We start from the raw sequence: 68,486 nt of genomic DNA, 5'->3' as shown, positions 1-68,486 counted from the left end.
TGACACAGATATTATTATTGTGCCATTTTACAGATGGGGACATTTGCAGAAACAGACCATCTAACAACCCAGGATCAGCATCCTCTCATGGCAATCATTGCTGGAGCATAAAAATGGCTGCCCCTCAAGGTGGGCGTGCATACTCCACTTTGCCACAGTCCTCACCACCCCCTGTTGTATCACACTTTGTCTGCCTGGCTCATTTAAGTTACTTGCTCCACCCCTGCATGTGTCTGGGTTTCAACTCCGACACCGTACTGTCTCCTCCCCTGTGCTTCCTCCACCCTCATCCAAAGAGTCAGGATCTTAGACCTGAAGATCTGAAATAAGTTCCACCCTTCCCCTTCCTTTAGACTGACTCCTCCAGGAAGCCTTCTTTGTTTAATCATCAATTCTGCAGGTACCTGAGGTGAAAGGATTCCTGCAGGTCATCTTTTTGCTTCTCTGGTGGCTCCATGGTAAACTATCCATCTGCCAATGCAGGAGACATGGGTTCAATCCCTGGGTCAGGAAGATCCCCTGGAGGAGGGCATGGCAACTCACTTCGGTATTCTTGCCTGGGAAATCCCCTGGACAGAGGAGTCTGGTGGCCACAGTCCATGGGGTCACAAAGAGTCAGACATGACTTGGCAACTAAACAATGACAACCCATCAGTTATACGTGAGAGACTGGGTAGAAAAGAGCCATGAAACACTGCTCCCTGCCTGTCCCATCACCCATCCCCGACCCACTAACATGGTCTCAACTCTCATTCCTCCCCATGGCAGGGGAAAAGGGCTGGTGCTGTTCACAGGCTTATTTTATAAATGAAGGAACTGAGGCAAGACTCTGAGTCCCTCTTTGCAACATACAAGGCAGCTCTCAGGTCCCAGGTTTCCCTTGCCACCCAGCAAAGGCTATTTTTCCCCTCATCACTCTTCCCCTTCTGACTCTTCTGTTAGTTCCTCAGCTCTAGGATCAAGTCTGGGTCCTCCTGGCATTCTCCTGGCCACAGGCCTCCAGGGGCCCAAGCCTGGAGCTCCCACTGAGCCTCCTCCCCTGATACTCAGGCCCTCTATTCTGCCTCCCCCATTTACAGTCACCCCAGCCCCTCTTTTCCCATGTTCTCCTCTCCCCTTTGCACAGCCCTCCACAGGAGCCAAGGAGGGACTCTGGGACATCGCTGCCATCATTCCCCTGGCTGGCCCTCCCTCCCAGGGCCCCAACCACTTGAGAGACACCCCCTGTTCTGGGGTTGGTGGTGGAGCCTCGGGCCCATCCAGGATCATCATTTCTTCAGAGCCTTTGAAGCACAAGCCCTGGCAGATCACTGATCTCCCGCTCTGTCTTCCTCCCCTGGATAGTGCCTGTCTCTGGAGCCCCCCAGCATCTCCCAGACAGCTGTGCAGGTCGCACACAGCACCCTCTGCCCCGAGCAGCCACATGCTGCAGTCCTAATTGTCGCTCACTAGGCATCACGGCACGTCCCTCACGTCCTGCCCTGTGCAGCTGCCAACTGGAGAGAGTGCCGCCGTGGTCTGTCACTCCTGCAGACAGGAGCGGGGGGCGGGGCGCGGTATGGGGGCCTCTCCCCACCCCCACTGAGCACCCCCACCACCATCACCAGGCCTCTAAATGCCCTCAAGCAACTGGGGGTGGACCTCAGGGACTGGGAGAAAAGGTCCCCCCAGCTGGGGAAATCTCACTTGGCTGTAATTAAACTCTGCCACCATGCTGGCGGCAGACAAAAAGGAACCCATAATGGGATTAGAATTGTCATAAATTAAAATCATAAATTCAATAAATGCCTTATCGGCCTCCCTCTGGAAACAGCTGGCCTACAGCGACCGGCTCTGATAGGCATAATGGAGACGCTGCGGGAAGACGGGTCAGTGCAACCAGGCGGGCAGCAGGCGGGGAAGACTCTGGCCCAGCTGCCAGCCCAAGCTGACAGGGCCTGGCCAGGGGACCCTTCTCCAGAGAACCTCCCATGAGGGCAGATCACAGCACCTGGTAGTGCTTCAGAACCAGCCGAGGCTCCTTTTTACCCCCACAACTTAATGCAGCCTGGCTCTTCACCAACTTCCCACTTTAAAATCTGCTGACACATGCCTCTGCCACCCACCGCATGGGCATCCATAAAATGACCTCTGGCCTCAAATGTGTGATGTGATAGAAGGACATGCTTTTTATGCTTTTTTACTGTCGTAAAAAGTCACCTAATGCAAAACATAGTATTTTAACCATATTTAACTGTGCAGTTCAGTGGCACTAAGAACACTCACATTGTTGTGCAACTCTCACCATCGTCAACTCCTGAATTTTTCACCTTCCTAAACTGAAACTGTCTCCATTGAACACTAACCCCCATCCCCCCAACCCGTCCCTGGCATCTACCAGTTCTCTTTCTGATTCTATGAATATGACTATTAAAAGGGCATGCTTTGACACAGTCAAAGGACTTCCCTGGTGGCTCAGGCGGTAAAGCGTCTGTCTACAATGCGGGAGACCTGGGTTCGATCCCTGGGTCGGGAAGAGCCCCTGGAGAAGGAAATGGCAATCCACTCCAGTACTATTGCCTGGAAAATCCCATGGACAGAGGAGCCTCGTAGGCTACAGTCCAATGGGTCGCAAAGAGTCGGACACGACTGAGCGGCTCCACTTGACACAGTCAAGTCCTGGGTTCGGAATCCCAGCTGCAGCACAGGCCAGTGGCGTGCTCTCTGAAAGATATCTGCATTCAGGATCATCTAGCTGCTGGTAGTTACAGAGTTCCGAATGAGCGCCAGCTTCTGTGCTCACCGATGGGGGAAACAGCAGTGAGCAAGACACACAGGTCACGGAGCTGGCATTCTAGTGGGAAAGACAGACACATGCAGGTTTCGCATGTGTTGATCATCAATTCTGCAGATGCCTGAGGTGAAAGGATTCTGACATTACTATGATTATCCTTGTCAACAATTTCAGGAATTGTTGTTTTGTCACTGAGTCATGTCTTATTCTTTGCGATCCCATGGACCTTAGCCCACCAGGCTCCTCTGTCCATGAGATTTCCCAGGCAAGAATACTGGAGCGGGTTGCCATTTCCTTCTTCAGGGAATCTTCCCAACCCAGGGATCAAACCACGTCTCCTGCATTGCAGGCAGATTCTTTACCAACTAAGCCAGGAGGACCACCAAGGGGAAGCCAAGGAGACCCAACCAAGTTGAGAAAGGGGATGTGCAGGGAGAGAAGGTCTTTGTGAAGAACTAAAGCTGGAGCTGAGATCTGAAGGATACCTCAAGGTGGGGGTTAGTGTTAGTCACTCAGTTATGTCTGACTCTTGGCAAACCCATGGACTGTAGCCCACCAGGCTCCTCTGTCCATGGAATTCTCCAGGCAAGAGTACTGGAGTGTGTTTCCATTCCCTTCTTCAGAGGATCCTCCTGACCCAGGGATCGAACCCAGGTCTCCTGCACTGTAGGCAGATTCTTTACCGTCTGAGCCACCAAGACTGCTAAGATGGTGGGAAAGAGCTCCCAGTGCAAGGAAGAGTGTGTGCAGAGTAGCAGGGGATCCTAAATTTTCAGGATATGAAGTTTATACAACTTGGGTGGGAGGTGGGGGATTTTTACAAAATAATGCAAAATAGCACTCTTCATTCAAAAGAATGCAAATTCAGGTGTGAAAGTTAATGTTTATTTAGAAAGAAATATAGTGAAATAAAGTTAATGTTTATTTAGAATGAAAAAGTATAACTTACATGTTTTTAAAGCTGACAAATACCACAAACATTCCAAAATCCGGGGGCGGGGGGAATTTTTTTTGTTAACTGCCTAGTACCTCTGTAACAGTTTCTTACATTTTTGGCTACATACTGTTGGATTCCCCCTTCACATGTCAAGACTTTGGAATCTCATTTTCAAGAGAGAAGACAGAAAGATAATTCCTTCAGCATGGTTAAATAAAATGCACACACACGTATATATTAATCTATACACAAAAGAGAGTTTGTTCATATGGAATGCATAAAAACAAGCTTACACACAGACACACTCATTGTCTGTAGAGCTGATACAGGTTTATGTCCTACTGTTATCTACAGAAAATGGTCCCCCCAAAGATGTCTATGCCCCAATCCCCACAACCAGTGAACGTTTGGTTACATGGCAAATGGGAACTAAGGCTGCAGATGGAATTAAGGTTGCTGATCAGCTGACCTAAAATAGGGAGACTGTCCTGGATTATCCAGATGGGCCCAATGTAATCCCAAGGGTCTTAGAGGTGGAAGAGGGAGACAGATGAGAGAACCAGAGAGATGGCAGCATGAGAAGAACTCGGCCCAGTGTAGCTGGAGGAAGGGGTCACAAGCTAAGGGATGCAGGCATACCCTAGGAGCTGGAAAAGCAAGGAAACAGATGTTTCTCTGAAGCCATAAAGGAATGCAGCCCTACCCATACCTGGATTTTAGCCCTTGATTCAATCCCTGGTCCAGGAACTAAGATCCCATATGCTGCATGGTGTAGCAAAAAAAAAAAAAAAAGAATCCCAGGAAGAGGACATAGAGGCTGGGGAGTGGGGGAGGATGGGGAGGATGCTATATAAGTAGGACAGATTGAAGGTGGGGCTTGAGGAAGTGGCAATGTTAGGGAGACACCAAGCTTCTGGCTCAAAGACTGGATGATTCAAAGAAGCAGTGGCGGGTGTGGGGGCTCCAGGAGAGAGATCCTGTGTGCCCACCTCCCCATCCCATACCCCCCGCCCACAGGACAAAGAAGGGAAATCACTCCTGACTTCCCCTGCAGCCCCCCAAACCCCACATTCAAAAGAGACTGAGAACTTCCCTCTGCATTAACGCTACCAAGCAACCCAGTGCCTCAGCCCAGGAGGCAGAGCAAAAGTCTTGCAGAAAGAGAAACGGGGCTCTCTCCTCATGAACCACGCAGCTTTTCAGGCTCACTCAGGAGCCCACCCATTCCTAAGCCCAGTGCTCACCACCACCTCTCACGCCCCCGCCCCCCAACCCTCTTGGGGTCTCCATTCCCCGACCTCCACTCTCAAACCAAGCCCAGAGTCATTGCTGGTGCTTATTAAGCCACTAATTAATTGAATTTTTCCCCCTCATTGCATGCTGTTAATTAGTTTCTTGTAGTAACAGAGACTATTATTCTTGGAAGTAATAACTTGGTTCAGGAGGCAGTTTTAATGTTACTTATAATTGCTGGAGGGGGTGGGGGCTTGGGCTCAGGTGGGCGGGACTAATTCAGGAAAGGAAGGGAGTAAAGCAGACACAATTCTCTTGCCTAAAAGATGACTTTTTCATTTGTCTTAATAGTGCCCTGCCTTTTCCAGTTTTCTCCAAAGAAACACATTATTTTTATAATATCAAAAGAAAAAAACTTAAGGCAAGGAAGGCCTTAGAGTGTCTAGAAAAATCGTGCCTGGGAGAACGAAGCCACAGAGTGCTGGACTGGGGGGCCGGGGGCAGTGGGCTCCCTTTGCTCCCACAGCTTCTGTTCCAGGCTGTCCTTTCTGTCCCCTCCCCATGATCCCGCAGTGAGTCAGCCCCAAAACCAGGGTGCAAATTCAAGGCTCTGCCTCGGAGCCCAAGGACCTAACACTGATTCAAGCTGAGCTACAAAGAGAAAATCGCTGGGAGCCATGTGTGCCCCAGATCAGGAATCATGAGGCCACAGTGAGGAGATGACAAATAAAAACAACCAAGGGGACTTCTCTGGTGGTCCAGGGGTTAAGGCTTTGCCTTCCAATGCAGGGGACATGGGTTCAATCCCTAGTTGGGAACCAAGATCCCACATGCCACAGGGCAACTAAGCCTGTGCACCACAACAAGAGAAGTCTGAGCTTCTAGATAAAGATAACTAGATAAAGAAGCCCACACGCCATAATGAAAAGCCTGCATGTGCTGCAGTGAAGACCCAGTGTAGCCAATTTTTTTAATAAAAAATTAAATAAATAAAAGCATCCAAAATTGCAAAGTCCCTCCATCTTCGTGGAGCTTGCATTTTAGCAAAATAAACAAAGAAAGAAGAAAAACAGAAAATAAAAAGAGAAGATCACAGGTGCAGAGAAACATACTGGAGATAGGATGGCTGGGGTCTCCTAGAGGAGACGCCATTTAAGCTGCAAACAGAAGAATGAAGTGGGGGGAAAACCAAGCATAAAAAAAAAGGTCTTCTAGAGGACGAGTCTGTGTTTATCCCTGAGGAGGGGCCTCAGTGCACTCCCCCCACCACCAGATTCCTGCTTGTCCGCAGAGCCCTGCAAAAAGCTATCACTCACACCAATAAAAGCACCCGTTAACCTTGAGTCAGCCCTCAATTAGCCACAAGGTCTTAACTCCATCATTAGCCTGGGGGTTAGAGGGGAGGGCAGTGGGAACCGCATCTGATTCCCAAAATGACCTGTGATGTTGCGAAGCGGCCAAATAGAGGCTGACAACTCCTCACTCCTCAACAGGAATTCATTTTGCTCTTCCTCAGTTCTCCCAGGATGAAGAGGCCACTTACTGGCAGGAGGAACATCCTTGGCAGCTCCAATATGATGTCCATCCTTTGCTACTGCGGCAGGGGACAGTATTGGGCAAGGTGCCTAGGGGCACTAGTATGCAGATAAATGCTTAACAACCAGCTCTCCAAAGGGGAAGAGCCCTGATTTGCAGCATCTGTCAATTTCTATGTTGTCAATACCCTGGCCAATTTCAAACTACCAAGCTGACGTCACTGAACAGAGATGGAGACTGGGGTGAGTCTGCCTGGCACACCACTGCTTTAGGCATGACCCCTCTGCAAGTCTCCCCATCTGCAAAATGAAGATTAAATGAGATCATGGTAAATAACCATCACCCTTGAGAAGCGGCAACAGAGGTTGGTGCTGATAAAGCAGGGGTTCCCTTCTTTCACCCAAGGAAAGCAGAGGAGTCCTGGCACAAAGTTGAGAAATATCACCGAGCATTTAGGGATTGAATATCTTGTTGAACCATCTGGGTAGAGATGAGGTGGGGTAGGTTTGCAGGGGAGGGGGCAGGAAAGAGAACATAGAATCAATTTCCACCCCCTGCCAAGCTCAGTGCAGAGTTTCACCAGCTGGGTGGTAGCAGAGGGAAGGAAAATGTAGCACAACTTAGGGTCCCCAGGATGGGGACCAGGCTTGGCTGGTTACACTCTATGCCCAGTCCCCAGCCCAGGGCATAGCAGGAAACACGGCTGTTCAATAAATGTTTGCCAGATGAGCTAATGAATGAATCCCAGCGTTCTCTCCAAGTGGGGGATGGGAGTCTTTCCCCGCTCTCTCTCAGTCCACACACATGCCTGAATTGTGGCTCGGGCTCTGGAACGGATCACCAGGCAAGCCCTCCACCCCTACGCAGGACCCTGGGGTCTGTGGATGGGCCTGTGGAGCTGCATGAGAGCAGGTTAGAGACAGCCTATGATTCATTGCAGCAAATGCCCAGAAAATAAATATCACACTGCCCTAGCCCTTCCCATTGCAGCCTCTAATATCGTTTCCGCGGGAAGAGGCCTTATTATTCAGTGCCTGTGGTGACAGCCAGCGAGTAAATCAGTGACCTGGAGATTGCTCCCTGGGGAAATTGGATGTGGCTTCTGGTGATGGCCGCTCTGCAGGTGCTGCGTGGGAGGAGGAGGGATCATTTGGGGGCAGGAGTCAGGGCGGGGTTTTCACAAGGAGAGAAACTCCCTGCCCATCTTCCTGCTTCCCACGAAGCTCACCTGATTGGGAACTCCACCCCACCCTGTGAGGTCACTCCCCAGGTTCTCACTGGATTGGGAGTACCCCCACCACACCCCCATGGTGTCACTTGCCTTCCTGGGACAGAACCAGCTCACAGACAGAGGCACAACTCAAAAGCAACATCCTGTGGTCTTCTGGGCACTAGTCCTTCCCAGAGCCTTCCCCCAAGCCCTAAACCCTATACCAGTATCCACTCTTCCAGGCTGGAGTGGGCGGGAACCCAATCCACCAGTTACAATGATGAGAGATCATATCTGTTTCCCCAGTGTTGACACCTAATTCTTTACTGTTTGCCTGGCACATAATAGCCCCTCAGTAAATATTTGTTGAATGAATAGATGAATAAATGAAGGCCCAAAGAAATGGTTACAGAACAGAACAGGCATGTGTGTGCATTTTTCATCTATATCTCTGCATTGTTATGTTCCTAATCTTTTCAAGGACGCACCACCACTTTTCATCACAGCAGCTGTATAATGTGCCAGGTCACACTCATTTCTAGTTTCTGACTTTAAATTCTTCTTAGTTTTTCTTCCTTTCCTCCAACTATCATAATGACACTACTCTGCAGTCCTCTTCCCCCATCCAGATGGTGGGCATCATGAGCATGGGCCCTGTGTCCACTGACCTCCTCCAGCAACATGTCTTCCTACATCCCAGCAGGCCCCCATGGGACAGATTTCATGGTCAGTCAGATGCTAAGCTAGTCAAGGAACTACTTTGGGGGCAGAGGGCTTTCCTGTTGCCTTGACATTTCAGTGGAGAAGTAAAAGTTCTGGGCACAGTACCCACAGAGCCACGAACTTGGTGAAGATTAAAGGCCCAGTTCCAAGCTCTCCCCAAGGTCAGCAGGATACAACAGCGCCAGCTCCACTACCTGCCGCTCTGGCAAATCTTTCTCCTAATTATACCTGAATTATGCAAATCAATACCAATGTCGATATAGGATTTCCTCTAACAAGTCAAGAACATGCAAGAAGTAAAGACGCAGGGAGACGGAAATCTATCTAATTAGGAGTGAGTTTCTCTCTTTCCCTTGGCTGTGCTAATAAATGGTTGCACGACAACCCCAGAGAAGCGGTCAGTGGGTAGAGCAAAGCAGGGCAGAGGGCAGACAGAACATGAAGATGGGGTGTGAGCTAGAGGGGAGAGGACTGGGAGACTGTGGTCACACTGAGAGCACGTTGGATGTAGCATCAGTCACAAACAAAAATGGGATTTTGGAGTCTCTCTTTCCATCAAGCAGTTTAAAATCCACCAAAGCTGGGAGTTGGGGGCCCAGGAACACAGAGAAGGCATAGTCTCTTACCTCTGGAGACATGGACTAAGAAAGAGAGAGAGAGACAGAAGGAGGAAAGAAGGAGGCGAGGGGAAAAGAAAGAAAGAGGGAGGGAGGGTTTTCATACAGTGAACTTTTGCTGTGTGCCTCTGAGAAGCATTGTACCTCCAGACTCTCATTTAACCCTCAACACTTTGAGTTAGGTACTGTTATGACCCCATTTCAAAGATGCAGACCGTGAGCTCAGAGAGGTGAAATGTCCTGCCAAGTTTCCATGGCTGTAAGCAGAGTAAAGAGTTTAAGTGCTCAGTCGTGTCCGACTCTGCGCAACCCCATGGACTGTAGCCCATCAGGCTCCTCTGTCTATGGGATTTTCCAGGCAAGAATACTAGAGTGGGTTGCTATTTCCTCCTCCAGGGGATCTTCCTGACCCAGAGATTGAACCCATGTCTCCTGCAATGCAGGTGGATTCTTTACCCGCTGAGACATTGGGGAAGCCTGTAAGCAAAAGGCTGGAGCATCAATTCTTCTTGTCCTATCACACTTATTGCTTCATTATATGCAACTGGGGCTCAAAGGCAGAATGTGGGCAGGTGGAGAGCTGCCTTTGGAGGGGTGGAAGAGAGGACAAGCACACCTATCTTGAAGCCGTAGGAGCCTTAGGCCTAGGTACCCCCTCCAGCAGACCCTTCTGGCAAGGAAGAAGCAACAGGGCCTGAGTTTATCATGAGGGCTGGCTTAACTCCCTTTGCAGTTTATGCTCAATCATTTTATTATAGCTTGTCTGCTCCAGGTAGACTGGAACACACTTGACAAGTAATTTATATACTCCATGATCAAACATCCTCCAAGCTGATGGCCCAGCATGAGGCACTATAGTATAGTGGCTAAGATCTTGGCCTCTGGAAGCAGACTGTGTCTATCCACTGGCTTATAACAAGTTACTCTCCATACCTCAGTTTTTCCACCTCTAAAATGGGGCTGATGACAGTGCTTGATACATACTAGAAACTATGTTAGCTGTTGTTATTGCTCAAGGCAGGGCACCAGGTCTCAAGATGACCGAGACACCATCTCTATACTTGAGGAGCTCATAATATAAGAAGAATAGGGAAAAGACAGTGCTGTGGTAAGTCAATTACAGCAGTAAGCAAAGGGGCCGTGGGAGACCAGGAAGGAAGCCCTTAACTCTGCCTTTGGGGAGGCATGTTATAGTCAGGGAAGGCTTCCTGGGAGTGGTGACAGTAGGTGATGGTGGTTTAGTCACTACTTGCAACCAGTTTAGTCCAATTCTTGCAACCCCATGGGTTGTAGCCTGCCAGTCTCCTCTGTCCATAGGATTTTCCAGGCAAGAATACTGGAGTGGGCTGCCATTTCCTTCTCCAGGGGATCTTCCCAATCCAGGGATCGAACCTGGGTCTGTTGCATTGCAGGCGGATTCTTTACTGACTGAGCTATGGTGTTTGCAAGCAGAGGGCTCAGCCTGTCCAAAGGCCTGGAGGCATTCAGAAAATCTGCAGCAGGCAGCAGCAGGAGCTAAAGCTGGAGAAGTGGGAGGGGCCTTGCCTCCCATAGATCATGACCACCCATCTAAGAGGTTGAGATTTCATCCCAAAGTGCCAGGGAGACCCTGAAGAGAGGCAGGATGAGCCTTGAACTTTGGAAGTATTGCTGTGCATTTGAGTGAAGGCTGGAGAAGAGGTGTAGAGGAGGCAAGGCAGGAAGCTGAATCCTAGCACCCAAGCCCCCAGCTGCTAGCTCCCAGCCAGACTTCCCTCTGGGGGGCCCTGTGGGAGCCTGAGCTCAGTGGGACTGGGGAAGTTATTAATCGCTCCACGACGCCGCAGGCCATGGTCCATTTGCTGCTTTTCTCGGTCTGTTTTGAAACTGTGAAATGAGCCCCAGTCTTCAAGGCGGCCGTAATAACCATCCCGATTCTGACATTTAAATTACAGATGGCATTTTCAATTAAACAGGCGCTCTCAGCAGGTTTAATTTAGCTATCAGTTCTGGTCTGTTCTTTAAGTGCTAAAAAAAAAAAAAAAAAGCCAGCAGTGAATTCTAGGTCTCTTTCCAGGAGGAGGGAGGGTCTCTGAAATGTGACATAACTTTCATCTTCTGGCTCTCATGGGGACTCGTGAAGCCTTCTGTAAACAGTCACACTCCACTGAATTCACCCTTGTGCACTCCCAGAGGCACTCACAAAACTACACACACACACATAGACTCCCAGCTACAAATCCAGTGGCTATGAGGGCATCGTTGAAACAAGTGTGGAGGAGCTTGTGGCCTCTCCTATCTGATTAAAAAAAAAAAAAGGCAAGAGATTCATGAACCAGACAAACTTGGACTGAGATCTTTGCTCTACCACTAACTTGCTGTGTGACCTGGACCAACTTACTTAACTTTGCTGAGTCTCTATTTTCTCAGTTGTAAAATGAGAATAAAGATGAGACCAAGTTGGAATAAGTATTAAAGTGTCCAGCACTGGTGCTGGCTGATATAAGTGCCAATAATCCTTGTGCCTCTCCTTTCTTCTTCCCTTAGTTAGACTGTCACCCATAACTTGGAGCTCTCCCAGTTAAGATTTCCATCCCTTGGGTCTTGGGTCCTAGATGGTGGCAGGTCGTTGTCCGCGGTGCTGAACCACACCTGTGGCTTACTTTCAGTTCCTCATGAGTTATCTTCTCCCTCCTGCCTGGTTGGTCTGCTCTGAGAATCTCCCTCAACCCAGGTTGCTACTGCAGGTGAGTTGGGAGGCAAAGGCCCAAATTTTCTCCTAAGGTTCTGCCTCCCCATATTTCAAAGTCACTAAAATCCAGGCTGGGGAGCAGTGGAACTCAAAGAAACAACATGCCTGGACCCTGTCCTCCAACCCTTATTGACACAGAAAATCCTCAGTTTCAGTCAAGAAAAGTCCAGCTGCTGGGCTCCATCAGGTCGTATCTGAGGTTTTTGTTGTCCTAGGTTGATCCCTGCTCTATTTTGGGGTTCTGAACAGGATGTAGACAGGCTGCCTTCTCTGGCCACAGCATGTGCTGGTTCAAGTACCAGGGAGAAGCTGGTTCTGGAGAAGCTGCAAGTGGCCAATTATAGCATATTTGCATGCACTGCCTGTCCCCTCACCCTAGAACACTTGTAATCAGGTGGAATTAGGGCTGAGGGAAGGACAAGACAGAGATTATCACCCCCTACTTTACAGACCAGCTAACAAAGACCCAGAGAAAACCAGAAATCTACCCAGTGTGGGAGAAGGCAATGGCACCCCACTCCAGTACTCTTGCCTGGAAAATCCCATGGACGGAGGAGCCTGGTAGGCTGCAGTCCATGGGGTCGCCAGGAGTCGGACACGACTGAAGTGACTTAGCAGCAGCAGCAGCAGCTACCCAGTGTATCAGGTCAGATCTAATTTCCCAGTCAAGCCCAGTCAGCAGACCAGGTGAATGTTTGCCCCAAGAATTATAAATTGGGGGGTCAGGAGGCTGCAGCCCAGAATCTGGTTAAAACAGTGTTCCCGTGGCTGTGTGTTTGGGGCATGGCTGGCACTCCAAGGGAGAGTTTTATATAAGAGAAAGCTCTTTGGCTCTGGTAGAAACTTACTTGCAGTTCACAAAGCACTATCTCAACCACTCACCTCCTTGGCTCTGGCAGTAGGCCTGTGCCCTAAGTACTATTATCCCATTTCAAAGGGAAGGAAGCTGAGGTTCCCAGAAGTGAAGTAACTTGTCCAAGGCCATCCTGAGAGAAAGCAACAACATGTGGACTTGAACTCTGGACATGGGAAGCTCCATTCTCCTTGTTCTAATGCCCCAGGCCACTTTACTCAGAAGGGAAGGGGAGCTGGCAGGAGCAAGGGGGGGCCAGATGCCCTCTTAGGGGAAAAATATGGGGACCTGAGATTGAAACTACAGGTATTCAAACCAGACTCAAGAAGGTACATGCGTGCATATGTACCCATATGCTGCTCTCTTCCAGAGGCCTGGAGTCACCTATATGTCTTAGAGGAAAAAAATAATAAAATCTGATATTTGTTTTGAGTACCAACTGTGCCCAGAGTTGCACTGAATGCTTTATGTACAGCATCCAATTTCATTCTTACGACTGCCCAACAAGCTGACCCAATATTTCTTCCTATCTGACAGATAAGTTCAGAGAGGGCCCAGCATCACACAGCCAAGAAGAGATGAGCTGGTCACTCTGCAGCAGGACCTGAGCTGGGAACCTTGTGCTCTGCCACTTCTCAGGACCTGACACCAAGTCCATTGCTGTGCTTATCATCACCTACCTTCTGGCTCCTGAGATCCCTTGTCCCTGGTGGACAGGGGCCAGGAAGTCCAATCAGGCACTTGAGGACCTCTAAAAACCAGGTCTCTGCCAGCTCTGCCCACTGTCCTCCTCATTTCCTTCCTGACTCCAGAACCTTCCCAATGTTTCCACACTCCCTCCCCAGCCTAGGTCCTCCTCCTCCAAGCCCTTCCTTTCCACCCAAAGGAAACCAGGGCAGGGATGCTGACCTCCCTCCCCACACCTGTGCACATAGCTGATCCCAGAACCAAGATCTGGAGTTGGCAGAATCAGACTGACCCTCAAGAGATGCACATCTATCCCCTCCCCCAACATGGCCTCAGTTTCCTCACCTGTAACTGGAAAGGTGTGGGGTCAGGGCCAGGGAGTGACTTGAGTGCATACCCCTTAGACAGAAAGAGCCAGCACTCAGGCAGGTGTGAAACAGGACTCTCCTCTCCATCCTCTTCCTCCTCCTCCTTCCTTGATCCCTGGGGGCAGTTGTTTGATTGACAGGGTAGATCTTTCTGGATGTGGTTGGGGGTGGGTAGTATAATATAAAAAGGCAGCTGCAATATTAAAATACAACTTACATTGGGGGAAAATAAAACAGATACTCAGTGTTCTCACAATGCAGGATAGAGATAATCCAACTTGACAAAATTGTCTTGTCTGATCTTGGTGGATCAGACTGTGGTGGGACAAGAAGTGGCAGGATTAACTGAGGAGTCGGCAGAACTACTGTGGGGTGAGAGCCCCCATCGCCCCCCTCCCCAGATTCCCGCTCCTCTCTCCTTAGTCAGGCCTCCAACCCCTTGGGAACCCCAGCCTGGATGGGACATGCCCCCTCCCTCTCCCAGCAGCTCCCTTGGCCCCAGCTCATTAGCCCTGAAAAACCTGCTCAAATCCAGGGGGAAGTTTTTCAGCTAAAATATCTCCATCTCAGGCTAGGTTTTTTCTCTCTTCCCCAAATCATTAGTGAAAGTGCAGTCTCTGCAGCTCCTAGGCTATGTGGTGAAGAATGCCCCCACCGACTGCTCCCTGGCCAGACAGAGGGCTACATGCTGGGATCTGGCCTGGGGGTGGGCTGGGGGAGCAGATGGCTCTGGAGACCAAAAGGGAGGCAGAGGGAGTCCCGGCAGAGCCCATTATATCCTGCCCAAGAGGATGCCGAGTCCCCAGAAAACTGGAAGCAACTGCTGTCAGCAGGGTGGTGGCCAACTGAATGCTTGTCCTGCACCAAACGCTGAGCCCAACACCCACTCGTCCCTGCCCGAGGCTATGTGGGGTGGACTCTATGTTAAACCTTCACTGCACTGCCCAGCCTCCTCCTCTCAGCCCTGTGGTTCTCAGTGACTCCATTCCAAGCCTTTCCCATTAGAATGCCATTCCTCTCACCATGAAAATTAGCTCAGAAGTGGGCATACGAACCCCCTGGACTTGATGCCAGAAATACACGGGTCTGGGGGTGCTCAAGCCCCTTCTGCGTGGGTCTGCCTGGGATGAAGCCACACAGAACTGAGAGACAAAGAGAAAAACCCAAGCTCTGAATATACTGTTGGAGGTCCTGATTCCAGCTTTACCTGAAAGAAAGATATACTGGACTTTTCTGTTATGAGAGCCCCCAAATCTACTTTTTACTTAAACCACTTTGAATTGCATTTCTGTCATTCATAGCTGACAGACTCGCAACTAACACAAGCGTTTTAGCACACCTCGATTTTTCCATCAGGAAACTGAGGCCCAGAGAGGTTACACTACTTGCCCCAGGTCACACAGCTATCAATCTGTGTGTATCGAGCCAGTGATCCAGAGCTGGGGCCAGGGAGGGGGTGAACTCCCAACTGGAACTTGTTTCCCCTGAGGTTCTGAGAGGAAGGGGGCTAGGGGAGGCTCTGAAGCCATTTTCAGCAGGACAAGGGACAAAAAGGTAACAGGTTGCCATGGTTACCAGCTCACTGTGTGGTCCCAAACAAGCAACCTCACCTCTCTGAACCTCAGGCTGGCAACAAAATGTCTCACCCTGCAGAGTGCAGGTGGCCCTCAGGCAGGCGGGATGACTGCTCTTGTCCCCCACCTCAGAGGTCTGTGAGCAGGTGGCTTCCCCAACCAGGCAACGGAGGTTCCCCCCACCCTGAGGTCAGGCACTCCCAACCATACACACACTCCACCTGGTTTTAAATGTCTCTCAAATACCAAATTCAATTTCGTATAACTCCACCAGCTCTGCAGTGCAGAATTCATCGGATGAGGAGCCTGCTTTTCGGGAATAATTCATTTTTCCGGTGTTGGAGAGGAAAGTAATTGATCCAGGGGGCTGACGCCTCCCTCCCTTTCTCCCTCCTCGGGACCATCTGATTCCAAATGCAGCTCTGAGACTGCTAGGTCAGAGTCAGGGGGTTTCTGCTTTAATATATTGGATTATTCCACTCGGCGGTGACGAAAAACAAGATTTAATTCCCTGAGAAACGCCAGCAGAGAAAATCATCTCCCTGCCTGCTTCTCCCTCCTTTTTTTATTCTTTTTATTTTTTTTCAGAGACATCTTTGTCTTTGTGCAGGCTTTACAGCCTTGCTCCAACCCTACACCACCAGAGACTTCCTGAACCTGCCTACCCCATCTAGAGTCCTCTTTCCCTGTCTTGAAGAAGATTCAAAACCCTCTCTGCCCACCCCTCCTCAATCAAGGGTCCCTGAGGACAGATGTTTCTATTCAAATTTGGATGACATTATGGTGCTTGTTCAGTCCATGTTGTTCAGTCTCTAAGCCACGTCCGACTCTTCACGACTCCATGGACTGCAGCACACCAGGCTCCCCTGTCCTTCACTATGTCCTAGAGTTTGCTCAGATTTCTGTCCGTTGACATGATGCTTAGCACGTTGATAAATTACAACAAGCCCGGGGAAAAGACCACTTAGTACCACAGCTCTGACTGATGGGACAGGAAGCTAAGAGCTGGCCAAGGAAGTAATTTACTTTCCTACCACCTCTCAGATCAAGAGTCCACTCACTGCCTCCTCCAGGAAGCCTCCCCTGATTAAGGTCCAAGTTAGCTATCCACCTTGGGGCTCCCAAAATACAATGGGCTCCCCCCTCACAGCCCTTTTACTATCTGATGGTAGTTGCCAGACTTTTATGTATGTAACAAACTAGTCATAGCACTTGCTGTGTGCAGGCCCAGATCCACATGCTTTCCAAATATTAATTCATTTGAATCCTCCTAACAACCAGGAACTATGATCAGCCCCATTTTACACACAAGGAAACTAAAGCACCGACTGGTTATGTGACTTGGCCAAGGTCACACAGGTAGGGATGGCGAGAACTGGAAATCCAGGTGTCTCCTCCTTTAGTCTGTGAGCTCCCAAGGGACAGGAACCCTGTCCATTCGTGAAACACAGAGGCCCCATCCTCCAACAATCCCACCACTTACAGGACAGAAAACCCCGTAAAAGTTGCATGGGAAAGCCCCTTGATGTGGAGCAAATTCCAGCTCTGGAGTGAGACAGTCATCAGCTAGATTCCAACTGTGAGTCCTTGGGTGGGACTGCGCTGCTCTGAGCCTTAATTCCGTCACAGTCTCTCAAACAGGAATGAAAACAGCACACAGGCGCACTAGGAGGATGAGATAAAGCCATGCACCAATGGGCTTCAAACACACCTGGCATGTAGTGAGCACTCAGTAGGTGTGAAAGATCCTGGACTCGAAAATGGAGGCTTTGGGGATACACTTGCCACACTCAGAACAATAACAAAACCTTATCAATCCAAGTCAATGAAGCAAGCTCTGAAATCTGAGTGGAAGGGTGGATTTTTCTTAATAGTGGTAGTAAGATGGGTGAGTTGCCAAGAACTACCAAGAAGAATTTTGCAAAGCACATGCAATCCATTTACTTCTGGGAGTTACTGAGATGTGGGAGAGTCTGAAACAGGGGCTCACTGGACCAGAAACAGCACCTTATGGGTGTTTCAGTCATTCAGCAAGTGTGTATCCGGTGCCTTGGAGTCATGCGGAGGTGAGAGGGGCATGAGCGTTGGGGGCCCTTTGGACCCAGCTAACTCTGTTGCTGACTGCTTTGTGACCTTGACCGTGAGACCCACCCTCAGAACCGCAGCTTCCTCGGCCATAAATTGGGATGACAAAATGAAGCCTCCCCAGGGACTGCTGTGGGGGGCCAATCATGTAACCAGGGTAGATCGAGAGGGAGTCATTCCTTCCCATTTCTCAGTAACAGCAGCAGCAGTCAGCCCAATCCCATCAACCTCCCATTTTGTGCAGAAAACCTCAGAGGCACTGGGAGCTGGACCTGGAACCTGACTCCTTGGAGCAGCAAAGCAGGTGGGCAGGTGGGGTCACAGGTCCCATTTTATAAATAAGGGGCAAAGGGCTTCCCACATGGCACTAGTGGTAAAGAACCCGCCTACCATTGCAGGAGACATAAGAGATGCAGGCTTGATTCCTGGGTCAGGAAGATACCTTGGAGGAGGGCATGGCAACCCACTCCAGTATTCTTGCCTGGAGAATCCCCATGGACATAGGAGCTTGGCGGGTTACAGTCCTTGGGGTTGCAAAAAGTCAGACATGACTGAAGCAATTGAGCATGCACACATGTATAAGGGGCAAAGCCAAGTGAAATCCAAATGTTTCTGTCTCCAAATCCATGCACTTGACCCTGGACAAGCAGCCTCCCTGATTCCTGGGAGAAGAAGGGAAGAGGGAGATCAGGGCTGGGAGGAGGCTGGGGACCCCTGTGTGCAGGTTCATTTATCAAAGATGACCCCAGAATGGAGTCCATGAGGCTGAGACAGGTCACAGAGATATCCCCTATAGGAGGAAAAGTAGAGGAGGGTGCCAGGTGGCCTGGGATTGAGATGGGTGAGTGACCAGAGAGCACTGGAGCCTCAGAGAGAAAATGCCTGGTGTGTGCAGGGGTCCCTGGATTCCCATGGAGACTCCCTCTGTGTCTTCCAAACATCATCTGGGTGGCTGAGTCCATGCTGTTCATCTCCCTTCTTTGGCTCCAGCCCCTCCCCTAATCCAGGCAGTTCTTCCTTACATCTAACTGAAAGCTTTCATGCTACATCACCAACAGACCCTCGATGAAGCACCAGAAGATGTCCCCAGCCCTGCCTACGCTATCTGCGAGCTGGTGGCGCTCCTGGCTCAGGGCGGTTATCTTGCTGACAATTAATAGGCTTTTGTTAGAGGAGAATGAATACCATCTCATCTTAATCTTCCTCATTATTCTCCTTGTTCAGCAGAGTCAACACAAGATTAGGTTTAATTTATGGGGAAAAAAATAGCAAAGTCATTACTCACCAGGAGATCAGGATTGGATCTGCCTGGGTATTCTGTGTTCACTGTAAGCGAGGGGCCACAAGGAAGGCCTGGAGTTCTGCTGAGGCAGGGACAGGCTGGGGGAACCTTGGCCCCCAGATCCCTTTGGGGCTGGATCCCTGGAGACCATCAGCCCTTTCCAGTCTTACAGGACTCAGGCCTCAGAGGACCCAGCCTCCTACATGTTTCTCAGGAGCCTTTGCCATAAGACCAGTCCCAACGGAGAGGAGGGAGCCCAGCCTCTGAGGACCCAGACTCAACCCGAGTCCACGGAAAGAAATCAGGATTTGGATTCAGATTCTGACTTCCGAGACCACTTCCTCTGCAGAGAACTGGCCAGAACCGACCCCGCCTGGGGACTCCCTTGACAATGCTGACACCTAGCGGTGCTTAGAGGAACTGGCGCTTCCTTCCATCCTCCCTCTACATCCCCAAGCAAACCATACCATGTACAAAAAAAAAAAAAAAATCCAGATTTACAAAGTAAATCAGAAAGGGAAAGAGGGACTTTTAGCCATTTCAAAATGGTTAAATATATTTCCACCAAGAAGTCTAAAAGAAAATTCATCTTATCTTCCCTGACCCCTTAACCAAAATGGCCCAGGCCCCTTAGTACACCCTCTTTCTGCCTGGGGCGATAATAAGCAGAGAAGCCCAAAGGCCTCACAGTCCTTGTCATTTCCAACTCTTTCCACTTTCCCTGCCCCAACTCTGTCCTCTGGCACATACTCATCTTGGACCCTGTACCACAGTGGAGTAGCTAGGACCAGCTCAACTACTTACTCGTCATATGACCCTAGGCTAGTTACCCAACATCTGAGTCTTATCTTTTTCATTAATAAAATGGGAGTGCCTGTATCTACCAGAGAGGGCCACTGAGCAGATTAAACAAGGCTGTGTGCTTAGCACAGGAACTGGCAGCAGGAAGTCCTCCGCAAATGCCTATCACCCTCACCACCATCATCACTATCATCCTCTTCATCCTGCTTCTCTGAAAATTTGGTTTCATCCACTAGACTGTAAATTTCTAAAGGTGGCTCAGTGGTAAAGAATTCCCCTGCCAGTGCAGGAGACACAGGTTCAACCCCTAGGTTGGGAAGATCCCCTGGAGGAGGAAATGGCAACCCACTCCAGTATTCTGGCCTGGGAAATACCATGGACAGAGGAGCCTGGCAGGCTATAGTCCATGGGGTCATCAAAGAGTTGGACGTGACTGAGCACACATGCTCACACCTCTAACTCCTCATCCCCAGCTCCTGCTAGACAGAAGAGATTGTTTTCCTTAAAGGACGCTGATAGTATCTCTGCTTCTTGCAGCATTTATAGCTTTTTAGACAGAGCACACAGTAGATGCTCCAAAAACTCTCAGGATCATCTGCCAACGTCTCCAACTTCATGTCAAACCACTTCCCCACTTGTTCACTCAGCTCCAGTCATGCTGGTTGCCTTTCTAATCTGTAAGGTCATTCCCAACCCTGGGGCTTTAAATTTACAACTCCTGCAATGTTCTTCCCCCAGATATCTGGTTTCTCATCACCATTCGAATATCACTTTCTCAGAGAGATCCTCCCTGATCACCTTGACCGTGCACAGCAGCACTCCCATGCTCACTCTCGACTTTGTTCACTATGCTATAGAGGTCAAGTGCCTAAGTGGCTGGGTAGAACTCCAGTTCTACCACTTACTAGCTGTGTGGCCTCAGACAACTTGCTTTACCTCTCTGTGCTTCAGTTCTCATATGTAAAAATGGAAATATTAATAATAATGGTTCCTACTTCATAAAGTTATTATGATGAATCAATATATGTAAATCTCTTGTAGTACTGCCTGTTGTCTCTAAGTGTCATATCATGTTTGTAATTATCCTATTTATTTAACTGCATGTGTTTATGTTTCTCCATCTAGACTAGCAGACAGCAAGTGCTTAAAAATATCAGTTGATTAGACAGAAATCTTACGGCCAGGCAGGCCTCTCCTTAATCACGTTCAGATGCCTTTGAGCTAAGTAGCCAACCAGTCCACTATCTCTGGCTTTCATACTCTCAGGGCCCTCGGGCTCCCCCTGCTGGACAGCGAGTAGGTTTTGTTTTTTTTTTTTTTGCCTTGAGGCTGATCGCAGCCTGCGGTAGCGGTCAAATTTCCACGCCCGCCTAGGGGACAATAAACCTGGCTCTTTGGAGTCAGACGCACCTGGATCAGAATTTGTGTTTCTCCAGTTATTCTTCACGTCATACGGCAGGAAAGTCTCTCATTCGAGCCTCCTTATGGGCAGAAGGGGGGTAATGATGCCCTTGCCCCCTCCCCCACATCTAACTGGGTTATAGGCAGTGTGGTGTGAGGGTACCCCGTACACAGGGAGACCTGCAGGCCCCCATACCCTCATTGTCAGCCCTTGGATGATGCACGAGGAGCCGTCTTGTCTTCCAAAGGTAAACACCATCAGCTATCCGCTGTTCCTCCAGGGACAGACACGCAGGGACAGTCTGGAGCACCCCATTATCTGAGCCCCTTGGGTCTCCTCTGTGGGCCCTGTGCCCTGGGGAAAGAATCTGGCCTCTGTCCCTCTGGCTCCTTCCTCTGAGAGCTGGCAGTTGGCTGGAGAGGGCCTTCCTGAGCTTGCATTCTCCTATTCACTTGACCCCCACCTCCCTGGCTGCTGTCTCCCCCATCGTAGCCTCAGAGGCCAAGGGTTCCCTGCCTCATTCCACACTTGTTTCCAGATCTCACAGTGCCCTTGGCTTTGGCTGAAGACCACAGACACTGCAACTCCTATATCTCCAGCCCACACTCCTTATGGCCCTCTTTCCCAAACACCCCCTGTAGGTAGGGGAGTTCTCCCTACCTACAGCACCTTTCATGCCTCCCATACCCATGCCTTAACACCTTAACCTGTGGACCCCTGGACTCAGATTCCTGGCCTCTCGTACCCACTGCAACTCTCTGTCGAATCTCTTCCCAAACCCCCAGGGTGGTCTCTGGTCCTGACTCATCCCCATCTGGTTCCCCATGTGCCCATCCTATTCCCTCACCCCCAAAGCATCACCTTGCCCTTTACTCTTTTACTTAAAGCTGGAAGCTCAAGGGGTTACCCTCTTCCTTCATGGCTCCTCAGCAAACTGGGCCGCCAAGGTAAGGTATTGCTTACCCTGTCTGACTGACAACTCAGGTACGTGTGAGCAACAACTTTCCCATTGGACTGTGAAATCCTCTAGAAAGGGCCAAGGGTGCTCATGGGACAGAGGGCTATGGCTGCACCTTCAGACTCGGAGTTTTCAGGGATATGTCTTCCCTATCTGACTGAGGATGCTCCCAGAGCAGGAAGCATATCTCCACCATTAGACAGGATATAGCCCTTCCCCATATGTCCATCCTCGATGTGGCCAAGCAGTTGACTTTTCCAGGGACAAGGACTGTCTTTCTCAACCTTGTAACCTTAGGACCCTGCACTAGGCCTGGCCCCAGATTGGGACTTCAGGAATCATGGGTGAATAAATGAACCAAAGAACAAATGCAGGCAGCCTGCTGTTTAAACTCTGCAAGCCCACTGGCCAGCAGGTGGCATCAAGGAAAGCTGGAGGGGCAGGGAGATTTTATTGGTCATCCTTTTGGAGAGAACAGATTTCTCAAGACCCTCAACCACCCCCAAGACCAGCAGCTGAGAGTCCTGGGGAGGAGGCTGGGTTTGAGAGCTACTGGGGAGGCCAGAAAAAGAGTTCCTGTCCCAGAGCCTGGTACACATCCTTCCCTCCACCTCTCCCTTTGAACTAGTGCCAGGGGCTGGCCTTGGGTAGGGCTTGGAAAATGACCCATAAGACTAGATGCTAATGACTCCTGTTCAATCCGATACTAGGCCAAGGAAGACAGCATGAAGTGGGTATGAACTGAAGAGAGACACCAAGCTGACTTTTCTTGTGCCTCCCACCTGGTCACCCCCCTCCCCCAATCTCCCACCTTGAGCGACTAGCACTAATCGTGGGCCCAAGAGAACTGGTACCGTAGACTAGGTGCTGCCTCACTCACCATCCTGCCTTCAGAAAGGAACAGGGCAGGGGATCAAGAGAGGCCAGGAAGGGAGACCCCACACACGCCCTGTTCTGGCTTCTGGGCAGTTTGGGTGTCAGTCAGGCGCCAGGCTCAGCTCCCCATCCTTGGCCTCACAATCCCAGCCTTTGTCCCGCAGGTCCAGGCCCAGCTGGCTCTGCACCCGCCCAAGGGCCCCTGGAAACCAGAGCAGCTGGAACCCCACCAAGTATTTTTCCAGACTGGGCCAGAGGCCCTCAAGAGATAGAGACTAAGCAAAGGGAGGGCGGTTCATTCATCCGTTTGTTCATTCATTCCTTCCTCCAACAAATAATATTTATTGAACGCCCACAGTGGCAGGCACTGTGCTAGAGGACAAGTGCTAGGGGATTTAGTGGTCGGCCCAGTGCAGACCCACACCCTCACCCATCTTATTTTCTGGATGCAAATATATACCAACAAAACCTCTCTCTTCCTGTGTGGGGGCTGGGCTTAGAGTATGGGACAGAGAGGAGTTCTTGGGGGTGGGGAGGGTGAGGATGCTACTAAGGCCTATCTAATCCCCGGCCTCTGCCCCTCCAAGGCAGCTGGGAGAGGCTGGAGGACAGGTCACTCAGGGCTCCACCCACACGCTGCTGTTGGTCACCCGGGCCCCGAACCAGCCCTTCCAGTAGACGCAGTCCTGTCCCCCATGCTCGAAGCGGACGAAGCGGACGCCGGGCCCATAGTCGGTGAAGATGTGGGAGATCTGGGGATGGGGAATTAGGAGAGGGTCAGACTCAGAGCCCTGGGTCCTCCCCCAACCACCCCTACCCCGGCGCCCTGACTCTCCTCTAGTCCCCTGGACTTTTCAGCGCAGCATCCCTGCTCCGGGTCTCTCCTACTGTCAAGGCTAGCCCCGCCCACAAGCCCCGTGGGCGGGGTTTCCACAAAGTCCCGCCCCTCGCGTCCAGGCCCCGCCCGCCACCCTCCGGACTCCAAGCTCACCTCAATCCAGCCACCGTCGTCGCTGTCCGCCGGCACTGCCACCTGCCCGCTGTTGAACTCGGCCAGCACGTCCTCGTGCTCCGACAGCAGCTTCACGGTGAGCTCGTACAGGCAGCCGGCGTCTCTGCGGCCAGAGTACCTACCCCAAGGGAGAGAGCGAGCGCCCCGGGCAGGCTTCAGCCCTGCAGAGCCGGTACTCTGGGCCCAGCTCTTAACGGAAATTAATCCTGCCGGCCGGTACTACCAATGACCCCATTTTACAGATAAGGAAACCGAGGACGGAGAGAGAAAATGACTCGCTCAAGGTCCGAACCCAATAACTAAATCCCAGATGGGCCAGACTGAACTTTGGGACCAAAACCAAACCTGCCGAGAAACTTCTTGTTTGGATCACAGATGGATATTGAAAAACAAAACCAAAAAGCTTGTCAACATTTAAAACTCAAGAGGGGAGGCAGATTTCCACCTCCTCCTGAAAACCCGTGGCCCATGTTGTCGCAGCCTCTAGAGTTGGGAGGCAGGGGTCCCTGAAGCGGGGTAGCCGGTTCCAGTTGGCCCTCGACCCCACTCCCCTAGCCCCCCGGCCGCTCACCAGTCCTTCACCACGATCGCCGGCTGAGTGGTGTCCAGTAGCTCCTCCCAGTAGCCCTCAGCCTGCAGATTAATGATCTGCGCTTTGCGACACCACCTGGGAGACTGGGGGTTAGAATGGAGTGGAGGCTCCTCCCCTCCCCTTCCCATCCGTCCCCCTTCTCCTTACTCGAAGGAGGAGGCGAAGTACTTCTTGACGCTCTCATCATGGATGAATTCCACCCCACAGTCTCCGGGCAGCTCCTCCACCCTCCAGCCGTCCCCACCGTGCTCCACGTCGCACCAGCCCTCCAGGTCCTCTGTAGGAACACGACAACCCCATGCTGGCCACCCAGTCCCTGCGAGGGTGTGGGGAGACTGGCTCTTGCCCCCATCGTGGAGGGAGGGCGAATGTGGTCCTTGAACGTTGGGCAGAGGGAGGTGGGAACGGTGAGCACTTCCTGGTTTTCCCCCGGATTTTCTCACGCTCTCGGGAGGGTCTTCCGCGGAACCTGTCTTGCCCCAGGTCCCCGGGGATGGAAGGATCTCCAAGGAGAGAGGACCCCTCCCCCCCCCCCAAAAAAAACCTAACCCAGGGAGCAAGACAGAAAGATAATACTACAGTATGTATTGGGGACACTCTGTGCTGGGCACAGCGCCAAGCACTTTATCTCATCTACCGCTCAAAGCAAGCTGGCCTTGTTACGGCCCATTGTATAGAAGGGGAAGTTGAGCTCCCAAGGCCAGGGTGACAGGGCGCGACCCCTCACCTTCCCCACACGGGTTGCGCAGCAGGTTGCGCCGCCTCTTGCTGAGGAAGTAGAATTGCTGCCAGTGGTCGCGCTCGTCCTCGGGGCCGTCCTGGGGCACTAGACCCTCCTGCTGGCATTTGAGCAGCCACAGGGGGGCGCCGTCCACCAGCTCCTTCCAGCGCAGGCACACCAGGCGGCAGGCCTGCACCAACTGGGCAGCCGGCAACTCGGCCAGCACACGCAGCAGCAGCGGCTCCGGCAGCTCGTCCAGGTATGCCGCCTCCTCCTCCCCCTCGTCCTCGGGTCGCTCCTCCCCGCCGCTCGCCTCCTCCGCGCACGCCTCCTCCTGCTGCTCCTCCGGGCTTGCCTCCTCCGGCTGGCCCACGCTCTCTGCGGGTGGGCGGGGCGGGGGTGCGGCTGAAACTCCCCACGACTGTTCCCCGCCGCGCCCCACAGCCTCTATGTGAAGGGCATCGCCTCCACCCACGCTCCGACAGTCCGCAACTGGGGCCGGATTCCGTGACCCGAGAGTAGGGCCTTGTGGAGGAAGCCCAGGGGACCAGGGCCACCGACCAGCCCCAGGTCTGAAGAGTGGCCTCAGAGGACTGTTTCCCTTGCAGGGCCAGTACACCACATACATACCTGAGCCGAGAGCAATAACTGATGATATTTCTGACACATGGAAGTCCCTTATCCCTCCAAAGAGCCCTCTGAGATCTCTGCTCCAGTCACCTCCTCAAAGGAGCCCTCCTGGACTTCCCCATTACAAAGTCCTCTCACCTCACCGTTGGAAGTTCCGCCCTTCCTAGCTTTTATCTAACCCCTCCTGGGTTAGGAAGATCCCCTGGAGAAAGGAATGGCTACCTATTCCAGTATTCTTGCTTGGAGAATCCCATGGACTGAGGAGCCTTGAGGGCCTACAGTCCATGGGGTTGCAGAGTTGGATGTGACTGAGTGACTAACACTGCCAACAGTTAGGCCCTATTTCATTCTAAGCATTTTAATTGCATTTATTCTTTAAATCATCACAGCATCTCTTCAAGGTTGTCGGTATTATCGTCCCATTCCATTGATGAGGAAACTGAGGCACTGAAAGGTGAAACCACCCAGGATCACACAGCAAATGAATGACTGGAACCTGAATTTGAACCCAGGCAATGGGGCTTCCGAGGTGATGCTAGTGGTAAAGAACCCGCCTGCCAATGCAGGAGATACAAGAGATGTGAGTTCCATCCATGGGTCAGGAAGATCCCTTGGAGAAGGGCATGGCAACCCACTCCAGTATTCTTGCCTGAAGAATCCCATGGACAGAGGAGCCTGGTCACATGGGGTCAAAAAGAATCGGACATTACTGAGGCAACTGAGCACATCGTCAGGCTCCAGAGCTGCCTTTAACCACCAGAGCCTTGGGAATATAATTCATGGAGTTGGGAGTTATAATTTTGATTTCACAGGTGAAAATGCTCAGGCTCAGAGGTGTGGAATGACTTGCCAAAGGTCACAATGCTGGTATTCAGGCAGGGGACACAGGGACCTGAGGCCTGAAGGGAAGAAGAAACAGGGGCTTGGGGATGGGGGAGGGAGGCTCCTTAAAAGACAGTGTGTGTGTCAAACAGGGAGGTGTAATATGTACTTGGGAAGGAGAGTTTCTTCACTCCTTTTCCTATCCCTGGTCCTCAGCTCCCTTGTCTATAAAATAGGAATAATCCCTGCACCAAGCATTCAGATGGTACTGATGATCACCTCCACTGAGGAGTGGGCAAGGGCATTCTAAATTATGAGAGGGACCCATGTCAGGAGCTGTGGGCTGAACTGTCTCTTGGATCCTGGCTGGCCTCAGCTGGGCCATTCACGCCTTGAATAAGCAGATACTGTGTGCCCAGTGTCCCTGGAGACGGTAGGGAGGAGATGGAGCCACTCTGAGTGATGGGGGAGGCCATTGCTCTCAGACCTAGGAAGGGGTGGGGAGGGTTCCTTAAGGGCTGGGCCCTGGAAAGCCAGGGCAGTGGCGAAAACAGGCCAGGCACCAGGGGAGGAACAGGTAGGGCCCAGACCCAAGGCTGGGGGTTGCCAGGACCTGGCCAGGTCCTTCACCTCCTCACATGCAGCATTCCCCACCCCTAAACCCCAGTCAGACCCCTGAGAGCCGAATCAGGGTTTACCTCTTCAGAGTCCAGAGTACACAGAGAGTCCTCAGTATATCTTATTCAGTGGATCTTATTAGTTAGCACAGTTCCCTTCATTATTAGCTTTTTTTTTTTTTTCTTTTTTGCCACATCTTTATGATATGGTGCTTTACCCACCCCTCTGGCCAGGAGGAAACTGAGGCCCAGAGAGGCTTACTGGCCTCTCCCAAGTCACACCATAGAACTGTGGGGATGGCGGAGAGGAAAATGCCTGCCCTGAAGCCATATCACCTGCCTGCCCTGCTGCCCACGGCTCTCCGGGGAGCTGGGCCCAGTGTCCTCACCTCTGTACCCCTCCCCCTGCCCTGCCCTGCCCTGGCCCTGGTGGACACCTGATGCTCCCCAGAAAGGTGCACCTCGCCCAGTCCCCTCTCCTGGCCCCAGGCCTGGCACTCAAGGCCCCAGATCTGATTACAGGCCCCCCCACCCCCTCTGGAGCAAATACAACTCCCCACATTGTTGCCTTCGGAAAGTTATCTGGGTCCTGGAAACTGCCTCCAAGGCTTATTCACTCACTTGGATTGGGCCCTTGAGTCCGGGGAATAGCTGGGCCCTGGGAAAAAGCAGGAACCCATTCTGGGTCCTATGAAAGGTGTGGCAAGGGGGCCATGGATTGGGAGCAAGAGCTGAAGGAGGTAGGATTTTCAGGGCTAGAGGCAACTCAGGCTAGAGGCAACTCAGGCTAGAGGCTAAGGGGCAGGGCAACTCAGCCACCCTAGTGAGCATCACTGTTACCCATTGTCTCCCCCAAGCAATGGCCTCTCAGATGGGCCTGATGACAAAGGGGTGAGGGAATCTGGGAATCAGGTCTTGTTTCCACCCTGACTCAGCAAGCAACCCCTCCATGCCCAGCAGGAAGTCCTAGAGATGAGGAGGGGGGTCTTTGGTGCCAGACAAGATGACTGGGCAGTCTCAAAGGGCTCTAAGCATCAGCTAGAGCTGATGCCTGAACTCTCACCACTGGCCTGGTGCCCACTGGGCATCCAGCCAACCAAATGAGGATAGCCCCTCCAGACAAGGGATCCCAGGAGGAAGGCTTGGATAACGTAGGGAGAGGCCAGTAACCCCAAGAAATTCGTGGGGATTCAGACAACTCACAGCCCAGAGTTGGCAAATGCAAGAAGCTGATGGAATAAAAAGGCTTGTGGCCTCTTCCATGGCAGATGGGTCCCAGAGCCCGGTCCAATTAGACCCTCAGGAAGCCAGGAGGAAGGTACGTGGATCACTCCTATGCTATCTGCGGATTAAATGGGACCCAGGAGTCCTCCCTTTGCCTGTCATCTCTCAAGGCCTCTGTACATTAAGATATCAGACAGAAGGCTGTGCTCCTTAGAGACTGTCTCAAGGGCTCCGCTTGGGTGAAAGTTTGCCGCTCTGGGTCTGGGGGGCCCCCTTGCTCTCTGATGCCCCCTCTCCGTAGCATTCGCCCGCCTGCCCCGGTCACCCCTCCTGGACTGAGCGAGTGGATCCAGTGGCGGCGGCTACCTGGGTCACCGTCTCCGTCCATCGTTGCGGAGGGCGTTCGCGAGAGGAGGAGGACCCGGAGCGCTGCGGGGCTGTCCGAGTCCCGCGGCGGCCGCAAGTCAAGGCGCTGCCCGCGTCTGAGTCGGGTCCCGGCGGACTGAGCCTTTTAAAGGCCCCCGCCTCCGCCCCCGCCCAGCGTTTGGCCCCGCGCCGGGACGCCCTGCAGTCCGGAGCGATCGGCTAGAGGCCGGAGGCTCTCGGTTCCTTGGCGGACCCAGGAGGCCCGGAAAGGTCGGGTTTTGTTTTTGTTTTTTAATGTAGGGGGAGGGGGAGCCCATTCCGGGCGTCTCCCAGCGCCCTCCTGGGGTGACTGCTCGGAGGAGGCGGTGAGGGGGCGGGTAGAGTCTGTCTCACGCGGAGGGTGCGGGGTGCGCGGCCCAGGCGGAGGAAGAGAGCAGAAGCTCCTCCTGGCACCGCCCCCCACCCCCCACCCCCGCCCCCCAGCGCCACCCCAGGTAATTTTCCTACATCTGTGAGGGGCGCGTCCCAAGCCTGATGCTCCCCAAGCGGCAGGGCCCGGAGCGGGCTGCGGGGGCGGGGCCGGGGCCGGGGCGGGGCTTTGTCGGCCGCGGAGGCGGGGCCGCACCCACCGCGACTGCAGGTCCAGGCAGGCTCAGCCCCGGCGGCCAAGCGGGATCGCACAGCGGCGGCCGAGAGCAGGTGACCGGTGGGAGTTGGCGCGGGGAGCGCCGGGGCGAGGATGCGGGTTCCGGGAGCCGGGGACCTCGGCGGTTCCGGGCCCCGCCGCAGTGTGCAGAGAGAGGCCCAGCGCGAACAAGGCACAGGCGGCTGGGTTGCGCGGCGCGGCCTCGAGCGGCGGCGCGGGCGAGAACCCCAACTGGGGTCGCCATCGATGCGCAGGGGTCCAAGCCTAGACTTTGAAAGCCACAAGGAGGGATGGGAAGTCGAAGACGCGCGAGGGCACCTGGGCCTGGAGCCCAGCCACGGGGATGGGGGTGGGGGTATAGGAAAGGCGGCTCGCCCTCGCCTACCGCTTCTCCAGTCTCACCCAGGCAGGTCATTTCCTCCGTGGTCTCGGAAAAGTGGCTTGAGCCCTTTGGACGTCGGTCGAAGACAATGACAATTATGCTTTCCCCTCCTCTGTTTTGCCAGACAGGCTGCGGGGCTTTGCGTTCATATTTCCAGGCGAAAGACTGGCCTATTGAAAAAGGCTGGCTCTAGACTCAGAAAGGGCTCAAGCTCCTTTCCGCTGCTCCTGTCCTTCCGCTGCTCCTGTCCGTGTGGTCTCGGGCAGACCCCACCTCTTTTGCCTCCTTCGCCTCCCTTAGGGGCTATTGTGAGGTGACAGTAAAAAAACAAAAAACAAACAAACCAGAGCTCACCTTTTACTGAGCTTCTCCTGAGAAGGGTCCTTGAACCCTTTCCAGGAGGTAAGTACTGTTCCTAGACCCATTTCACAGAGCAGGAAACTGAGGCTCAGAGAAGCCCGGTGACTTTCCTGAGACAATCCGTGGCAGAGCTGGGAGGAGAACCTCCACCACAGGGTGCTGCGAGTACCTGGTCCTCGGGAGGGGGCCAGGTCTGCAGTGTAGCTTGTCAACGCCCACAGGAGAGCAATGGCGGTGGGGAACATCAACGAGCTGCCTGAGAACATCCTGCTCGAGTTGTTCACACACGTGCCCGCCCGCCAGCTGCTCCTGCGCTGCCGCCTGGTCTGCAGCCTCTGGCGCGACCTCATCGACCTCGTGACCCTCTGGAAGCGCAAGTGCCTGCGCGAGGGCTTCATCACTGAGGACTGGGATCAGCCCGTGGCGGACTGGAAGGTCTTCTACTTCCTCCGCAGCCTCCGCAGGAACCTCCTGCATAACCCATGTGCCGAAGGTGGGATGCTGACTGGCTCTGACATGCCCCCAAACACACACACTGTTGTGATGTCAGCTAACATTCATTAAGCACTTACTATGAGCCAGCCAGGCACTTTAGGGGGCTTAATGCCTTTCATCCTCTCACAGTAATCCTAAGAGGTAGGTGCTGTTAGGCACCCATCTTTCAGATGGGAAAACTGAGGCCAACAGTGGCATTTCCTATTCCACTCTTTATTACTCAGTGACCTTTCTGAGGAGAAGGAATGTTGGCCAGTTGGAACTAATTGTGCCCAGGACACAAGACCCGGAAGTCAGAACCATATTTTCTTGGCCTGGTTCCCAGACTCCAGGATTAAGCCTACTAGGAGTGTCCCAGAGGACAAAGGGGACTTTGCTCATGAAAGAGGGAGAGATCCAATCTTCTTTCCAACACATTCCAACAGCAGGCGAAACATGACTTCTGTGGTCGTCCAGAGGCCCCCCTTTCTGTTGCTGTCTTGTAACTGATTAATTAGACACTGGGATGGGATGAGAACCTCATTCTCCATTATGTGGTCAAATTCTGGAGTGAAATAATAAAACCACCCAAAGCTGTCCAGAACTTTCAGATGCCTCCTCACTTGACTCCCCAACAGCTATGTTCTTGACCAGCAGTTGACATACCATGGTCCATAGGCCAAATCTGGCCCAGGAGCTAAGAAGAATTTCTACGGTTTTATGTGATAGTCAATATGTAGCCCACAAAACCTGACACTTTGTGGAAAGAGTTTTCCAGTCTCTGACCTGACCCCAGTTTACAGAGGATGAAACCAAGGCTCAGAGAAAGCAGCTTGCATAAGGTCACAGAGTCCAGTATTGGTAGAGCTGGGACTAGATCCAGATCTGCCTGGTGTCAGAGCATTCCCTAACAGAAGTCATCTGGTCATTCCCACTGTCAGGATTCCCAGTAGAAGTCAGTCATGGTGGCGCCTGGCACACCGGATGTGCAGGGTTCCCCTGCTGTGGGCTTGAGGGCAGCTGCTGAAATCCAGGGAGAAATGCTGGGGGCAAGGGGCCCTTGGGCGCTGACCACTAGGGGGCCTCCCTTTGATGTGAACTCTGCTTTCCCGCCAGAGGGGTTTGAATTCTGGAGCCTGGACGTGAATGGAGGTGATGAGTGGAAGGTGGAAGATCTCTCCAAAGACCAGAGGAAGGAATTCCCCAATGACCAGGTCAAGAAATACTTCGTGACTTCTTATTAGTAAGATCCATGGGGTCTTGGGGAGGCGGGGGAAGCCCAAGTCACTGCACCTTGAGGACTCTCCTGCTCTGGGAAGGGCAGGCCTAGCCCTAGAAGGCCCTGGTAGCGAGCCCCAGCCCCTCCCACCCCTCCACCCACCCCCAGCACCTGCCTCAAGTCCCAGGTGGTGGATCTCAAGGCCGAAGGGTACTGGGAGGAGCTGATGGACACCACACGGCCAGATATCGAGGTCAAAGACTGGTGAGTGCCTGGGGCGAGGCCTTGAGGGGGGAGCCTGCCATTCAGGTGCCCCACCCCCATCCTGCCCTCCATTTCCAAGGCCCTAATGGGCCCTCCCTCTGCCTGCAGGTTTGCAGCCAGGCCAGACTGCGGGTCCAAGTACCAGCTGTGTGTTCAGCTCCTGTCGTCAGCACACGCACCTCTGGGGACCTTCCAGCCAGACCCAGCAATGATCCAGCAGAAGAGCGATGCCAAGTGGAGGGAGGTGTGTGAGTCGGGAAGGGGACGGGAGCACACTGTCCAAGGCTGAGACCGCAGTCACACAGGCCTGGGTTCAGATCCCAGTTCCACTGCTTCTGACCTAGGCTTTGGCTGCTCTGACCTTTAAAAGACTTCAATGAAATGATGCTGGGAAAGATATGTTCAAAAAGGTTGACTACTACTAATTACTACCAGTTATAACTATTATCTAGGTCAGGGTTCAGTGATCTTTTTCTTAAAAGGCCAGATACAAATAGTTTAAGCTTTGCAGGCTGTACTGTCTCTGTCTCAACTACTCAGCTCATCAGCTCTGCTATTGTCATGAAAGCAGCTTTAGCAAATGGGCATGGCTGTGTTCCAATAAAACTTTATTTATAAAACAGGTAGTGGGCCCCTAGACCAGTTTCCTAACTCCTGACCTAGACCAGTGATCTCCAGTAGAACTTTCTGCAGTGACAGAAACAGTCTGTCTGCCCTGTCCAGTTTGATAGCCCAGAGCCACACGCAACAACTTAAAACTAAGTAAGAGCCAGTTTGTAGTGTAGCTGAGGATCTGAATTTTTAATTTTATCTAACGTTAATTAATTTTAACTTAAATAGCCACATGTGCTCAGTGATGACTGGACATCTTTTGGCAGCTTTCAAAGTTTCCTTCAGTTCCTCTGAGCTGCACTTAGATAATCCCATGGAGTGGATCTGGCAAGATTCTGCTTCATTTTACAGATGAGGAAATTGAGGCATAGACAAGGGAGGCAGTCTGCCCAAAATCAGAGTAAGGACTCAAATTCCATTCTTCTGACTCTGGGTCAAGCACTAAGCCCTCAGCCCATCCTGGCCCCATCATCCCCTCAGGCAGTGCCACCCTCGGGGTCAACTCCCCTGACCACTCTCCTTACCTCCCCTGCTGCCACCCCCACCCCCCACCAGGTCTCCCACACTTTCTCCAACTATCCACCTGGCGTCCGCTATATCTGGTTTCAGCACGGCGGCGTGGACACTCACTACTGGGCCGGCTGGTACGGCCCAAGGGTCACCAACAGCAGCATCACCATCGGGCCCCCACTGCCATGACACCCCCGAGCCCCCAGCCACCTAATCCCAACTGAAAAACTGCTGTCAGAGAAGGGCTGGGCTTGGGAAAGGGAGGTGGAGGCCAGGCTCCCCCAGACTTCCTAGTTCATCTTTGCCCCCAGCTCCCCAATTGCCACTTTGTGGAGCCTCTTTGTGCAGCCTTCATATGTTATGGGTAGCTAGTTCTCTGCCAGGGGTCTCAGTCTGAGTGATGGGGCCCCTGAAGTTAGGGAGGTACAGGTCGTTCCCCCAGGCTCTTCCCCCTGTCACCTCTGAGGGAGGGTCTCCAAGCTCTGCTGGTAACCCAGATCTGTGTGTCTACCTTCTCTCCCTGGGCCATTTTCTCACTGTCTTCTTTGAGAGCCCTCAGAGCAGGGACAGTCAGGACTTCCAGAAAGCCTGTGACTGCCCTATGTAGTACAGATGCTGGGAGGTGACTGTGTAGCTCAGACAGATCTAGGAGTGGAAAGAGGGTTCTGCTGGCCCATCCTCTGCCCCCTTCTCTACCACCCTCAAACTCTCTCACTCTGTGCCCTTACTCAGGGAGGTGGCTTTGGCCCAGAGGCTCAGGCCTGGTCTGAGATAGTCAGGCCCAGTGGGGTGGGGTCCTGGCCAGGTCTAGATAGTCTTCACTGTCAGGGAAGCCCCAGAAGCCATATAGGTATTAAGTGGGGGCAGGACTCTCCAAAAGGCCCCCCTGAATTCTGTGCAGGATAAGCCAGGGCAGGGGGGTGGTGGGTGCCAGGACTGGTCCCTGAGAACTGGGATATGTGAACCCTGAATGAGTAGGATAGGGGTTTTCAAGAACCACCTGTCCACCTCTATGCCTAGACCACGCTCTCTGTAGCTTGGAGAGCATTCCAGGCCCCCACCCTACCCTCAGAACTACCATTCCCAGGACCTCCCCACCCTGTCTGCCCACGTTCCCACCTCTCCCTCATGCTGGAAAGAGAGCTGTGCTCTGGTCTTACCCCTGCTGCATGTGGCCAAATAAAAGGTATTCCCAGCCCAACATGTGCCCTGTGTTTTCTGGGGGGAAATGGCAAACTTCATGGGAGGTCCTGCCTCTGGCCTGCAGAAAGTACAACTTGTATGGCTCTGTCCAAGGTACAGAGAGGGGTTGACATTTCAGGAGCCAGACTTCGAAGAATGAGGGTCCTGGGACAGACCGTGGAAGAGCTGCTGACCCCCACACCCCAGCAGCCCTCCAGTGCTGCTGGCTTCCTCTGGAGGCCTGGCCAGCAGCTGGGGAGCGAGGCGTGCAGGTTTCTTGGGCAGCTCTTGCCTACACCTCTTGCTGGGTCAGCAGTGCCACCACAGGCAGTACTTACTGCTGTTTTTTCCACTGCCCAGAGCTTCACTGACAATGGAGGAAGCCTAAGAATTTATAGTGGCTCAGCTGGTCAAGAATCCGCCTGCAATGCAAAAGACCTGGGTTCAAACCCTGGGTTGGGAAGATTCCCTTGGAGAAGTGAAAAGTCTACCCACTCCAGTATTCTGGCCTGGAGAATTCCACGGACTGTATAGTCCATGGGCTCACAAAGAGTCAGACAGGACTGAGTGCCTTTCACTTTCAAGAATTTATAAGGGTGCCTGGCACACAGTAGATATAAGTACTGTTACGCTGCATTATCTTCACTCAACAGTTAGCTAAATTAGGGCCTCAACCAGGGCAGGGACTGTTACTGACCAGGGTTTTCACTCTCCTTATCAACAGAAATTGATAAGATGCCAGATAAGAAGTTCAAGTAAGCCTTTACTGGGACCTCCACTAGAGTAGGAGGGAAAGAAATCAAATAACAGGTTTCCTTGCTCCCTGGCTAGCTCCAGGGTGCAGGGGTGGGAGCAGGTGTGGGGGTGGGGGGACTCAGCTTGGTGAGCTGGTTCCTTACATAGGGTGACGGTAGGCTTGTTAGGGGTGTGTCCAGGGCTTGGGCTGGAGGGGTGGCCTAGGTAGTTTGCCCACCCCTTTGGTGATGTTGTGTGCAAGGGGGCATCTGTAGTATTTGCTTTTGCTCCCAGCTTTTCAGAAGTGACAACTGGGTTTTTGGTCTTTTGTATCTAGTCCATAATTTCCTCCAACTTAGCGTGCAGGCAGTTATTTTCAGTGTCTTATAGTTTCTTTGTATTTTGTTGCTCAAGGGGACTTCTGAGCAGGTGCAAGCCCTGCAGCAAAGAGTCCCTGGTCCCACCCAGCCTGTCTCAGAACCACCACCCACTTAACTGTACGGCAAGTCAGCAAAGGACACTCTGTCTTGGAGGAGACACAGCTCTGAGTTAACAGCCTAGCCTGGATCAGGCACCCCTGGGCAGTGCGGGCCTTTATGACCCTTTGTGATTGCCTGAAGTGTTGTTCTTCAGTTGCTCAGTCATGTCCGACTCTTGAGACCCTATGGACTGCAGCCCCTGGGCTCCTCTGTCCATGGGATTTCCCAGGCAAGAATACTGGAGTGGGTTGCCATGCCCTCCTTCAGGGGACCTTCCCAACCCAGGGATCTAACCCGGGTCTCCAGCTCGGCAGGAGGATTCTTTACCACTGAGCCACATGGGAAGCCCCTGAAGTAGGTGCTAATTATTTATTGAATAGAGAAAGTGAAAGTCGCTCAATCGTGTCCGACTCTTTGAGACCTCATGGACTATACAGTCCATGGAATTTTCTAGACCAGAATACTGGAGTGGCTAGCCTTTCCCTTCTCTAGGGGATCTTCCCAACCCAGGGATCAAACCCAGGTCTCCCACATTGCAGGCGGATTCTTTACCAGCTGAGCCACAAGGGAAGCCCTGAATAGAGAAAGGAATTAACTTAATCTTAACAAAAAAACACAGAGCGGATTACCTTTGAGTTAATTGAGGGCTACCCGAGAGATGGTAGGAGCCAAGCTCAAGGCCAGAGTTTCAGCAGTCTCCCTCCAGACCCACTTCGCTCCCGGGGTCCAGGGATCCCCGGTGGTTGTCTAAGGAGTGGCCCCAGAGGGGAGGAGCTGGGTCAGGAGGCGGCTCCGGCTTCCCCGGAAGGAGGAGAGAAGGTCAGTCCCCGCCGCTGAGCCGCCCGCCGCCTAGAAGAGAATGCTTGAGGTCTCGAGCTCCCCTGACGCGGCCCCAGACTCCCTGGCACACGGTGGGTGAAGGGATTCTGGCGCTGGGTTGGCGAGGTCTAGGAGCGGCCCAGCGGGAGGCGGCCGGAGCGCGGCGCGGTGACGCAGGCGCGGGGCGGGGCGAGAGCGCACTGCACCTAGGAGGCCGCAGGCTCCAGGCCGATCCCGAGCTCCGGTCCCGCGGAGCGCTCCGCCCCGTGCCCAGGTCTCAGCCCGGCCGGGGGACGGGTAGGGGGGCGACAGGCGCGGGAGGGGGCTTGGATGTCAGGCGCTGCGGGTCTCTGGGTCTCCCAATGTTGACCGAACCCGAGAACAACGTCACTAGCAGGCCGACACCCGCGGCAGGCGGAGAGAGACGGAGGGAGCCGCTTCCGGGCGTGGCGGGGGGCGTGGTGGGGCGTGACGGGGGCGGAGCCAATCGCCGGGGTCTGGTCGCCGTTGCGCTTAATCCCTCGCCTCCCGAACTGGCTGTCCCGGAGCATCCTAGGCTTCCAGGGCCATTGCCGCCTCATCTTCAGAGCAGCGCCCTGGCCAGGAGACAGGAGACAGTCTAGGGACTCTGGTCACCGTCACGCCCGCGGGGCCTGGAGCGAGGCCAAACTTACCCAAGCCTCAGCTTCCTCTCTCGGAAATGGATTTAGTAACAGGGTCTCAAGGGGTTCTGGGGAGAATCTATGGAGAAAAGGCTAGTGCGTGGCTTCTGGACTGGTACGCAGGAAGCCCAGTAGGTGCGAGAGGCTGCCTCCTAGCGCTGATGTAGACGTTTCCACTTAAAGAGTGCCCCAGGATGACCTTCACCCACCGCCCACCCCCCGCTACCCCCTCTGCAGTCAGGCTTTGGGAATGGGGTCCAGTAATAACATGGGTTGCCTTGCCCTCCCTCAGGGGATCTTCTCGACCCAGGGATCGAACCCGCGTCTTTTATGTCTCTTGCTTTGGCAGGCAGGTTCTTTACCGCTAATGCCACCTGATGTTATTAGTCGCTCAGTCATGTCCAACTCTTTGCAACCCCACGGACTGTAGCCCACCAGTCTCCTCTGTCCATGGGATTCTCCAGGCAAGAATACTCGAGTGGGTTGCCATTTCCTTCTTCAGGGATCTTCCTGACCCAGGAATGGAACCTGGGTCTCCTACATTGCAGGCAGATTCTTTACTGTCTGAGCTACCTGGGAAGCCCAATATCATGGGACCAGACTTTGGACCACAGGTTAAGACCCTTCTAACTTGGAGTTCCAACCAGTCCATCCTAAAGGAGATCAGTCCTGGGTGTTCATTGGAAGGACTGATGTTGAAGCTGAAACTCCAATACTTTGGCCACCTGATGGAAAGAGCTGACTGATTTGAAAAGACCCTGATGCTGGGAAAGATTGAGGGCGGGAGCAGAAGGGGACGACAGAGGATGAGATGGTTGGATGGCATCACTGACTCAATGGACATGAGTTTGAGTAAACTCCAGGAATTGGTGATGGACAGGGAGGCCTGGCATGCTGAGGTTCATGGGGTTGCAAAGAGTCAGACACGACTGAGGGACTGAACTGAACTTTGAGCCCAGGGACTTTTATTTGGTCTAAACAATGCTTTTAGAAGTTACCAACTTTTAAAAGTCGACAGATTTCAAGTTTAAAAAAAAATGTTTAAAATTTCTCCTGAAAAATGGGAAGACCTGGCCACAAGGAGTATTTTTCCATCATTGCCCAAGGGACTAGGGGACCATAGGAGCCAGGCTCGAGGCCAGAGTTTCAACAGTCTCTGTCCAGGCAGGGGCTCACCTCCCTCCCTGCATCCAGGAAACCAGGGTAGAGGTCTAGGGAGTGGCCCCACAGGACAGGGGCTAGGTCAGGAGGACTCTTTGGCTTCCCAGAGGGAGGAGGAAGCAGAGAGAAGGTGAGTCCTTGCAGGAGCTACATGTACCTTGTGGTGGTGGTGGTGGTGGTGGTGGTTTAGTCACTAAGTTATGTCCACCTCTGCGACCCCATGGACCGTAGCCCACCAGGCTCCTGTCCATGGGATTTACCAAGCAAGAATACTGGAGTGGGTTGCCATTTCCTACTCCAGGGGATCTTCTCAACCCGGGGAAAAGTACTTTATTTATCTGTTTATTTTTTTCTCTGCTGCTGCTAAGTCGCTTTAGTTGTGTCCGACTCTGTGCGACCCCATTAGACGGCAGCCCACCAGGCTCCCCCATCCCTGGGATTCTCCAGGCAAGAACACTGGAGTGGGTTGCCATTTCCTTCTCTAATGCATGAAAGTGGAAAGTGAAAGTGAAGTCTCTCAGTCGTGTCCGACTCTCAGCGACCCCATGGACTGTAGCCCACCAGGCTCCTCCACCCATGGGATTTTCCAGGCAAGAGTACTGGAGTGGGGTGCCATCGCCTTCTCCGATTTTTTTTTTTCCCCTCTAGTAATGGTAAAATGCTTCTCCCTGGGCAGGTGCCAGTGTGCCCACCCTCATTTTTTATGGGATGAATGTGTTGAGAAGACTGTGAACAGTGTGAAAATTAATAAAGGGAAACTGATAGTACAATCCCAGCATCAAGAGGCATACTGGGCATTTCTGGCAGAAAGTGACAATACTGCTGCAAACAGAAAGCAAAAAAGATCTCCTTGTTTGGCAACAGCTCAGCCAGTGAGAGACTAACAACTCAACCAATGAAAAGCCATTATGCTTCCAACTCCTAGTATCTTCCAGTGAATTTTTTTGTTTATAACAGCCCCACCCAACTTTCCCTTCTCCTCTATAAAAAGAGTCCCTTCTCCTTTACCGGAGTAGGACTTGTAAGTAGCTTGCTGAAGTTGCATAGCCTGAATTACAGTTCTTTGCTGCTCCAAAATAAACCGGTTTTGCTAGTAAAAAAGTGACCATTTTACTGTTTTAGGTTAACTTACACGGAGGTTTCACGGAGATCCAGAGAAGACCTTCCAGCAACTCCAAGGCTGGTGAGCAAACAAGTGCCACAACTCAAGGAACCCACTGGGCTCACTACTTTCTTGCCAACCTGGCAGTTTGAGGGTAAGTTTTCCTCCTGGATCCGAGCTCCGCTCTTTCTGCAGCTCTCCAGGCTTTATTTGGGGGCTTCCCTAGTAGTTTCAGACGGTAAAGCATCGCCTGTAATGCAGGAGCCCTGGGTTCGATCCCCGGGTCAGGAAGACCCCCTGGAGAAGAAAATGGCAACCCACTCCAGTATTCTTGCCTGGAAAATCCCTATGGACAGAGGAGTGTGGCGGGCTACAGTCCATGGGGTAGCAGAGTTGGACACAACTGAGCGACTAACACACAGGCTTTATTTGGAATCAGTTTGAAGGCGCCATCCTTTTTTATTAAAGCCTTGTTTGTCTGTGCGTACTTGGTTAGCTCTTAGGCCTCACTCCATGTTGAAATCAGACTGCTCCTGGTGTAACTGTGCTAGCTTCCAGTCCAACTACTTTTGGAACCAGGCTTTTCCTATTGAAACTGTGCTGATATTTGGCCTGGGGGCTGTTTAAGAATGATTCTTTTGCTCGAGAAAAAGCCCTGAAAAATGGGATCCTAGTTATACAAAAATGTTTTGACGGTGCTCCCCTTTTCAGGGACCCGAGGCAATTTTATGTTAAAAGAAAAAAAAACCTGCTGTCTCTCCTTGTAAGCATTTTTAACTAAATGGACCAACTGAAACAGATGTAATTTAGAACATCAGTGACCAATGTAGGAAACTTTTGAACTCCCCAGATTTCCTTTCTTAAAATTGTTCAAAGTAACTGAGGCAAACATTAAAGACAAAACAGTTTCTGAGGTGTTTTTTTCCCTACCCTCTCTTCTTCGTCTGTGGATGCTGGCTCCCCGATGCTCCCTTGCTCTGAACCTATCGGAACATGCTCCTTAAAGTCAATCTTCTGAGGATTGAAATAAATCCCAGATTACCTATGTTCCCTGAACCAATTGTGAGCCATAGTTAAAGCGTTTCCTAAAGTAACTGAGGATCCCCCATAGGTTTGCTGGAGATTTTCATACAGTTTTTCAAACCTGCCAGTCTGGTTTCTCAGATTGATATCAATCCATGTGCTTGTTGGTGAGTGTCAAGTAAACACTGGATGAAAGTAGCCCCATGGGAACATTCTGGAAGGGTTTTAGTAGAGCAAAACCTACCTTTTGGCAAGTGGCTAGAACACTCAATGAAAACCTCCACTGAGCAATGACAGTAGCTTTTCCTAAGCCTGTTGACTGGAACGAAATGCAGCCTTACACACAAAAATCTGATGATTATTCTGTTTATGATTAGTCTAATCGAGCTAAGGTTAATTTTTTAAAATATATGTATTTTATTGACATATAGTTGACTTAGAGTGTTTCAGGTGCACAACAAGATTGTTCAGTTACACGAATACATATATTATTTTTGAAATTATTTTCCATCATGTGTTATTACAAGATATTGACTATAGTTCACTATGCTATATAGTAAACCTTTGTTGCATATCTATTTTTTAATTAAAAATCTAGCATTCTATTCATACTAAGTCAAACAAGTGGAATCAAAATGTCATAAATTTTTTAGTTAGGCAAAAATTCGTAAGTTTTCTAAAGTATATATAATACATATTTGTATATGTATACAAAAGCTTTTCTACTACACTTGATAAAGGCTTGAGAAAGAACGTCAAAAAAAAAAGAGATGGAGATATTGGAGAACATAAACTAGATGAAATGGGAACACTGAATATGAAATAGAAAAAGTGAAGCAAACTAGATACAAGTAAAAGATCATCATGTAGCCCAGTTGTTTTTAAACAGTGACTGCCCATTAGAAGCATTTCTGGCGCTCTGGAGGGAAAAAGCAATCTCTGAGCATTTGTATGATTTCAGGTTATTTTTAAAGAAATATTCAACTTCCTTCAGATGTTGAGTCCCCTTGGGTAACCGTTACTTCCATGTTTATTAATGGACTGTATGGGGATCTTTTTATTTTAGTTAAAAGCATGAGAATGGAATGGGAAACTGTGTCCACTCTTAGATTCATTTGGTAAATCAGATTACTTGCTTCCTAAATGAGCCACCAGAAAGAAAGACCTCTAAAATTCTTAATCTTCAGCTCCAGCAACTGAAGGTCCCTAAACAGATCCAAAACCTTCTAGATTCTGGTATTGCAGAGAATCAGGGTATCAGAAAAAAGATTTTTACCCATTTAAGCATTTCAGGAGCTTTCAGTCTTCTCATCACATCTCTCATCAGCCTTTCCACTGTCCTTCTAATGCCCAGTGAGAGGGCTCCAAGAACTACAGGGGCTCTTCCCAATCCTCCCTGTTGATCAGCTCGACAATCCCACTGCTGGGCATACACACCGAGGAAACCAGAATTAAAAGAGACACATGTACCCCAATGTTCATCACAGCACTGTTTATAATAGCCAGGACATGGAAGCAACCTAGATGTCCATCAGCAGATGAATGGATAAGAAAGCTATGGTACATATACACAATGGAGTATTACTCAGCCATTAAAAAGAATACATTTGAATCAGTTCTAATGAGGTGGATGAAACTGGAGCCTATTATACAGAGTGAAGTAAGCCAGAAAGAAAAACACCAATACAGTATGCTAACACATATATATGGAATTTAGAAAGATGGTAACGATAACCCTGTATGCGAGACAGCAAAATGCGAGACACAGATGTATAGAACAGTCTTTTGGACTCTGTGGGAGAGGGAGAGGGTGGGATGATTTGGTAGAATGGCATTGAAACATGTATAATATCATATAAGAAACGAATCGCCAGTCCAGGTTCAATGCAGGATACAGGATGCTTGGGGCTGGTGCACTGGGATGACCCAGAGGGATGGTATGGGGAGGGAGGTGGGAGGGGGGTTCAGGATTGGGAACACATGTGCACCCGTGGCGGATTCATGTTGATGTATGGCAAAACCAATACAATATTGTAAAGTAATTAGCCTCCAATTAAATAAATCTAAATTAAAAAAAGAAACATCTCTCCAGATTAGGAAGGAACTTCTGAACTTACTGAGAGCAGAGCCACACTCTTGGTGCTCAGCCCCACTGCAGAGAACTAATACAGTTCAGATAGGGGATCTCTAATAACCCTCAATAGGCTCCTGTCTCCAAGCCTTCTCCCTTTTGTTTGGGCCTTTTGAGAAATACACACCCATTCTCTTAGCTCCTCCAACTCCATTCATTATTAGGTTAAGGCTTCTTGGAAGAGTTTTATACCAGAATTTCTTCCTCCCAAAAGGAGGAAATAATTCTAGAATTTGACACTAGCCATCAAAATAGCCAGCCAAGTAAATGAAAAGACCTTTTGACATCTTTTATTTGTTCTGTGTCTAACACTACAGGGGCTGATTCTGGAAATACCAATTGTTTGTCCCTGATCAATCAACTACCACCCTCCTTAAGGGCCAAATCTCAAACTGATACTGGCAAAATTCACAGTGTACCTCCATTAAGATTCAAATAGATCCCTCTAAACTCTCCAGAATTAATCAATAGTCTATAAGTAAAAAAGCCCTTCAAGGTGTAAAGCCCATAATTGAAGATTTCAAGGCTCATGGTCTCATTATCCATTGCAATAGTCCCTGTAATACCCCTATTTTACCCGAGGGGTAAAACCTGGTTGCTGAAGATGGCTCATCCAGGACCTCCAAGCATCAAACACTGCTATCTCTCAACACCCAGTTATTCCTAACCCCCACATGCTACTGACATTTGTTCCCCGTAGAAGCAAGTTTTTCACTGCGATTGATCTATGCAGTGTATTTTTCAGTACTCCAGTTGATAAAACTAACCAGTAATCTTTTTGCCTTCACCTGGAATGGACAACAATACACCTGTACAGTGATGCCCCAGGGTTTCACAGAAAGTCCTTACTTATCACATATCTTGAAAGCTGATTTAGATGATATAAAGTTTTCTACAGATTCTGCTTTGTTAAAATACACAGATGACTTGCTCTTGTGCTCTCCTTCTCAAACCTCCTCACAGGAAGACAGCATCCACTTGCTAAAACTTTGAAACATAAAGTCTCCAAAGAAAAACTGCACTTTGCTCAATTTCAGCTTTGATATCTAGATCATGTGATCTCAGAACAGGGACTATGTTTAGATCCAGATAGGCTCCATAATGGGCTTCCCAGGTGGCACTGTTGATAAAGAACCCACCTGCAAATGCAGGAGATGGAAGAGATGTGAAGTTCGATCCCTGGGTCGAGAAGGTCCCCTGGAGGAGGGCATGGCAACCCACTGCAGTATTCTTCCCATGGACAGAGGAGCTTGGCAGGCTACAGCCCATAGGGTTGCGAAGAGTCAGACAAGACTGAAGTGACTTACACTTGCACAACAGGCTCCATGACATCCTAAACTTCCCCAAATCAAAAACTAAGCACCAGTTATGAGGCTTTCTCAGCTCTCTAGTTACTACTGAAATCAGATTCCAAATTTCTCTCTATGGCTCAACCCTTACGTGATTTATTAAAAACCCATAAAGTTGACTCCGTTAATTGGAGAGGTCAAGATGATACAGCTTTTGAAGAATTAAAGAAAATCTTAATGAGACCACCTGCCCTTGAACATCCTAATCACCAGCTTCCCATTTTCCTCTTTGTGTATGAGAAGGCAGGGACTGTCCTCAGAGCACTCACCCAAAAACATGGGGACCATCATCGACCTGCAGGGTTTTGTAGCCAACAGCTGGACCCTGCGGTGCAGGGATACCTCCCCCCCACCTCCACCCATGTCTCAGCCATTCCTGCCACTGCCCTCTGCTTAAGGCCACTGAAGAGATAACCATGGGATTCCATTCAACCACGTTTGTACCCCAGGTAGTGGAAGCCCTCCTGAATTCTCATCCACTCAACACTTTTCAGTCAGTTGCCTCACCTCGTATGAAATCCTTTTGCTGACTGCTCCCCACATAACCCTTTCACATTTACTAACTTCAGCCCAGCTGCTCTTCTCCCCTCCTTCACCACGAAACCCCTGCACTGCCTGACCCTCACAGGTCACTCTTTGACTCCACATAATCATTTAGAGGAGATACCTCTAATCACTGCAGATTTTTCATGGTTTACTGATGGTCCTTATTTAAAGGGAGAAAATGGTAAATACTGTGCTGTGTATGCTATTAAAACTCCTTTTGATATTGTTGAAGCAACACCTTTGTTCATTGTTCACTGGCTAAATCCTGTCTGACTTTTTGTCACCCCATGGACTACAGTATGCCAGGCTTCCCTGTCTTTCACTGTCTCCCAGAGTTTGCTCAAACAATGTCCATTGAGTCAGTGATGCAATCCAACCATCTCATCCTCTCTTGCCCTCTTCTCCTCCTGCCCCCAATCTTTCCCAGCAACAGGGTCTTTGCATTAGGTGGCCAAAGTACTGGAGCTTCAGCATCAGTCCTTCCAGGGAATATTCAGGATTGATTTCCTTTAGGATTGACTAGTTTGATCCCCTTGGAACATCTTTACCTATGATTTAATTACCCTACAGGCTGAACTATATGTTCTCATGGAGGCTTCAAAGTTTAGCCAAGGCAAAACTGCTTACATTTATACTGACAGTATGCCTTTGGAGCAGCCTATGACTTTGAGATAACATGTGACCCCCTGGACTGTAGCCTGCCAGGTTCTCCTGTCCTTAGGATTTTCCAGGCAAGAATCCTGGAGTGGGTTGCCATTCCCTTCTCCAGGGGATCTTCCCAACCCAGGGATCAATCCACCGTCTCCCATTTACCACTGAGTCACTGCTCAAGTCCCCACAGCTGATAAAAAGAGATATATTTTAATATTGTGTGTGTTAGTCACTCAGTTGTGTCCAACTCTTTGCGACCCCATGAACTATAGCTCGCTAGGCTCCTTTGTCCATGGGATTCTCCAGGCAAGAATACTAGAGTGGGTTGACATTTCCTTCTCCTGGGGATCTTCCCGACCCAAGGATCGAATGCAGGTCTCCTGCATTGAAGGCAGATTCTTTACCATTTGAGCTACCCGAGGAGCTCAGAAAAACAAAAATCTAAGTACATCAGCTACTGGAATACTGGAGTGGGTTGCCATGCTCTCCTTGAGGGGATCTTCCCAACTCAGGGATCAAACCCAGGTCCCCTGCACTGCAGGCAAATTCTTTAGCAGCTGAGCCACCAGGGAAGCCCAAGAATACTAGAGTGGGTAGCCTATCCCTTCTTCAGGGGATCTTCTCAACCCAGGAATCAAACCAGGGTCTCCTGCATTGCCTGCAGATTCTTTACCAGCTGAGCTACTATGAAGAACATTGCTCTAACAGAGCATTGTTATTTTTAATGAAGCAATTAAGCCTTTATTATAAAATCTTCTTCATAGTGTGCTCTTGGGAGATGAAGACCTTAAGTATCACACCTTTCAACCTAGAGATTTCATCTATTGGAAAAGACACCTCAAGAAGGACTCTCTTCAGCCTCCCTGGAAAGGCCCCAGCTGCTGCTAACCTCCCCTTGTGCTGCCAGACTCCAGAGAACAGACTCTTGGATTCATGTGACGCATCTAAAGAAAGCACCAGACCCTGACTGGACCTGCACACCATCTGGTGACCTGAAGGTAAAGATTTCCTGGAATTGAAGCAGATGACATGCAATGAGGCGGCTTGCCCCAGATGTCTAGACAAGGCCTGTTAGAAGATTCAGTATTCACAGATGTGGCTGTCTTTCATCTAGACTATAAAACTGACCCTGGATTCTTAGCCAAATTGAGTCTCTACATTTGCAACCTACAATCTGTACCACTGATGAAACATCTGATTCCAAAGAGTTTCTTGGAGATAACAACACTGTCTAATTACTCCATGTTTATTCCTACACTGTGTCATTCCAAAGTTCTTGTTAATTCCTTCAGTTTTGAGCATAACTTTGCTTCCCAGTTGGCACTAGTGGTAAAGAACTCACCTGCCAATGCAGGAGACAAAAGAGATTCGGGTTCAATCCCTGGGTGGGGAGGATCCCCTGGAGGAGGGCAGGGCAACCCACTCTAGTATTCTTGCCAGGAGAATCCCATGGACAGAGGAGCCTTGTGGGCTACAGTCCATAGGATCACAAGAGTTGGACACAACTGAAGCGACATAGCAACAAATTGCTGTATTCACTCTTATAAGATACAGACTTTTAGATAGGAAATTCCTGAGACGTCTCCTCCTGCCCACCCATCCCCCTTGATACTTAAATGTGACCACAGTGGGTGTCCAATATGTGCACTTTCCCTCTGACATAGGACAAGACACTCAGGAAAGGTCCTTCCTGGCATCCAGGGTCAAAAGGTGATTGAATGCTAGTTAAAAAAAAAACAAAAAACCCTGAGTCTTGATCAGGGATGCTCTTGGAGAAAGATCTTGATCAAAAGAGAGAAATGTGAAAATTAATCAAGGGAAACCTTATTAAAATGGACTGGGGAGGACAGAAAGGGGAGTACTTGACAGTCAATATACATCCCAACAGAAAGAATCAATACAGATCTCTAGTAGGAAGTAACGCTACTAGCGCCAGCAGAGGGAAGAAAATTTTTCTCCTTTCCTGGCAACAGCTTAGCCAATGGGAGACTGTCACAACTCAGCCATTGAAAAGTCACCATATTTGGAACTCCCAGTTTCCTCCAGCAAGCTTTATAACTGTCCCTCCTGACTTCCATGCCTCTTCTATAAAAGAATTCCCTCTCCTTTGCTTGGGCTTCCCTTGTGGCTCAGCTGGTAAAGAATCCGCCTGCAATGCAGGAGATCTGGGTTCTGGGTTGGGACGATGCCCTGGAGAAGGGAATGGCTATCCACTCCAGTATTCTGGGCTGGAGAATTCCATGGACTGTATAGTCCATGAGGTCACAGTCTGACACGACTGAGGGACTTTGACTTCACTTTCTCCTTTGCTTAAGAAAATGTACAAGTGTTTCACCAGTTGTATGTCCCAAATTGCAATTCTTTGCCAGTGTTAGTGTTAGTCTCTCAGTTGTGTCTGACTCTTTGTGACTCCATGGACTGTACCCCACCAGGCTCCTCTGTCCATGGACTGTTCCAGGCAAGAATACTAGAGTGGGTTGCCATGCCCTCCTCCAGAGGATCTTCCCGACCAAGGGATCGAACTTGGGTCTCCCACATTGCAGGCAAATTGTTTACTGTCCGAGCCACCAGGGAAGCAGTTCCTTGCCACTCCCAAATAAATCTCTTTTGCTGGTAAAATATCTGGCTGTTTTATTGTTTTACATTAACAACTGCTTTTTTGGCCAAAGTCACAATGGAAAATGAGAAGTCTCCCCAGTGTCCCTACATATGGGAGGAGACTATTCCCTCCCCGCAGCGTAAGCAGATAAGGCCTGAGTGATAGGGCTACAGGCCCACCGCACCCCACCCCCTGAGGGAATCCCCTTAGACAGCTGGATAACCACGACCCCCCCAGGCAAGATTCAGGCCAAGGTGGTGACACCACTCTAATTTTCCCAAACCCTGTGCAATTCAGGGCTTCCTTGGTGACGAATCTGCAATGCAGGAGATCTGGGTTCAATTCTTGGGTCGGAAAGATCCTCTGGAGAAGGAAATGGCTACCCACTCCAATATTCTTGAGTGGAGAATCCCATGGACAGAAGAACCTGGCAGGCTACAGTCCATGGGGTCACAAAGGAGAGTCAGACATGACTAAGCAACTAAACTAGAACAAAAGAGCTAATGATGCTGTGGAGCACTTCTCGACCAGCCTTGTGCTCAATGCTTTACTTGTACCCACTCAGTCCTCCCAGCCCTTTTGAGGTCAGGACAGCTACTACCTCCATTTGGGGCAGTGAGGAGGATTACTTTTCCAGGACAGGGAAGCCTGGTGCGCTGAAATCCATGGGGTCGCAAAGAGCTGGACATGACTTAGCAATTAGACAACAATCTTCCCAGATAATCATTGAAGACCACAACTAAAACACAAGCAATCTTATATCTTCACCCTCAATCTGCTTTTCAGTTTCTGGGCATTTCAGAGTGACCTGAAGCCCAAGCCAGAACTGTCTGGGGGTGGGGGTGGGGTGGGGAACCTCCTCAAGGGGATATTTATCACATTCGTTTTCTAGGCTAAAGTGAACAATTTGGGGAGAGGAAGTTTGTTATCTCGGGACTAGCCCATTACTTAAGTTGTGAGCTAGTCTGTGGATGCAATAAAGATTTTATATTCTAACGGTGAATTCACAGCATTAAAATATCACTGAAACCTTTTGCAGAGCTTACAGACAACAGCATGGTCTTGGCAAAATCTTACAGTTCATCAGGCCCACCAACTAAAAATTAAGCCATTAATTTTTAATGGGGGGATGGAGCCTCTTAAAAAATTAGTACCTGAAGACTTTATCAATATTATTGCACTCTTTCAAATATGCATAACATGTGACCACTTTATTGTGAGGGTCTACCGTATACTAATGTGCGTGCTGCTAAGTCGCTTCAGTCGTGTCTGACTCTGTGCGACCCCATAGACGGCAGCCCACCAGGCTCCCCCGTCCCTGGGATTCTCCAGGCAAGAACATTGGAGTGGGTTGCCATTTCCTTCTCCAATGCATGAAAGTGAAAAAATAAAGTGAAGTTGCTCAGTCGTGTCCAACTCCCAGCGACCCCATGGACTGCAGCCCACCAGGCCCCTCCGTCCATGGGATTTTCCAGGCAAGAGTACTGGAGTGGGGTGCCATTGCCTTCTCCGCTAATGTGTGTACTCAGTCGCTAAGTCGTGTCCGTTTGAAACCCCATGGACTGTAGCCCGACAGACTCCTCTGTCCTTGGGATTTCCCAGGCAAGAATATTGGAGTGGGTTGCCATTTCCTTCTCTGGGGGATCTTCCTGACCCAAATCCATGTCTCCTGCGTTTCCTGCATTGGCAGGTGGATTCTTTACCACTGAGCCACCTGGGAAGCCCACCGTGTACTAGAAGGGGGCTCAGATGTTTCCTGGCCTGGGTTCCTGGGGATCTGTGGGGTCCACCTTCCTGGTCAGAGCTCATGACCAGTGTTGCTCCCCACAGGCCTGTGTGTGCACCTCACCCCCCGCAGCCATGGCCCTGGTCAGCATCAACCAGCTACCCGAGAACATCCTGCTGGAGGTGTTCACGCACGTGCCCGCCCGCCAGCTGCTGTGGAACTGCCGCCCTGTATGCTGCCTCTGGCGTGACCTCATTGACCTCATGTCCCTCTGGAAGCACAAGTGCCTGCAGGAGGGCTACGTCACCGAGGACTGGGACCAGCCTGTGTCCGACTGGAAGGTCTTCTACTTTCTGTGCAGTCTCCGCAGGAACCTGCTGCGCAACCCGTGTGCCGAAGGTGAGCAGGGGCTGCTTCCCTCCCTTTCCTGAACCTCAGGACCTTTGCACTTGCTGTTCTCACACTACCTGGACTGTTCCCTCACCCCCCTGCCCCAACACTGTCACGTTCCCTTGGTCCTTCTCATCCATCAGATCTCAGTTCAGAGATGTGCCCTGATCCTGCATCTGAAAACAGTGTCCCCCACCTCTGTCACATCGCCCCATTTCCTTCCTTCATTGCACTGGTCATAACCTAGAATTACTCAATCTCTTGGTTTTTTTTTTTCCCCCTCTGCTACAAATTTCAAGTTCCTGGGGCCTGACAGATCTTGCCACTTGGCACCCTGTGTCCACATAGCAAGTGCTCAGGACACATTGGTTGAATGAATGAGCATACACCCGGCCCCCCTTCCCATCTGGTTCAGTCTTTGCTGCCTAAGGGCTGTGTGCAAGCTGGCTATGCACCTGGTCTGAGTCATTATCTTCCTGTCACCTCATGATACAGAGGAGGAATTTTGAGAGGTGACTACGATCACGTGGTTTGAGGCTCCAGTTTTGCTTACGTTCTCTTATATTTGCCAGGGTTTGTTTATTTTTTTCCCCTTTGTTAGCACCTTCATTTCATATCAGACATCATGGTTCCTGCTGGGATATAGCAGCAACTGATCAAGAGGCCTAGTCTGTATGCTTAGAACCCTTTTCATGCTTGTTTTCTCTCTCTGTTCTCACGAGCATCATGTACGTTAGCCAAAGAAAAAAGGTAGGGTCCATTTTATAGATGGGGAGTATGAGCCCCCCCAGGATGAGTGTCTTGCCCAAAGATCTAGAACTGCCCAGCTTCTGGAGTCTGGTCCTGACTACTAAAGTTCCTCAGCCCCGTAGACAGCGCTCCACTCAGTCTCCTGGCCTGCCCCCAATTCTACTCAGAAGCTGCCCAGCAGGTCCAGGCCACCAGCTTGGCTCATCCAGCCCTGCAGAGCCGGCCACCCAGCCTTGCTCAGCTCTCCCCGTGGGCCTGCCCTGGGCAGTAGCCCAGCTCCTGGATTTCTGAATTCTTCCAGTTCTCTGCTGGGGGGCCCCCAGGGAACCTGGGGAATAGATGTGGGCTCCCAGTAGAGGGAGTGGTGTAGTAGTGTTAGTCGCTCAGTCGTGTCCAACTCTTTGCGACCCCTTGGACTATAGCTCCCCAGGCTCCTCTGTCCATGGGATTCTCCAGGCAAGAATGCTGGAGTGGGTTGCCATTCCCTTCTCCAGAGGATCTTCCTGACCCAGGGATTGAACCCAGGTCTCCTGCACTGTAGGCAGATTCTTTACCATATGAGCTCCAGGGAAGTCCTAGTAGAGGGAACAAAGGAGTAATTTGGAAAAGCTCCCCTGGTGATTGTTCTGGAAAGCCTGGAGAGGAATCACTGTTTCGGGGGAGACAGAAAGGACAGCCTTATGCCTCCAAACCTACTCTGCCAACCTGGTGGGGAACCTGTCTGCAAATACACAGTTACTACACGGCACCAACCCAGAGGATGCCCGGACCCGAGTCCCCCGTCCTGCCCAGGGCAGCAGGTTCCCACCACCCACCAGCAAACCCCCCTTGGATCTCAGTTCCGTAGTTGACTTCCCAGACGTTGACATCGGGAGGACTGCCAGAAAGTGGTCTGAGGTGGGATGAACTCAAACTAACTGTTCAGAACAGAATTACCTTCACAGGCCCTGCGTCATTCAGTGGTTTGAGAACTGAAACTTGGGTATTTCCCAGAGCCCCCCTGGCAATACGGAAGTGAGGAAAGTTTGGTTTAGAATTTCTGCTTATACTTTTTTTTTTTTTTGCCCCCAGCTTCACGTCAGGAATTTAGCCAGTCAGAAACAAAGTGGGAAAGTGGGAGGGGAGGGTCCCAGATCAGAGCTGATGTGATGAGCACAGGTCGGAATGTGGAGCAGTGGGGGGTGGGTCTTTGCAGGGTGGCTTCAAAGTGGCGTGGGGGGCATGCCTTGAGATCTGAGCCTCCCCAACCCCTGCCCTGCCTCCCAAGACCAAGTGGAGAGGGCCAGACTGAGCATTCACACAAGGGATCTCCCTGGGGCTTCTGTTTTTTCCTAGAGGATATGAAATCCTGGAAAATCGACTCCAACGGAGGGGACCAGTGGAAGGTGGAGAGCCTCCCCGGAGCACATGGCACAGGCTTTCCTGACTCCAAAGTCAAGAAGTACTTTGTCACGTCCTATGAGTAAGACAGAATGAGTCGAGAAGCTGTGTGGAAGGAGGGTCCAGACACCTGCCAAATCCCAAGGCCTAAGTGAGGGCCTGCCTATGAAGCTCCAGGGAGAGGGTTCCCAAAACCAGCTCAGGGTCTACTGCTGCCTAGAGCAGGAGTCAACTCAGCAGCCACGTTAAGAGACAGCAGGGGTGGAGAGCAGATTGAGGAGGCAGGGAGCCTGTTTCGGTGGTGAGGCTAAGTCAAGGGAGATACAGGCTGTCCCCAGTTTAGGGACCTGAGTTTACAGGTGCCCTCCTTAGGGTGCTGGGAGACTGGGCCTAAGGACTGGGATGGATGCAGCCCAACACAAGTGGGTCAGGCTCCCCGCATGTTCCCCACGGGGCTGCCAGGAAGCAGGAGCCAGAGTCCACAGCAGCAGTGACTGGCCTGCAGCGATCGAGCGGGGACTGCTGGGTCCCTTGAACTACCCTCCTGGGTCCAGGCCGTGCCTGCAAACACATGCCTTTCCCTCTGCTCCCCAGCCTGTGTCTCAAGTCCCAGATAATAGACCTCAAAGCCGAGGGCTACTGGGAGGAGCTACTGGACAAGTTCCGGCCGGACATCGTGGTTAAGGACTGGTGAGTGGGGGCCCTCACCTGAGTCCCACACTCCTCAGCCCTCCCTCTTTTCTTCCTGAGATCCCCTGTAGGGAGTGCCTGCTGAACCCGGCAGTGTCCTGGGGCACGGGCTGCCCTCCTTCCTGCTGACAGAGCCAGCACTTACTCATTCAACACCTGCCTCCCACCACCACCACTGCCCTGCACCAGCAGATTTTAACCCCAGTTTACAGATGGGGAGACTGAGGCCTACAGATGTGTTGTCAAAAACAGGCACGGGAGCAAAAGACACCAGAACCCAGCCTCCTTGGACCTCACAGATACTCACATGCCTCCTTGCCTGTCTGCCGCCCCTGCCCCTTTAACCATTCATCCCACAACTCTATCCCAAGCTCCTGTTCTGTGCCCAGTGCTTTGAAACACTCTGGCCTGGCTCAGGGCAGAAGCTGAGCCTCAGTGCCAACCAGGCCCACCACTCTGAGGGTAGAGGGTGGGGTTTGAGGTGCGCAGAGCTACAGAGGTTTCGGAGGGTACAGTGGGGCTGACCAGAGGCTGAGCTCTGTGCCAGCCCCATCACACAGGCCCTCCCTCCCAAACCTCCATTAAAATGTACAGGTGACACACACCTGACGGCCCAGGCCTTTATCTCTGTAGACAGCCTGTTGCTTTTTAGGTTGAAAAAAAAAAGATTACATTGAAATCTCCACTGGAACACCCAAGAAGGTTGTTGCCCCTTTTCTCAGATGGGCTCATTGAGGCCCAGAGCAGACTGTACTCCAACGGGCACAGTGGGGCACAGGGAGCACTGCAGCCACCTGGGCCTCATGGGCAGAGCAGGGCAATGAAACTCGGGGCCCCAGTTAATGGGCCTGCTGGTTGCCTGATTCCAGGGCCGCCTGTCTTGGGGTCCCCAGTCCTGAGCCCCGCCCTCCCACAGGTTCGCCCCTAGAGCAGATTGTGGCTGTACCTACCAAATCCGAGTACAATTGGCCTCGGCCGACTACCTCGTCCTGGCCTCCTTCGAGCCCCCGCCCGTGACCATCCACCAGTGGAACGATGCCAAGTGGACAGAGGTGAGGCCTCACCTGCTTGCCCCTCACCACCTGCTTCTCCCAAGGCCAGGATGGCAGGAAATCAGGGGCAGCCCCAGGGCCTGGAATGCCCCAGTCCACTGCCTGGAGCTCCTGCCTTCTGGCCGGGAGGCTCTCCCTTGCAGGACCTGGCTCCACCCTTCCCTTCTCCAGCTCAGCCGTCATCTCTCCAGTCCTAGTGATTGCTCTCTTTCCCCTCCCTCCAGGTTTCCCACACCTTCTCGGATTACCCTCCAGGCGTCCGCCACATCTTCTTTCAGCACGGGGGCAAGGACACCCAGTTCTGGGCAGGCTGGTATGGGCCCCGTGTCACCAATAGCAGCGTTGTCATCAGCCACAGGGTGACCAGGAACCCGCCCCACGCCGTGGCACAGCCCTAGACCTTGCCGGGGCCAGAGGAGCCACCCCACCTTCCCTCCACACTCCATCTCCATAAGCCATCTCTGACTGTCCTCTGACAGCCATCCATCCGTCCTCTGCCTGGGCCAGCCGAGTGCCAAAGTTCCCTTGCAGGCAAGAGCTGAGCCTGTAGGGGGCAGCCCCAGCTCTGACCTGGGCTTACTGTCACATAGCTCTGACTTTTTGTTGTAATAAATGTTTTCAGCAAAACTCACCTGGGACGGGGCCAGGGGTGGGGCTACAAGGTCCTTGGCACTTGGGCAGAGAAGCAGCCCCTTCCCTCCAGATAGTGACAGCGCGGCTCAGCCCTGGGAGCTCTTTATTGAAACAACTCACAGCACAGCATTTGAGACAGACAGCGTTGGCCGGCCAAATCCCAGAAGGCTGAGAAACTGAGGTCCCAGCATTCTTCCCTGCCCTCCTGGCGGAGAAGGGAGCGATTCCTCCATGAAGGCAACCAGGCCTGAGCAGCCCAGGGCTGGAGGCGGGGGTGGTCCATACACAGAGACAATAAGAGCACTTGGAATCAGGGTGGCCCTGCAGCACGGCCCAAGGCTGGGCCCCCAAAGTCTGACAGTCGTGGCTTTCCTGGGGGGTACTGGGGAGGGCAGGTGCACCCTCAGCTGCTTTTATGCGCCCGCTCTTCTACATAGAGCTGCATCTGATAGACAGGAACAGACACCATAGTCAGACGGACAACCAGGGCACCTCCTTTGGGGAACCCATGGGGTCTCCGCCTAGGGTGGGGCTGTGTGGCCACTGCCAGGGGTTAAGAGAAGAGGGGATTGGGAGCCTTATGCCAGGCATGCCCTGTCGTTTCCCCTGAGCCTTTGTCCACAAGCCATCTGGTGAGGCCTCAGCACAGGGGCCCCAAGCGGCTCACCTTTAAGATGTCTGATGTCATGGTCTTTAGAGGTATCAGTCGGGGGTCGTGCATGTGGACATCCTGCTCATCTGCCAGGATCCAGGGGAAGTCCTGGGGAGGGGACCAAGGGAAGGGTGGCAGGGGGCCAGCTCGCCCATCTTCACTTTGCTCCCCACTCCCCTTCCAGAACTGGCATCCTCAGACATCAGGAAGCATCAGAGCCACCAGAGAATTGCCGTTCTGCAGAGTCCCAGGTTCCCCCACCAGAAAAACCTAGTCTGTAGATCTGAGCTGGCCTGGGAGCCCCAGTGACTCAACATGTCCCAAACACCAGTTCGGAAACTGGATCGAGGCTCCCCTCCTCTCAGCGCTGAGTGCCCAGGTGGGGCACTGACAAGGTGGTGACCACAGAGCTGATGCAGGAGAGCTACTGATTCCAGGCGCTGCCATAAGCAGTGTGATGAGTACCCTGCCGAGGCAACACCCCTGCTCACACATAACTCTGATTCTCAACACCTCCCAACTGTCTCCTGCCCACCCTCCTACACCAGTCCCATCTCTCACCTTGATGACCTGGATCTTCTCCATGTTGCGAGTGGCAGCTTCTCTCGTGTGCACTAAGACGGTGAAGGTACAGCCTAAAAAGGCCAGAGTTCGGTCAAGCCTGGGCCACCCCATGCCTGCCACTGGACACGGCCTTTTCCCACACAGCCTAACTGGCACGGCAGCCCCACAGAGTGTGAACCCAGTGCTCAGACAAGACACTCAACAGGGAGACTTAACCCCAGGTGGAGTCAATCAGGGAGGCCTCCTCAAGTAGGAGGGTTCTTAAGAGGGGTTCTACAAGGCAGGAAGGAAGAGAGGAGGCTTGGTGCAGCCAAGCAGGGACCCAAGGACACAGGCCAACACGGAGCCATGGAAATGCCCAGGGAAGAAGGGGTGGGGACGAGCACACCTGGGGGGTTGTGGTCCAGAACAGCATCACACACACTGATCTTCAGGATGAAGGCTCGGAGCAGCTGTTCCACGTGAGACAGCAGGGAGTCGGAGCTGGGAAGGAGAGAGGAGGAGGGTCTCCCAGCACATGGGCGTCCCCCCTCCCACTGGCAGGCAATCAACCCTGGAAGCAGCCCTGGGGGTAGAGGGCCTGGCGCTTCTGAAGGCCTGCCTACTTGATTCCACATGGCTAAAATCCTCTGGGGAGTTTAAAACCAAAGCCTTGTCCCATCCCAGGCTAATTAAGTCAGAACCGGTTGGTGGTGAGCATAAGGAACCCTAGTAGGTGGTTCTAATGTGCAACCCAGTCTAAGAACCAGGACACCAGGCCAGGAAGGGACAGGGCTTGCTTGAGGCCACACAGCAAATAGGGACAGATTCTAGTGCCCTGACCTTACCACAGGAAGCTGGCAGCTGACCAACCCAACACAGCCACCCAAGGTCAACTTCTAGTTGACTATGGACTGGATGCTTGACTGGGAAGTCAGGAAACTGGGTCTGTGTCCTGGCTCTGGGTGACCAGGTCAAGATCATCTGAGAACCAGGACACAGTTGATTGATTTCTGCATCTATAAAATGAGGTTGGGACCAGCCATTTGCCAATGCCGTGATTTTCCAGGTGTGATACAGGAGGGACTTCTGTGTAACCTGTGTGACGTCCACAGAGACTGCTGGGTGGCCAGCTGTGGCTCGGCCACTAACAGGCCTCATTAGGGTGGCACACCTCACCACGTGTCCTCCCGGGCCTTTAGCAAGGCATTCGGGGGTTGCCTTAAAGGGGTTAGAGTAGGGGTATTGCTAGGGAGCCTGTGGATGGGGAACAAGGCAGCGCACCTGATGGACAGCAGCGGGGGCTGGGTGATTTCAAAGACGAATTTCTCCACTGGGCGGTGCTCCTTGTCCAAAATTACCACCACCACTTTCTCCACGTCATTCTGCAAGGACAAGAACCCCCTCCTCCAGAGCTGGGTCCCTGCCTCCCCTTTCCCCCGGCCACTCCACTCCCTGCAACCTCCTCCCTGCCCAGGGAAGGTTGGGAAAGACACTCGCAGTCCTGCTCAGCTTCCAGGCCCAGAGTCCCTGGGATCCCAGAAAGAGGTTTGAGAAGTTGAGCAGGCACCCCAGTGGTACCCACGGAGAGGAAAGGATGCTGGGTCCCATTGTGATGCTAGGATGTCTCAGGGAGCAGAACAGATAGAGGGAGGAATCCCTGAAGGGCCAAGCCCAGACAGAACTTGGGGCAGAGGGAGAGAAAGGAACTTGGGAGAACGACCCAAAACCCTCAAGGCAGGTCCCACTCAGCGAATTCCAGGAACAAGGCTCCAGGCCCAGCATGCCTTGAACATACCCACATGCCCTGGGGCCTGTCCCTGGGCAAGGGTGGTCTCCAGAGAGCAGGGAATAGGCTTCTGGGTGTTATTAGTCATATGGACCCGAAAGTGTCCCAGCATTGCCCCATCCTGGAGCATGGAGGGGCACTGGAGGCAGGGTAGGCTGGGGGCCTGGTGTTCTCACCTTCTCCAGGAGTGGCTTGACGCAGTGCAATGTGTCCTGGATATACTGGTTCAGCTCCGGGTGACAGGACATCTACACACAACCCCCACGATGGCTGGTGAGGTTGCAGCACTGATGGGGGGACCCCTGACACCCTCTCCAGCTGCCCAAGGCCCTGCCTGCCTTTGGAGAAAGGCCCAGCTGTTCCCTAGGGCTCCCCACTAAGAGACAGACTACCCATCATGAGGCTAAGAACTGAACTATCCACAGAGGGGAAGAAGTTAGAAGATCCTAAGAATTCAGTCCCAACATCAGCATTTAATACAGCATCAGGAGTTCCTAATGCGAGGCCACTGAGCTCCTCCAGAGTCTAAGATGTCTCTAAATTGTGGAGGTTTGAGTAAACGGGCATTTTTCCAGAGAAGGGATTCAGGAATTTAATCCATTTTCAAACATTAAGAATCTGGAACTAAGGACCTGAGTGGCCTCAGGCTTAACTCCTCTTCCTTACTTCATCTGTGGAAGATCTCATTTAAAAAGAAAAAGGGAGGATTAAGTGAGACAAGTACCTAGTATACAGTGTTGTTTAGTTGTTAAGTTGGGTCTGACTCTTGCGACCACATGGGCTGGAGCCCACCAGGCTCCTCTATCCATGCACTTCTCCAAGCAAGAATATTGGAGTGGGTTCCCATTTCCTTCTCCAGGGATTTTCTGGACCCAGGGATTGAACCCCGATCTCCTGCATTGGCAGGTGGATTCTTTACCACTGAGCCACCAGGGAAGCATGCTACACAGTGGGTACTCAGTAAGTGCTGATTCTTTTTTTTCATTCTCCCTATATATCTTTTTGTTGTTTTTTGTTTCCCACCCCCACCCATATCTTTTAAGCTTCCACCACCTTCCAGTGTTCAGTCACTGCTACTGCTGCTGCTAAGTCGCTTCAGTCGTGTCGGACTCTGTGTGACCCCATAGACGGCAGCCCACCAGGCTTCCCCATCCCTGGGATTCTCCAGGCAAGAACACTGGAGTGGGTTGCCATTTCCCTCTCCAATGCACGAAAGTGAAAAGTGAAAGTGAAGTCGCTCAGTCGTGTCCGACTCTAGCAACCTCATGGACTGCAGCCTACCAGGCTCCTCCGTCCATGGGATTTTCTAGGCAAAAGTACTGGAGTGGGGTGCCATTGCCGTCTCAGAGTGTTCAGTCATTTGTTCTAATATTTACTGAGTGCTTTCTAAGGGGCCAGAACTTCTAGAGGCTGATGATACAGTCACATGTATTTACTGCTTCCTGTGCCTTTTAACCTAAAACAAACTGTTACAATTAGGGTAAATGCGAGGACAGAGAAGGTGCCTGAGTTTATAGGAATCTCCTCCAAACTAACCATTCATCAGATTCAGGAGACCTTTAAAAATCAAAGATGGCGGGACGGGGGGACTCTAATCAGAGGAGCTGGTCCCTAACTTCTGGCAAGGGGAATTCCCAGTTCAGAGAGGAGGGAAGGAGATGCCATGGCAGTGCGGGATGGGAGGTTGTGGAGCTATTAGCTGCTTCTGTGAACTAGAAGGCAAGGTCAGGCCGCTGAGGAATGAGGGCGCTGAGCCTGAAGGTGGAACAGAGTTAAAAATCCCCTCTCCATCCGCACTGTGATTCGGAGGTGACCCAGTGCACCCAACCTGGCTGTGGGGGCTCACCTGGACAGGCACGTTGTACTTCTTACGCTTCTGGAAGATGCCCACCGGGTAGACCTCACGCACGTAGAGGATCAGGTGCACCGCCACCTCCAGGAACTCGCAGAGCACATCGGCCACCACTGAGAGGGGGACAGAACCCGGTGCGCTCGTGGAGGGCGGGGGAGCCCGCTAGCCCTGGCCCTCCCTCGCCCCCTGCCCCAGGTCCAGCCTCCCTACCTTGACCAAAGTTGAGGTCCTGTCGCGTGAGCGTGGTCATCCTTCCCGACACCTGGGGGTGGGGCAGGAGCTAGTTCCAGAGGCCCAGGCAGCCGCAGGGCCCGCCCACTCCCACTACCCCTCCCCTCGACCTGGGAGGGAAACCGGGTAGGGCTGCCCGTCCCTTCTCATAGAACCAGAGCAGCTGGGAAAGCGCACACCCCCCACCCCCACCCCCGCCCCACGCAGGTGTTAGAGCTGGGAGGCAGCCTAACGCCTGCGATCAGCCTCCGTGCTCTGGCCGCTTCGGCCTGCAGTCTTGTGGCGCTAGGAAAGGCCAGAATTGTGCCCGCATAAAAGGGCACGGCAGCGGCCGCAGAGGGAACAACTGGATGCGCAGGGCCGGGAACATAGAACTGGACACGCGGAAAGCGAAACTAGGCTGGAATTAGGACTTCACCCCCTGCGAGGCTGGATTCCTCCCCTGCGAGAATCCCGCCCCTCCCCTCTCTCCCCGTACCGGCTCCGGCCTCAATTCCCGGCTAGGGGCCCGGCCCCCAGCGAGGGAGACCACGGATCGGGTTACTCCCGCGCGCCTCCCGCTCAACCCGCGGCCGGGGCGCCGCTCCGTGACGTCCGCGGCGCTCCGCCGGGTCCTAAGGCCGTCTTCCAGCCACGCCCACTCCCCGCTCAGCCAACCACGGGCGCGGGAGGGAGGGGCTGTCAGAGGGGTGGGCCCTGTCCGGGCGCCAAAATGATCCCAAGTCCGCTGATGCTGCGCCACGCCGCTTCCTTTCAATTAAAGGTGAGCGCAAAAAAAAAAAACCACACACACAACTTTGGTCTCCACATCGGATCGCAACTTATTTTCCTCCTCAGGGCATTTCTCTCGCTTTAGGACATAAGGGACGAGGGCGGGTAGGTGTTGCTGGTGAGAGCCACTGTAGGTCACAGACGGGCACTCTGGACAGCGACATCTACCGCTAGCTCCAAAGTCACCATCCCCGGAATCTCAGCTGCCCAACCGAAAGCGAATCCGCCGGCTCCGGGGCGGAGATAGGGGAGGGCCGGAGAGCACCTGGGACGTCCCCGTTCCCACTCTCATTTGGAGCCTAAATGCAGCCAGTCTTTACCTCCCAAGAAGAAAAAACCTCCTGGGATATGCATCGTAACAACAGCTGACATTTATAGAGCCGTTTCCCACGTGGCTCAGCGGTAAAGTATCCGCCTGCCCATGCGGGAGACGCAGGAGACAGGGGTTCGATCCCTGGGTAAGGAAGATCCACTGCAGGAGGAAATGGCAACTCACTCCAATGTTCTTGCCTGGATAAGCCCATGGACCGAGGAGCCTGGCAGGCTACAGTCCATGGGATGGGGTCTCAAAGAGTCGAACACGACTGAGCATGTACACAAAGCACAAGAATAAGCCAAGTGCCAGAGACTGAGCTAAGTGTGTCCGTGAACCAGCTCACTAAATTCTCAAAACAATTCCACTGCAACAGTTGCTACTATTGTCCCCGTTTTACAGATGAGCCAAACAAGGGTCAGAGGGGTGAAGTAACCTGCCCGAGTTACCCAGCTACTGGGGGAGGGTGTGGACACAGATGTCTTCTGCCACTTCACTTTATAGCCCGAATGTTCCCCAGAGGCATGGACTCTGGAAGGGCTGAGAGGATCCTGGGAAATAATATTAATATTAAAAATAATTCCTAACATGAACACCATGTTTCAAGTACTGATTTCTTTAATTTTTCCATTAACAATAACAGCCAAGCCTCCATTTTACAGTCCTACTTCATAGATGGTAAAACTGGCTCAGAGATGTTTCCTAATTTGCCCAAATCACACAGCTGGAATACAAACCCAGTTCTGACTTCTATTCTAACTCCAGGGCTTTAACTTATTTTCAACTCCTTTATTTTACAGGTGGAAAAACTAAGGTCAGGGAAGTGGCTGTGGTGTTATAGACAACAGACCAGGGACAGAAGTCTGGGGATCTTGTCTCTAACCTCCAGGGACACAAAAACTTGTTAGAAATCATGCCCATCTGTTGGTACACAGATGTAGCCAGGAAAGTTTACTGTTTACTGCTTAGTATCAGCAACCTGCACCCCTTTCACCCCAGATGCTTTCAAACCTGCATTCACACACTTCATATGGCAGTGGTGATGGGGGAGAGAATAAGTAACCTGGCCCATTAAGCCAAAAATGCCAACTGAGCATTTCTCAGAAGCAGTCCCAGGAAATCTGCATCAAAATCCCCGGGGAGCCCGTTAAACACTTGGAACCTGGGCTTCCCAGACCTATGAGATCAGTCGGGGTGCACAATAGGGCACTGGCCTTTAACAAGCTCCCAGGGGCCTGATGCCAAAGAAAGTATGGGAATTGCAACCACCCTAATTGCTTAGGGAAAGTCTGCATTTCATAAAATTGCAATGTTTAACCCAATAGAATGAAGGATTTAATTTAGAAATGGATGTGCCTGGCAGCACATTCTGGGCACAGCAATCCTTCCCAAGATCTGGAGACCCTGCCCACGTCACATAGGAGAGGACCATTTCCACATGGAGCCAGCTGAGCAGCTTACTTGTTTGTAGGCAGGTGTCCCCTGGCTCCTTGGGACTTAATCACTGTGGATGCTTGGGAAACTGGGGGAAATGAGTGTCCCTCTTTGCCCCTCCCTGGAGGTTGCTCAAGCAGCATTTTCATTGGTAACAGAAAGTGGCAGTCTTAAGGGGGCAATTCCTTGTGAAAAGTCCCTTAGGATGGAGCTCTAGGTAGCAGAAGCTCAGAGCCCAGATACTCTTTCGGAGTAGCCTTCAAGGCACAATGCAAGTGACCTGGGGACTCATGCGAATGTTCCTTCCATTGATCCTAAGCTCCAGCCCCCTGCCCTAAGAAGACATAGTGCAAGCCACTCAGAGGTCTCCTGCCACACACAACTGAAGAACTTCAGAGAAACCTTGGTAGACAAACACCCCAAAACTCACATTTTTCCAGTGAGGACACTGAGGTCCAAACAGCTTTGTCTGACCCTGGGGTACCTACCTTGTCAACTAGAAACTGGATAAAAATACCTGTTTGGGGCTTTGGATTCAGAGCTAGCCATAAACAGAGGAAGGGGGGCTAGGAGACAGATGAGGAGGGATCAAACTAATCTGACTCCATCCCCCAAAAGGCCTCCATCTCATTTGTGAAATGAACAGGCTGGACAGATGTTCCCTAAACCTCTGATGACCTCGGGTTCCAAAGGGGCCAAGAAGCTGGGGATAGGCAGGGGCAGGGGGCTGAATCAGCATGGGACCGTGAGAGAGTTCTGTGAGAAGTCATCTGTCACTTCTGTCCACGCAGCATCTGATTTTTCGTATCGTAATCACATCAGCATGATGGATGGTCATGGGACCTAGATTACATTATGGAGTTAATTTATTACATTTTTGAATACCCATTTTCTGGGAGTCTGTTTTTCAAAGTTATTTGCATATTCTTCACCATAACAACAATATGTAGGAGGGTACCTGAGAAAGAGCTTATTTGCCAACTGCAGCAGGTTCCTGAGGGTCTTCAATAGGAACAGAAAGAAACTCAGTCCCTAGAGACATTTAAATTGAAACTGAGAGAAGATGAGATGTAAGAATTTTGCCAAGACTGAACAGACAAAGGAAGATTCCTGGGGTTCACTGAACAACACACAATGAATGAACAGGGTGTAACAACAGCAATGAAGTGTTCAGACCCCTAAGATATTTCCTTTTGTTCCCACCAGGATGATCACAGGACATAGCATCCATCCCATCCCTGCCTAAGGTTCCCAGGACACCAGACACAGGAAGGTGGGAGGAGCCACAAGAGAGTCAGCCAAGTTTAGCCTGGTGACAATCCCACTGTCACCAGTGGACAGCGCTGACAGTGGGATTCACCGCAATGCTCAGGAACCCAGCCAGCTGGGATGCCCCCTGAGCAGAGGCCCAGCCTCATTCATTCTCTGAGTTCAGCACCTCCCGAGTGCCTGGCCAGATCCAGGTTCTAAATGAATGCGTGTCCAATGAGCGAATGAAAGAATCTGAAGGAATGAAATGATGGATAGTGACTCACTGACCTTGCCTGACATGAGTCCTTATTGAGTCTGGATGAAGAGCAAAGGCCTCTTTGCTTTTCAGTGGGCGGGCTCTAAGTGGTGGTATGCAGAGAAGAGCTGCTTTCACAATCAAGCAAGAGCTGCAGAATGCACTCCCCACGGTGTCCCTCACACCCTGCTGTGAAAGGCTGCTGCTTCTCTCCCTACCACTGCCCCTTAACCAGATGAATCTTGATGTCTTCATCTGTAAAATGGGATCGTGGTAGCACCAATTCCATAGAGTTGAGCAAGGAATACGTGTGATAATGTTTGTAAAGACACAAAGTGTACAATGTCTGGCATGTAAATACTCAATTAATGGCTGTGATGATGATGATATTAAGGTTGACACACACACACACCACCTAAGCCCCTAGAGCAAACACTCTGGACCAGCCATCACACCTTTCAAAACCCCATCCAAAACATTCATAGCTGTGCCCCTCTTGCTATTTCCATTTCCCCGGGCAGCAGGAAACCCCCCCAAATGCCCTGAAGGGGAACGTACATCCTCATGGCCCAAGATGCCTAAAGATAAGGGGCTACAGCTGAAATCAGCACCTCTACCTGCTCATCTGGCCTTCTGGTGTGAGGCCGGACCTATACAGCTGCCCCAGATCCTGGGGTCCACTGCTGACCTCAGACTCAGTTCAGAGCCCTGGCCTTACTACCCCAGTAACACTGGACAGCCTCCAATATATCATCAACCAGGGCAGAGCCCCCATGCCATTTCCTTCCCAAGGTTCTGCTGACTTTCTAGTGTCTTTGACCCCCTTGTTGGTCAGGGGAACCTTACAGATCATTTCTTCTTGAACTTTGAAACTTTATCCACAGAAGTGCACAGAAACACTAACTGTTATTCACATTTTAGGGGTTGCCGGGCCCTCTGAAGTAATCCTGGACCACAGGGTAAGAGACCTTGATCCAGCTCAACTGCCAATTTTTAAAAATAACTGCTTTACTGAGATATAATTAAATAAATAATAAATATAATTCAATAAAGAATCCTTTTTAAAGCATGCAATTCGGTGGTTTTTAATATAGTCACAAAATTGTGCATCCATTGCCAATATCTAATTATAGAACATTTTCTTTGCTCCAAAAAGAAAAACCCACACACATATTGGCAGCCACTTTCCTACTCTCGCCTTCTCCCAACCCCTGGCAACCATCCCCTAGAAAACTTTCTGTCTCTATGGATTTGCCTATTCTGAACATTTTATGTAAATCACACAATACACAGCCTTTTATGTCTGGTTTGTTTCACATAGCATACTGTATTCAAGGTTCATCCAGACTGTGGCATGTATTGGTACTTCATTCCTTTCTGTGGTCAAATAATATTCCACCACATGCATATACCACATTTTGTTTATTTACTCATCAGGCTATGGGTATTTGAGTTGTTTCCACTTTGGCCATTCAAACATGGAGAAACTGAGGCCCAGAGTCACCAAAACCTGGATGGGACAGGATTCCAGACTTCTCCTAACATCTACTTTTCTCCACAGCATCACTCTGGGAGGCCCCAGAGAACAGAATCCAAAAGATCACTCTACCGATGAATATCCATCACAACAGCATTGGAACCAGAGGAGCCAATAATTCACTTCTGGTTCAGTAAATGCTGGGCCACAGCTTCATCCTGGACAGGGGGAATCATGCCCACTGTCCTCCTCCCAGGCCCAAGCTACCACTGCCTCTTTTCTGCCACAGTTTCCAGCTGGTCTCCCTGCTTTTGTCCTTGCCAAATGCAGTCTATTCTTAACTTTGGGAATCAGAGCCCGTTAGTTAAAACCTGAATCAAATCATGCAGGGTTTCCTTGGTGGCTCAGCGGTAAAGAATCCGCCTACCAATGCAGATTGAATTCGGGTTCAATCCCAGGGTCAGGAAGATTCCCCTGGAGAAGGAAATGGCAACCTGCTCCAGTATTCTTGCCTGGGAAATCCCATGGACAGAGGAGCCTGGCGGGCTATACAGTCCATGGGGTCACAAAAGAGTAGAATATGACTTACCAACTAAACAACAAATCAGATCATGTCTCTGCTCAGCTCATAACCCAATCCATACTGGGGCCCCACAGGCTGATAATATTCCTATTACAATAACAATAGTCGATAAATTTTCTAGATCATATGCTGTGGAGCCAGGACCTTAGGAGCATTATCTCCTTACACAGCCGTTGCACTTAATCCTTGATCCCTGAGAGTTAGGGCTAGCGGTGAGCTCAGAGAGGTTAGGCCACTTGAAGGAGAAGGGGAATGGCATCAGAAAAGGAGCCCAGGCATCTAGCCTGACTACAGAGCGGAGCTCTTAAACCTCTGAGCCATAATTTGCCACCCTCTGGAGAAAGAAGACAGTCGAAATGGAAGCCGCTGGGACAGCTCTGGGGGCCAGGCAAGACTGATGCTTCGAGCAAACCCGGCCCGCCCCACCGCTCTTTGATCTTTGCTATGCTGGTGGCCCCACTGACCCCGCCGTGAGTTATGGGGGCCGCGGGACCCATACATAGCATTCCTGGACTCCCAGGGTCGGTACTCTGCGAGTGATGAATGAGCCGGCCCCGAGCGCTGGCTTTGTCCTGCCTGGACCGGGTTTTGGAGCGTCAGACCTATTTTGGACGGGGCGTGGCGAGAGGCGGACTGTGTGTGTGTGTGTGTGTGTGTGTGTGTGTGTGTGTGTGTGTGTTAGGTAGAGGCACTGTCTTTTTCCCCTTCCCTCCCAGGGTGTGAGAGTGGGGAGGGGGCTCTAGTGCAGCCGTCAGTGTGCCCGAGTCTCACCTGATAGCGCTTTAAAGACCCCCTAGAATCCCACATGGAAGAGCGACCCCTCCCAGAACCTCGCCCCCAACTCCGCTCACTTTCCGAAGCTGCAAAGGCCCCGCGGTGCGCGGTCCCGCCTTCCTCGTACCGGGCGTTTCTTCCGTCCCATTTGACAGCCTAGGCGGAATAATCCTTTTGGAGAACCGCCGGCCCCTGCTCTGCCAGACTCACCGCAGCTAAGCGCTCAGCCCCGATCCATTGTTGGGGTCCGCCAGGGACCCCCTGCCGCGGCCCTTTGTCGCCCGCTCCCGGACGGGCCGCTCTAGAGGCGCCACCGCTGCCCGCGCCCCGCCCGTCCCATGCGCCCCGGGCCGCGCCGAGGCTGCTGTTACGCACCGGGAGGAGTGGGCCCGCCTCTCCCGGTGCCCGCAAGGCCGCCCGGCTGCGCCCGCCTTTGTCTACCTTCTTTGTCTGCCCCGCGCCCTCGCGGCGGCGGCGGCGGCTAGGCCTCTGGGGAGCCGGACCGGAACGCCGAGCGCAGCTGGCAAGGGCGCGCTGGCCGGGAGCGCGCTGGGCCCGGCTCGGCCCAGGGCTGCCCCTCGGCTGGGGGCAGCGGAGCCCTCTCCCCGCCACCCCTCCCTCTCCCCTCCCCGTGTTCCCGCCCCCTTTCCTCCCGCCCGTCCCCCTCCCCCTTCCCTCCAGCCCCGCTCAGCCTCGGCACATCCTCCTGCCGCCCGCGCACCTCTCCGCCAGGTCCTGGTTTCGCGGCACTGCCCTCTGCTGCACTCGGCTCCCGCAGGCGGTCGGCCCCGAGCCCCTCGGCCCCCGCCCCGCCGGTCAGACAGGTAAGGCATGGCCTTGGCCCGCCCCCGGCCCCGCCCTCCTGCCTCACCTGGTTGCGCGCCCGGACAAAGGTGGGCTACCTGGAGCGCTCAGGAGCCAGGCGCGCTGGGGACCGAGGCTGGAAGTGAGGATGCTGCTTTCTTCCCTGTCCTCCCGGCCCTCGGACACGTCGGTCGGTGGGTCCGCCGCCTCCCCTCCTCGACGCGTCTCCCCTCAGCTCCTGGCTCTGCTCCTGGGCTCCTCGTCTGCCCACCTTCCTCCGGGCACCGACTTTTCCACGTTCTGACACTGCCTCGCGTGCGTCCTCGCCTCGCTCTCCCGGACTCATTTCTCGCCCACTCTCCTCCCCCGCACTAGCCTTCTCCCTGTGGAATCCTGTCTCTTTGTCTCTCTGTCTCTGAGTCTCCGGGTGGTCTCTCGGGCTGAGGATCCCAGTCTGACGTCGTTTGAAGAAGCTCGAAAGACTCCCCGAGCCCCGGGCAGAGCTGGCAGGAGTGTCCTCGGCTTTTAGCGAGGCTACCTACCGGGCTGGAGTGTGTACAGGGAGAGGGAGGCTCTAGGTGCGCCCCCACCCCGGCCAGCACTGCGGGTGGTCCCGCGCCTTCCCGTCCCGACCGGGGCCAGTTCCGCGCCCTAGTGATCCCGACGGCGCTGGGCTAGCTCTTCTGGCCCTGGTTCAGGCCCTCTCCCTGCCCACTGCCTGCTTTTCTCCAACCGCGCACCGGGGTCTCAGGCGCCTGAGGGAACCAGGTTTGAGACGTGAGGCCTCTTGGGTTTCCCGCCAAGTCCTCCCTTGCTCCTCTGGGTGCTCCCTCAGCCCTCGCCTCGGTCTGCTCTCTTGCTCAGAGCACTCTTCCACGCTGCCCACCTCCCAGCCTGGTGGCATGGAAGAAGTGCCCTAGTGTTGGTTCAGTACTCCTCCGGAGTCAGGCAGACGGAGGCTGAGGGACAGATCCTGGACAAAGGAACGTCCTTCTCTGAGCCTCAGTGTCTCCTTGATAACTCGGGGATAATAGCACCCACCTACAGGGATGTGTGTGGAAACGGTGAAAACCCATATCGAATGTCAGCGCAGCAGGCACTCGGTGGCCATGGGTGATTCTACAGTCTCTGGGTAGGTGGGGACGAGGCTCCACAGAAAGGGGGAAATGGATCCAAAATTCAAGGCTTAGAGACCCTGAAAAGAAACCTGACTATGGCCCCTCCCTTATCACAATCACCTCCCCCTACACACTCTTCCAAGCTCTCTTCTCTCTTTCTCTCCCTCCTCTTCTCTCCTTGTCCTAAAATCAGAGCTTAAAAATCAGAATAAAAGGGGCCTCTGCTTTCAAAATGAGATCAATGTGGCTGTTGATGTTGCCAACAGCTGGTCATTGATTTTGAGACATCCGTGTGCCTCATTGCCAATTCCAAATCTCCATCTTGTACCCATTTCTTTTTGTTTGTTTGTTTTTTAAAAATATGTATTTATTTGGCTGCACCAGGTTGTAGTTGCAGCATGTGGGATCGAGTTCCCTGACGAGGGATGGAACCTGAACCCCCTCCATTGGGAGTGCAGAGCCTTAGCCACTGGACCACCAG

The 68,486-nt window shown here is 52.0% G+C and overlaps 4 protein-coding genes across 11 annotated transcripts; 2 read left to right on the top strand and 2 right to left on the bottom strand.

Moving 5' to 3' along the window:
• Positions 1–22,955: 22,955 nt before the first annotated feature.
• FBXO2 (F-box protein 2) lies at positions 22,956–28,997 on the bottom strand. The gene is made up of 6 exons (XM_055582316.1): positions 28,631–28,997; positions 24,978–25,349; positions 24,398–24,527; positions 24,230–24,325; positions 23,638–23,776; positions 22,956–23,398 (listed from the first exon to the last, which is right to left on the bottom strand). The coding sequence occupies exons 1-6, from the start codon at positions 28,650–28,652 to the stop codon at positions 23,264–23,266; spliced, it is 894 nt and encodes a 297-aa protein (XP_055438291.1). The 5' UTR covers positions 28,653–28,997; the 3' UTR covers positions 22,956–23,263.
• LOC129653051 (F-box only protein 44) lies at positions 24,926–34,300 on the top strand. Of its 3 annotated transcripts, XM_055582317.1 has the most exons (7): positions 24,926–25,230; positions 25,991–26,181; positions 30,240–30,511; positions 31,609–31,735; positions 31,880–31,975; positions 32,084–32,219; positions 33,143–34,300. In XM_055582317.1, exons 2-7 carry the CDS (start codon positions 26,162–26,164, stop codon positions 33,284–33,286), a joined length of 795 nt encoding a protein of 264 aa, XP_055438292.1. In that variant the 5' UTR covers positions 24,926–25,230; positions 25,991–26,161; the 3' UTR covers positions 33,287–34,300. The 3 variants fall into 3 exon arrangements, with proteins under 3 accessions (XP_055438292.1, XP_055438294.1, XP_055438293.1); XM_055582319.1 differs by lacking the exons at positions 24,926–25,230; positions 25,991–26,181 and adding an exon at positions 27,935–28,900 and having other exon boundaries at positions 31,609–31,706; XM_055582318.1 differs by lacking the exons at positions 24,926–25,230; positions 25,991–26,181 and adding an exon at positions 29,264–29,329 and having other exon boundaries at positions 31,609–31,706.
• A 1,971-nt stretch (positions 34,301–36,271) lies between these two features.
• FBXO6 (F-box protein 6) lies at positions 36,272–54,155 on the top strand. Of its 5 annotated transcripts, none has more exons than XM_055582312.1 (8): positions 36,272–36,404; positions 39,258–39,391; positions 45,750–45,935; positions 49,367–49,661; positions 51,738–51,864; positions 52,377–52,472; positions 53,389–53,524; positions 53,749–54,155. In XM_055582312.1, the coding sequence occupies exons 4-8, from the start codon at positions 49,397–49,399 to the stop codon at positions 53,920–53,922; spliced, it is 798 nt and encodes a 265-aa protein (XP_055438287.1). In that variant the 5' UTR covers positions 36,272–36,404; positions 39,258–39,391; positions 45,750–45,935; positions 49,367–49,396; the 3' UTR covers positions 53,923–54,155. The 5 variants fall into 5 exon arrangements, with proteins under 5 accessions (XP_055438287.1, XP_055438284.1, XP_055438285.1 ...); XM_055582309.1 differs by lacking the exon at positions 36,272–36,404 and adding an exon at positions 36,462–36,586; XM_055582310.1 differs by lacking the exon at positions 36,272–36,404 and adding an exon at positions 36,462–36,586 and having other exon boundaries at positions 45,702–45,935.
• An 88-nt stretch (positions 54,156–54,243) lies between these two features.
• MAD2L2 (mitotic arrest deficient 2 like 2) lies at positions 54,244–59,856 on the bottom strand. 2 transcript variants are annotated; one of them, XM_055582315.1, is made up of 9 exons: positions 59,703–59,856; positions 59,204–59,255; positions 58,988–59,106; positions 57,318–57,389; positions 56,637–56,737; positions 55,762–55,856; positions 55,371–55,444; positions 54,825–54,917; positions 54,244–54,602 (listed from the first exon to the last, which is right to left on the bottom strand). In XM_055582315.1, the coding sequence occupies exons 2-9, from the start codon at positions 59,241–59,243 to the stop codon at positions 54,561–54,563; spliced, it is 636 nt and encodes a 211-aa protein (XP_055438290.1). In that variant the 5' UTR covers positions 59,244–59,255; positions 59,703–59,856; the 3' UTR covers positions 54,244–54,560. The 2 variants fall into 2 exon arrangements, with proteins under 2 accessions (XP_055438290.1, XP_055438289.1); XM_055582314.1 differs by lacking the exon at positions 57,318–57,389 and having other exon boundaries at positions 59,703–59,833.
• Between the last annotated feature and the right edge of the window lie 8,630 nt (positions 59,857–68,486).

The sequence above is a fragment of the Bubalus kerabau genome, chromosome 5 (genome assembly GCF_029407905.1).
Source record: "Bubalus kerabau isolate K-KA32 ecotype Philippines breed swamp buffalo chromosome 5, PCC_UOA_SB_1v2, whole genome shotgun sequence".
Classification (NCBI taxonomy): domain Eukaryota; kingdom Metazoa; phylum Chordata; class Mammalia; order Artiodactyla; family Bovidae; genus Bubalus; species Bubalus kerabau.
Note: the sequence above shows the minus strand (reverse complement) of the source record. Positions and strands in the feature narration are given on the sequence as shown.

Bases quoted from the DNA above. Each gene is read 5' to 3' on its own strand.
- LOC129653051 (XM_055582317.1), top strand. From the start codon at position 26,162: ATGCAGGAGATACAAGAGAT. The intron at 31,736-31,879 runs GTAAGATCCATG...ACCCACCCCCAG, and splicing joins TACTTCGTGACTTCTTATTA to CACCTGCCTCAAGTCCCAGG. The intron at 31,976-32,083 runs GTGAGTGCCTGG...CTCTGCCTGCAG, and splicing joins GATATCGAGGTCAAAGACTG to GTTTGCAGCCAGGCCAGACT.
- FBXO2 (XM_055582316.1), bottom strand. From the start codon at position 28,652: ATGGACGGAGACGGTGACCCAG. The intron at 25,350-28,630 runs GTAGCCGCCGCC...GCCCACCCGCAG, and splicing joins GGACGGAGACGGTGACCCAG to AGAGCGTGGGCCAGCCGGAG. The intron at 23,777-24,229 runs GTGAGCGGCCGG...CCCTTGGGGTAG, and splicing joins GCGATCGTGGTGAAGGACTG to GTACTCTGGCCGCAGAGACG.
- FBXO6 (XM_055582312.1), top strand. From the start codon at position 49,397: ATGGCCCTGGTCAGCATCAACCAGCTACCCGAGAACATCCTGCTGGAG. The intron at 49,662-51,737 runs GTGAGCAGGGGC...GTTTTTTCCTAG, and splicing joins GCGCAACCCGTGTGCCGAAG to AGGATATGAAATCCTGGAAA. The intron at 52,473-53,388 runs GTGAGTGGGGGC...GCCCTCCCACAG, and splicing joins GACATCGTGGTTAAGGACTG to GTTCGCCCCTAGAGCAGATT.
- MAD2L2 (XM_055582315.1), bottom strand. From the start codon at position 59,243: ATGACCACGCTCACGCGACAGGACCTCAACTTTGGTCAAG. The intron at 59,107-59,203 runs GTAGGGAGGCTG...TCCCCCTCTCAG, and splicing joins GGACCTCAACTTTGGTCAAG to TGGTGGCCGATGTGCTCTGC. The intron at 55,445-55,761 runs GTGTGCTCGTCC...TGGCCTTTTTAG, and splicing joins TCTGGACCACAACCCCCCAG to GCTGTACCTTCACCGTCTTA.